The sequence below is a fragment of the Clarias gariepinus genome, chromosome 16 (genome assembly GCF_024256425.1).
Source record: "Clarias gariepinus isolate MV-2021 ecotype Netherlands chromosome 16, CGAR_prim_01v2, whole genome shotgun sequence".
Taxonomy (NCBI): domain Eukaryota; kingdom Metazoa; phylum Chordata; class Actinopteri; order Siluriformes; family Clariidae; genus Clarias; species Clarias gariepinus.
The window spans coordinates 25,297,529-25,358,144 of NC_071115.1; the positions used below are offsets into that span (position 1 = coordinate 25,297,529).

At 37.5% G+C, this 60,616-nt stretch overlaps 2 protein-coding genes across 2 annotated transcripts; one reads left to right on the forward strand and one right to left on the reverse strand.

Moving 5' to 3' along the window:
* Positions 1-3,736: 3,736 nt before the first annotated feature.
* On the reverse strand, positions 3,737-29,863 carry slc16a2 (solute carrier family 16 member 2). The gene is made up of 8 exons (XM_053515166.1): positions 29,809-29,863; positions 26,516-26,913; positions 13,674-13,818; positions 13,063-13,537; positions 9,859-10,002; positions 9,428-9,656; positions 6,269-6,532; positions 3,737-5,965 (listed from the first exon to the last, which is right to left on the reverse strand). Exons 2-7 carry the CDS (start codon positions 26,862-26,864, stop codon positions 6,303-6,305), a joined length of 1,572 nt encoding a protein of 523 aa, XP_053371141.1. The 5' UTR covers positions 26,865-26,913; positions 29,809-29,863; the 3' UTR covers positions 3,737-5,965; positions 6,269-6,302.
* A 16,806-nt stretch (positions 29,864-46,669) lies between these two features.
* On the forward strand, positions 46,670-51,147 carry si:ch1073-303k11.2 (leucine-rich repeat neuronal protein 4). Its single transcript, XM_053514121.1, has 2 exons — positions 46,670-46,773; positions 49,078-51,147. Exon 2 carries the CDS (start codon positions 49,085-49,087, stop codon positions 49,817-49,819), a length of 735 nt encoding a protein of 244 aa, XP_053370096.1. The 5' UTR covers positions 46,670-46,773; positions 49,078-49,084; the 3' UTR covers positions 49,820-51,147.
* The last annotated feature ends 9,469 nt before the right edge of the window (positions 51,148-60,616 follow it).

Here is a 60,616-nt window from a genome sequence, read left to right on the forward strand (position 1 = left end):
AAACATTTCAATGCTATTATAAGGATAAACAAATTACTGTAAATAAAAATCACTCAAAGATTTAATTTTTACATTTGAGAAAAAAAAATTGTGATAAACTTGGCAAACCAATACTTTATGCTTTATTATAAGCTATTTACAAAAAGCTAAATACTAAAAAAAAAAAAAAAAATTAGTATTCAGTCAGTAAAAACATCATTAGAAGAAATCTTGCATATTTATAAAGCTTGAAATTGGTCAGAAGCATGAATGCCAAAATGGAGATATTAGGTAACTGAGGTAATATTATATTCCTATGTCAAACTGATTTCTTATAAACGAAGCAAAAACAGAAGCATTTAAACTGAAGAATGGATGTGAATTTGAAACTAGGATTACATGAATTATGTGCCAGATTAAAATTTTTAGATCATATTTTTGTTGTAACTTTGAAAAAGTAAAAAAAAAAAAAAACACAACCAAAGCAAACAAACAAACAAACAAACAAAAAAAGAAAATGGTAAGAATGTCATCCACCAAACGTTTTGAACTTTTACAGATGTGGCACTGTTCATTTGTCCTACAATAGTCCAAAGTTCTTTTAAGATAGCTGTTAATTTTTATTTAAAAAAAAAAAAAAAAAACAGACTTAAACGTTACCTTAAATATATATGGTACTTGGTACACCCCAATGCATCCATTAAAGCATTACTTCGTTTAATGTGCCTAAAACTTGACTCTTGACTTCCAAGAACGGATTTTGTTACATGGTTTTCCTAAAAGAAAATATGTCTCTGTCTAGTTTTTTCTAGTTCAGGTTTTGAAAGTTATTTCTGAAAAATCTTATAGAATCTACTGAAAAACATCATCATAATGATAGTCTAAGTTTTAATTTCATATGTAATCATTAATATATAATAACAAATATCATCAAAAAGACTATGTTTGTTTATATTGTGTTTATATCTGCCTCAACTCATAGCTTAAAGCTGTGTTTGTTAGCTTTTTATTTACCTAATGTTATCTTTGCTTGGTTATCTAATGTTAGCTTCACTAAGTTTAGAAAGTTAATGCTAGATTTTTTACATCTTTCTGATGGAATATATAAGTATAAATGATATAAACAAAAAATTGTAAAAAACCCAATTTGTTGATTTTTTTTCCAATGTTGTTCATTAGAACTCAACCAAGCCATCATCTGTACCAACACACATTTGAGGAGACTCGGGTAAAATTAGTCGATTTTATGGCAAAATTATTTAAAAATCTCTTAAAATTGAGGTTGATTTGTCCTTTCCAGATGTTTACCTTTCCTTACGTTATTAGATTTTGCAAATCTCTTAATTAAATGAATACTGAAATACCTATGACGCAAACTTAAGGAAGCAAACATCAAACAACAAACATATACTGATTGAACAATTACAGCTGAGAAAATAAGGGCATCAGAAGGTAAATTTGTACATAATCTTTTTTCCCATCTGTTTCTTTATCTTACTTTTTTACACATCTATTGTACCATAACACATGTAGGACAAATGTCTCAAAACTAATGCGATAAAATTTGGACATGAAATGATTTCTGAAAGCGCAATCCCTGAGGTCCGAAAGTCCTTACAAACTGGGACATGCGCTTACACACACACACACACAGATACACACACACACACACACACACACACACACACACACACACACACACACACACACACACAGAAGCACTACAAAATGCTCTGAATCTGAAAAGGCTGTTTAAAAAAAAAAAGGAATATAAAAGTACATATTAATTAAAGGGCCTTTCATTAATTATAACTAAGAGAAGCATAAAAAAGATGAGAAAAGGAGGTGCTGCGTCAAGAAGCATTAATTATGAAGCCCTAAATGCAAGATTACAATTGTAAAATGAACAGTGTGCATCATTAACAGGTAGATTCATGAGGTATGTGTTCCTATAAAACGCAATCGAAAAAACTTTTTTTTTTCCAGTATCATGGTTTCCAATAGGCCTATCACATTTGTTTATAAACCAGCTTGTACCTGTTGTCACTGGCCAGTGTTTTAATTAGCGTTACTGTCTCTTTCCCCTCATAGACACAGTTTAAGCCGACATATTTTGTTCACGTTATAGTTTTAAATTTTCAGCTTTATACAACTGTTAATATGTACGTATAATAGTTTATCCTTTATATTGTCACAATTTACACAGGTACTTCTATAATGATCCTGCCAACTAAACGGATTTAAAAACACATGTAACTATTGATTAGATGAGGTATTATGTAAAGAGGTGTTTATTTAACAGATTGTAAGGAGTCTCCAGGGTAAGCACTTTAGAAACAGTCAGAAGTAAAACATTAACTTTCCCTAAGAAATCGTTAAGACAAAAGGCTCTGCATTGCATTTTGCATTTCCTATGTAACATGACATTGCATATGTAAAAAAGGAAGGCTGGTGATGAGACAGCTATTTATAGCTACTATAACATAAGTAAAAGTCTTGTTATATTTAATTTCAGCAACATGCATTAAGCTAAATATAACTATCCATCCATCTAGGAACCTCTGTAGTCCATGTAGGGACTGTGGAGGATAATGCTGACCATTGTATTTAATCCCAGTTTTACCACCTTAGTAGGACCACCAGTCAACATTTATACTTGCATTTACACACTATGGGCATTTTGAAAACCCCAATTAGCCTAATTTGCATGTTTTTGGACTGTGCAGACTCCTTGCACACTGAAGTGGGAATCAAACCCAGACCATGGAGGTGCAAGGCAACAGTGCTAACCACTAAGCCACAGTGCCATCAAATGTAGATATAAATAAGGAAAAATTATATCACACAATAACTTAAATTGTGTTATATTGGAGCACTGGCAACCGGAATATAATATTTCCATAATAATGTGATGATGTAATGTAACTTCACATTTTACATCTTTAAAGTAGGGCAGTACCAAGAGTGAGTAGTATACAGTAATTTCAGCGAATAGAAATAAACACTGCAACAATATGAAACTTGGTCCCAATTCATCAATCCATAGCATTCTCATATTACAGCACAGTTTTCTCAACATGATACAGTTGTCTTAACTCAAAAGCTGGAGGTTAAAACTTGGATTAAGTCATTTGTAGTTGTGCTAAACAGTGAGTATACAATCACATTGTTTGCAACAATCGAGGCCTGTGTACATGAAATACACAGGATTAACCTCTTACAGTTTACAGTTGTACCTCGGCATACAAACATGCGTTTCGCCTAAAACTAATATTTTGCAAGAAATTCGCCTTGTCATGTGAAGCGTTTTCGGGTGAACGAACTGAGCTGAACTTGTTTGCATCAGTGTAAAGTCAAGCAAAGAGATGGTTATTTTGCATTTTGTGCAAGATTTAGCGAAGAAATGGCACCATGGGTCCTAATAATGTTATCAAGGATGGGACTAAGAAGAAAAGGGAGGTTTAATGTCTATTTATTTCATTTTTTACTACATTTACATGTCTTTTGCAAGAATTTTTTATTATCTCATATGCAAAAATATGATTATAGTGTTGGAAATTGGGGATATTGGTAATATTTTTGGGTGACTCTCACGGATTATCTGCATTGCATTTACATTATTTGCTATGGGAAAATGTGTTTGGCAATACAAAATATCCCCTTAGGAACTCGCCTCTGGAATAGATTAAATTTGTATGCCGAGGTAGCACTGTACTTAAATAATTTTGTACACATGGTGCATTTCTACTTTAAATTTCTAGATGCACTGTATTTCCACTTGTGAGTGAGCAACAGCACATTTCTAGATAATTCTGAAGATAAAGCTTCAAGTTTGTTTTGTATTCTACAGACAATTCTACACTAAAGCCTGACTTCTTTCCATAGTGACAACATAGCAACCAATCAGGTCAAGGATCTGAGGCAAAGCAACCAATAATATTAACCGCCCTTGTTCGCACTGGCCAATGAAAATGCCCCTTATTCTGCAGGAGGAAACTCCTTCATAGCAAAAAGGTCTAACCTGGAGAGCATTAGGAGGATAGATTGGCTAATCAGCCAGTGAAATGAAGCAATCATAGTGTGACTGAGTGAAATGACACCAAAATCTAAATATATAAAGGCACCAAAAATCATAGTCAAAATATATGAATTATAATATAAACTGTTTGCAAAAAGTACAGAATTTCAGAGTTCATCAGACATCTCTCTGTCACACACACACACACTCACATACAAACACTTGAATTGTCTTTGCTAAACTCATTGTTCTTCTATTTTAAGACCCCTCCGACCACCCAGAAAAAGCTCAACAACCTACTTTATCTATATTTATTCACTTGAATACGCTTCACTCATATTCCTTTTCATATGCTACATTCCTTCTGCATTTATTTTACAAGCAAGAAAATCATACTTCACGAAAACATAATGATTTCCCTATGAGTGTTACCTAATCCATGAACGTGGACAGTCTTGAGGAATGCAAGTTAGCAGGCTGTTAGCATAGCGTCCTGGAACTGAGTGCTGACTAACAAGCTCAAAAATAGCAAAACATATATTGGCACTGATTTGAGGGTTGTTGCTGCATAGAATAAATCCAGTGAGGTCTGCAGAAAATCATACAGTTCACACCTTTCTAACCCTGTGTTCATATACCAAGTAAAAAGGAGAAAATTCCCTTCATATGGCGGCGCATGATTCGGATTTGAGATTCAGTTTTATTCTGAATTCACACTACGCAAGTGGAGCATCAGGACTTTAGTTGTTTTACAGTGACTAGGTGTTTAAACACTTCAAAGCACCCAAAAACCAAAAGTAGGGAACCTTTGAAAGTGTAAAAACATCAAGTTCGGTCTAGTTTCACTGCATCTCTTGGATTGCTCCAATAAAGCCAGATGGCGCGATGATTGACGCAAAGTTTCAGGTGCGATTGCAAATTTAGTTCTGGCAGTGGAAAATTTGGAATTCCAAATGATGTAGACAGTGCAGTCAGAAAATGTTGTCAAATTTTACTACCTATCTGCATTCTCTTTAGTTCTAGTGAATCTTTTGTTAAAAATATAAAAATATTTGTAAAAAAATGCTAAATTAATCAAAATCAACATAAAAAGTATTTTGAACTCCTATATATGTATAAACCTATTTAAACTTTCTATTAAACAATAATGAAAATCCATGAGTGATCCTATGAGCCTCACATCCAACAAAAATCTGCTTATATTTAAAAAATATTAATAAAAATAATAATTGCATGTAGGTATTTTTTTTTAAAAATGTCCTAATACACACACATACACTCAAATCTAGCTAGCATTTCTATAACAACAACAAAAAAGTCTCAAAAACAAAAGTTTAAAATGATTTTGTAAGGCTTGATTCATTAGTAATATTCTTGTGACTGAGGAATACCTACCATGCACTATAGCTGTGCATTAATTATAACACTGATTACACGAACGGCTTTAAGCTCCAAGAGATCTGGATGAAAGCCAGTTGAGAAAAGAACAATTTTTCTTAAAAAAATACGTTTGAACAAAAATCACTGTTTTTTTAGAGAGAAGAAAACATTGGATAAAAAGACATATATAAAACGTAAAGGGTTTTTTCTTTCTTTTTTTAGTTCGGTTCAAAGGTGGCAGTATTTCCTACTGAACCAGTACCAGTACTCGCGGTTCCTATGTGTGAATCTGTGTTCTTTTTGGCTTCGGCTGCGCAGGAACACATTGTTCAGATTTCCTTTGGAGAAGCCATCGGGGACGGGGTTCGAGACTGTCAAAATCCCACAGCGAGCCGAGGCATGGGGGCATAAATAAGAATAAAATATCAACTCGCAGGTCTTTTCTGCTTACATGAAAGCACTGAGGTGAGGAGTCTGGGGCTGGTTTGATCCAAAGACAGAGATCATACTTGCACACACACACACACACACACACACACATATACACACAACAGCACACAGATGATTGACTTCTGGTTAAATGATTCCCTGCAGAGAGACAAGAAGAGATGGACAAATAAAAAAATATATATAATAAAGATTGTGAAAAAAATAGGAAAAGATAAGCTCAAAGAAGCAGAAAGTGTGTGTGCAGATGGAATGCAGTCTGAGATCTGGTCAATGTACAGTATTTACACTTCAATTATGCAACCTTGCTTAATTGTTTGGTTGTTTGGTGTAGATACTTGCGTAGTTGCTCGGCAACTGGGATTAATTTACCATTTATGAAGGTATGAACGCTATAAACTTATAATAACTATGTACAGTATCTGTAAATCATTTTTCTTCTACCTTTGCCGAGCATATCCGCCTTCTCTCTCTGGCCTTAGTGCGGCTCTTGCTGCATCTCCTTATCGGTGTATCCGGGCAGCATGTCTCCGTTAGTGCAGTTCTTCAGCATGCTGTGTGTGCTCGGGTCACAAGTGTCGCTGTGTTTTCTGTGAACACGACTGAACACCAACGGCACAAAGAACAGGACCAAGCCCCCGACCAGGGGGGGAACGCCGGCCAAGTAAAACGCCACATGGTAATTCCCGAAGTAATCGTGAAGAAGGCCTGAGAAAGTGGCGGAGAAGAAGAAAATTTAAAAATAACCCTGAAATGATGTTAAATGTTCCTGAACATATTGGGAGACCTTTCAATACAAATCTAAGTTCTGGATTTATGTAGGAGTGTTTCATGCACAGCTATTAGGAGGTTGCTTAAACGACTGAAGAAAGACAGCTCCCATCAATGTGTCACCAAAGCAAGCCATCAGATCTGCACATAACTTGGTACAGGTTTTACACTGGATGCCCTTTCTGACACAACCCTCCCATTTTACTAACCAAGATTTAGACCTGAACTGCAAGCAGTAGGTTGGCAACCAACCGATGGCAGGGCTTGAACCCAAATTCTTAGATCCCCCGATCAACAACCTAGAGCCTTAGCCGTCTGAGCCACTATTCCCCTGCATTAGAAAGAGTTGAGAGACATGAAAATAGACAAAAAGAAAAAAACTAACGACAGCGCAAGAAACAGGAATCTAATTGGGATAAAAGTGGGAATATCAAGAGCTTAAAGCCAAAAGAGTGAGCGACAGTGGTGAAAAAGACTGTAGTAAAGCTGCTAGCGTCAGTACTTTAAGAACAAGCACAGCGGCTCTCAGCAGGAGGCAGAGCATCAACACGGAGAGGTGAGCTGAGCTGTTAGCAGGGGGTACAACTGGGCTGCCAAGTATCAATAAACAACAACTAAATGAGAGCCAAGCTAAATGAAAAACATTTTTTTCTTAGAATGGTGACACTTTGATCCATCCATCTGTTCATCAGTCAGATTATCTTTCCATCTACCCACCTATCAGTCTGTCAATCTGTTTATCCGTTCGGTTGATTATTGTCTTTCCATGAATCTATCACCTTTTTATGGACCTATTTATCATTTATCTATCTGCATAACTTTTCACCTTTCCATCCATCTATTCTCTGCATCCATAAAAGTCACATTCTATCTATCTATCTATCTATCTATCTATCTATCTATCTATCCATCCATCCATCCATCCATCCATCCATCCATCTATCTATCTATTTGTCTGTCTATCTATCCTGTCTTACCAGCAAACTGGCTCTCTAATCATTTTACCATTTCAATTGTAATTCCATCTTTCTTTCTACATTCTGTAATTATCTATACTGCCTTTCAAGGAATCTGTCTATTCTCCTTATTACCCCTTTAAAACTTTCTTTCAGCTGCTCCATCCAAATGGTAACAACAGCAAGCCATCAGATCCGCACACAACGTGGCAACTGTGCATCTCTTTTATATATTCTGCTGTTTTAACCTACAGTATGTCCATCCATCCATAAATCCATCCAGCACCTTCTAAGTACTTTCTCAATCAATTTGTCAATCTGTCCATTGCCTGTCCAACCACCAACCAACCTACATACTGTACAGTATCTTTTTTCTGTTTGTCATTTCACCTAATTGTCCCCCATCTACAGACACCTATCTGTCTGTCTACCTTTCCATCTTTGTTTTCTTTTGTGCAACGTAATATCTGCATATCCAGTTAGTCAGACATGTTCTGAATCCAAACAGGAGCGAAACAAAACAAAAAGCCAAGCATTCACAGAAAAGCCCTGCAAATTTCCCAGAAGAGCCCTTCATAGATTCTCTTAATGGTCCTGGAACTGGAGCAAATGTAATGTGAGCTGGCCACAAGTGTGTATTTCCCCACATGCTGTGTATATGTGTGTTTGTGTGTGGGCTTGGTAACCAGAGGGTAACTGAGGACGAAACCACGCTGTGCCTGGATCTTAGCCTCAAACATAAATCTATTTCCTGTGCCCTGAAGACACTGTGTGCTTTACGTTAAGCTTTTTGAGTCCATTCTTTACATGTCTAATACTCTCACTGTGAGGGAATGAAAGCATACTTAAGATAATCACAAATCATGTTTGGATAAACACATCAAGGAAGAATTGCATTTTGCCACCCACCGACACACACACTCCTTCATACATACTGCCTCGTAGTTGAAAGTATAATCCTTCCATTTACTTGAAATGTACAGTGACCTCAGCATGTATATAAAATGAAGGTCATTCCAGTTCCATTCATAAAGTTTGGCCTAAAAAAACCTAATCGAAATGCCTGGTTTGATTGGGTATAACTCCTGGTACATTTGTTAGACCTTTGCAGTCTTATCATGTTTCTGCTAAAGAATCCATGGAAAAGCAACAGTGGACCAGGAGGACCTGCTGTTCTCCGCGTTCCCCTAGCCACCTCAAATGAAGTAGGAAGGTAATATGAAAAAGGTCAAGAAGCCACCTGGGTGAAGCCTTCTCAGAAAAGTGGAGGCTCTTAGGGCAGCAAAGGGAGAGAAAAAACTTAATATATACACCTATGGTTTTGAAATGGGATTTTCAATACCTGGTTGTTCATGTACTAGGGATATAGTGGATATTTTTCTCATCTTGTTTTTAGAATTTCTGATATTAACCCAAGGAAGGTCGTAAGTGGTATCTAAGGTAAGTAGGCATGTCAGAAACAAGAGCCAGGCTTCATTCGTTCTGACATTTCCCCATTTATGGATTAACCGGGATTTAGGTGGAGTCGTCTCCTGCCAAGATGGCGAAGACCAGAGCTCTCTCCAGAAAACCTATGGCTGGCATCATGGAGGGTTTGTCCAGTTCTCTTTATACAGTCTGTTTTAACCAAGTAAATTTATCCTGTAGTCTTCTAGCACATACTGTCGATTCCCAAGGTTCCTGGTGTCGCAAGTTTTTGATTGATTTGTTGGATTATTTTGTTACACTGCTTTCTAAATCTAGCTGAATGGATCTTTTTCTGTTGGGAAATTAAGCCCATAACAAATTACATATAGATCCTGTTTGAAATCCTAACAATGAATGGAATAAAAAATTCCAGTTTGAAGTAATGATGTGTGAACTGCCCTTTACTCACCTGCAATGGGTGGACCTGCTGTCATTGGAACGGCCATGAGTCCCAGCAGGTAACCAATGGCTTGCGAGGCTTGCATGGGCCCTACCAACTCAAAAGCAATAGGGGCCATTATGGTGATGAAGCAGCCATCACACAGCCCCATTAACACACACACCACCATCAGGCCCTCAAGCACACTGCACTTCGGGATCAGGATCGACATCAGGCCCAGAGTCATGAACGAGGCCGCCTACATACCCACACACAAAGAGAAAGCATTAAGGGTGTTTACTGTCATCTGTTAAAAACTAATAACATACTGACTTGGAAATTAAGAACCAGTGTTTAGACCTTTTTTTTACTAAATGATAAAGTACGGACACAAGTGTATAAATATGATACAGTAACAGTAATTAAACAACATATACACACACTCTAAGGCTAAACAATACCTGCAAGTATACTTTCTGGACTCCAGGAATGAGGTCTCCCACTTTGCCAAAAAAAAGACGTCCCGCTCCGGAGGACGCCCCGATACACACCAACAGCACCCACTCCTTCTGCGTCTCGTCAAACTGCTCCTTCGCAAAGTTTATCTGTTACACACAAACGAAGAAAACCGATTTGTTTAAATAAATCAGAGGCTAATGATTAAAAACTGAATTCTGATTGGGTGACAGACGTTGAATTATTTTCTAAAACTTTTTAGTTACAATTAATTGCTATTTAGGATGGGGTGTACAAACTTTTGTCCATGCCTTTAAAAACTGTAGCCATATAGTGTACAATATTTCTTTTGGGGTGCACAAACTTTTGCACACCACTCCAAGTGATCGTGTTATGTTTGTAAGAGCTATTAGTGTTTCCAGCGATATTGTAAAGCTGGGTTTCTGCAACCTGAGTGACACACACACACACACACACACACACACACTCGCTTTCAGACATACATTTGTACAACAAAAGCCGGGGAAAATGTTTACATTTTGATCGAAAGCCTTTAAAAACCTGACGGCGGGTGGGAAGGGGAGGAGCTTCTCATCTTTATGACTTTATCCAGACAACCGGATCAACTTCCGATACACACAATTACACATATAAACCGTACACACACACACACACACACACACACACTCATTCACATACTGTCAGAATATAGATACACCCCCAAACACACAAATGCAACATTCATACACACACACACACACACACACACACACACACATATCTGGAACACATACATACTCCCACGACACACCCAGTCACATCCGGAATGTGTGCACACCTTCAGACACACAGACACACGCAAACAGACATAAATATCTATCCATAAACATTCACACACAGTCAGAATGAGCACAGACGCTCAGAGACACATGAACAACACACAAACGCGCACAAAGTCCAACACTACTATAGCATGCACAATTCAGGCTTCTTTCCTTTGACGAGAAACAGTGGGGGATGTGTGTGTGTGTGTGTGTGTGTGTGTGTGTGTGTGTGTGTGTGTGCGCGCGCTATCGCAGTAACACACTGCTGATGGAAATATCTTTAATGGAAGTTTGATTACATTACAGTGTCCTGTTTACATCAGTGAGATTAACACACGCGTAAACAACGGAGTCCTGAGTGAGAGCTGCAAGATGTTATTAATACACGAGTGTGAAACACACACACATACAGTTCCTAGTGTTATGAATTACACGATTCTTGTGCAGATTTTAAATCTTTGGAGAAGATGAAAAAGATTCTGTTTCAGATAGAAAATCAGCTCCAGACTCCTTAAGTCACGTGACGTCACGCTGCCACGACTGAGGCTGAATACGCAGGAGAGACGTGCTTAAAGAATCTAACGGTGGAGCGACAAGTCAGAAAAAGCCATAGATTCATTGTTATTTTTGAGAATGCTCACTACAGGTCTCTTCAGCACGTCCTGATATGCCATGGGTAATCACTCTTTGTGAATTTGTAGCATTTTGTAGCAAAAAATTAATTCATTCATTCACTTACTTATCGTCTACACCGCTTTCTCATGTACACAGGGTCTCGGGGGGGGGCCTAGAGTCTATCCCAGGGGACTAAGGACACAAGACGGGGTACACTCTGGACCCTAAAGGTGTAAGGTGACAATGCTAACCACTAAGTCACCATACCGCCAAGGTCAACATCTGGCTCTGAAAAATGATCTCAGCGTGCAAATTTAAAAAAATATGTGCAGTTCCTCGAAGCTCCACTAGGGGGAGAAAAGGACCCTTAAACCTCATGTTAAAATGCCCAGTTTTATAACGAGTTATGTTTTGACAGCCTGGTACAAATAAAATAATCTTGGTTTCAGTTGCTAGATTTTCCATTCATGAAAACTGTACATTTTTATGTAATTCACAAGTTAAATATATTATAAAATATATAATAATAAATATATCATTATACTAAGCATGATTAAGGCAGTGTTCTTGCATGACAAACCGCTAGCTGTCCTTTATGCATCACTTTAGCTAACCAGCTAACTGAACTCATTGTAGTTTAACCTGAAGAAAAACAGGTGTTGACACGTGAATGACGTTGGCCATCATGACTTAGCCAGACAGGTCCAAAACAACAGCCAGGCTGTTTATGGATTAACCAGGGTTTAGACAGAGTCAGCTCCTGGCAACAATCAGAGCTCCCACAATTGAGCTTTAAAACTGTTCTTTAGAACAAACTGTGAGTGATGTCACGAAGGATTTGTCCAGTTCTTTTTGGACAGTCTAAATAAAATAATAAAAAAAAAAATGATACTTTATTATATAATACTTTAGCTAGAAAGCTGCGGTCAGAAAGCAGGTTCAGCCAGGATACAGGATCCCTGGAGCAGATAGATGTAAGGGCGTTGTTCAGGGTCTCAACTGTTGCTCAGGATCTTCTGAACTGTTTGAGGCACCATGATGTGACATGGATGTGAATATTCCTCGAATAATGGTATTAACAGCCAAATCAGAATAAAACAGCATCATGTGAACACCTAACCCGATCTGGATGGGATTTGTTGGGAAAAAGGTTCAGTCTAAGTCAGTGTGTGGCATTTATCAGTCAGAAATAAATTCATACGTTAATTATAGCCAGTTTTAAGTAACAACGAATGAAATGAGGTGAGGTCAAAAGCATAATAAAACATAATAAAGGTTCTAATCTCGCCCATTAAAATTAAAATATGAAGAATCTGTGTTCTTAATTAGAATAGTTTGATGGACTGTAATTAGATTGGAATATTTTTTAGATGGTATTTGCTGTTGTTCCACTAGGGGGAAACATAGAGCAATAAACACAGGGCCAAAAAGTCAACCAAATTGATTTAACTTTAACTGATTACCTATTTAATCACAACCTCGATCACTTTTCCAACCATCATTAATTTTGTTGTCTCAAAAACATTATGGAATATTTTTGGGTAAAATCAAAACATTCTCGTTAAAAATGTAACATTTGGCAAAAACACACATTTCTTATTTTCATTCAGAAGTAAATGGTTAAGTTGTGATATGACTGGCTTTGTTTCTGAACACACGTCTGCCACACAGACGGACTCACGCATTCCAGACACCAATACACATATCCACATGGAGTCAGAGTCTCTTTATCATAAATCCTAAACCATAAACCATAAACATTCCTCTCACCAGGTGAATGTAGGGCACCATGTATCCCAGAACAGCTGTGGCGACTCCGAAAGCCCACACTCGGTACGTGGCAACCCTGAATACACGCGCATTGAAATACTTCTTTACTTGCATCACACCCCTCCTCCACCTAATTCCTGCTGTAGAGCCCGGATCTCCGGCGGGCCCCGCGGAGCCCGTCCCTGAACGCGCGGAGGGAATGAGTGGACGGAAGGAGAACGCCAGGAACGACTGGACCAGCATGAAGAGGCTGAGGATTTGGAAGGTTCTGGAGAGGCCCAGAGGACCTACAACCTTCTTGAGGAGCACGGGCAGCGCTATGGTGAAGAGGCTGCTCGCCGCCGTCACTACACCGTTCGCCAGCCCTAGACGCCGACGGAAATAGTGCCCTAAAATGACGAGAGACGGCTGGAAGGCGAAGGACGAGCCGCAGCCGAACAGGATGCCGTATGTGAAGTAACGAAGACCTAGTGTCCTGCAGGAAACAAGAAGAGAGAGAGAGAGAGAGAGACAGAACGATGGTGATTATGATATGATCATCAAACAATATGGTGAGGATGATGATGACGATGATGATGATGGTGGTCATGATAACACTGAGGATGCCTTACGTAGCAAATGAGCTGGTGAGGAGTCCGAGGAATGCGACAAAGGCTCCGCCCACCGCCGTCCTTCTGCAGCCGAAGTGATCGGTGAACATGCTGACCACGGGGGAGCAAAAGAAGATCATTCCCATTGCCAAGGCGCCGACCCATGCTACGGAGACAGGAGACGGGAGGACATGGATGAGAGTTAGTTCATGAATTAAATTAATCATTTAAAAAAAGCCAATTTGAAGCCCAACACCCGAAAGGGACTAGAACCACTCCTGGGTGCAAGGTGTGAAAAATGTGTATATTATTATTATTATTATTATTATTATTATTCATAAAAGTATTATTCATGTTTCGTAAAAGTAAGGATTTGCTGGTTAGGATCACATAACAAGCAAATTCATAGCACTCAGTGTCAAATTAAACACCCTGTGTATCTGTGTCAGGTGGATTGTGGGCTTAGACGACCGAAGGTGGTTTACTGGGTAAACATTGCAGACTGATCTCAGTGTAAATGTGTGTGTGTGTCATTGTGTATAAAGGTCAGCCCAAAAGTTAAAAAAATGCCGTTTAAGGCTACTGTCTCCCCAGTCTCTGCTGTACAGGTGTGAGGGCAAAAGTTCATCAATTGTGAGAGCATAAGTTACCCCAAAAAAATGATTTAAATAAAATCAAAGCGAGTAGGGCTAGGTCTGGTTCGATTCAATCTTCTACTGTTAGTTTTGAAACCGTCTTGGGTCTGAAATATTAATGAAATAACAAACATAAAAATGTCAAACACGGAAAAACACTTGTAGACTTTCGGGCCGGCGTGTTCTATTGTTGGATGAATAGACTGGTTTGAGTTGACAGGAAGTCTATAGTAACTAAGTCCAGAGTAAATCATCACTCTTTACAACCGCGATGAGCAGAAAAGCAACTTTTTCCCCTCCGAATCATTAACTCCATGCGTCCATGTCCATGGTTTGAGACGTCACGTGACGGTTAAAGTCACAAAGATGACATTTCCCCCCAATTCTGATGTTTGATGTAAACATTAACTGAAGCTCTTGACCTGTATGTGGATGCACCGTGCTGCTGCTGCTGCTACACGATTGGCTGATTAGATAACTCGCCTAAACAAACAGGTGTACAGATGTTGCGCACTGTGATTGTATACATGGCTAGATTACTGACCGGACACCTGTGTGTCTCCTGGATCTGTGCGTCTAAGATTACATGTCTGACGTTTTCATTTCATGCATGCACGTATGCCGCGGGTGTATCAGGTTAGCACGCTGCTCATACGTGAATGCATAGGAGTGGATTTGTCTGATTGGTTTGTCGTTTTTGCTTCCTCAGAAATAAAACCCCGGGGTCCATTAGCGGACAGGAAAAAGAAACATGCTTAAACAAGTTGCTGCTTAAGCGTATTGAAAAAGAGGAGAAGGTCAAAGGTCCAAATTAAACACAGCTGTTACATTAACCTGGCAGGTGTTTGCAATCCCTAACACACACACACACACACACACTTATTCGGGTGTTCTTTGTTTGTCGGCTTTGCGGGTTAGAATCCATGGTTGAGGTTCTTAAGGGAATTTAAATCAATCAAGAAAAACGGAAACCTGAGGTGAGCTGATTCTCTGTGTGTGTGTGAGGTGAGAGAGAGAGTGAGAGAGAGAGAGAGAGAGAGAGAGGATTTTGCCCTCCTAATTCCACTAGGAATTAAACATTCCTCTGATTATTAACTCGCAGATTAATCTCTCTGCTGCAACTGTATTAAAAAAAGGTTTCACATTTTTGTTGTAGGTTTCATTTCAGTCTTGGACGCACACGAGAGCCGATCCAGTTTCACACTAAATGATAACAGTAAGACTCTTTTTTTTTTTTCTTTTTTTTTTTTGCTTAAGCTGTACTACGGTAAGAACGGGGACATAATTCAAACACATCAAAGATACCTTTAATAAACACATTGAGACCATTGAATTATGAGATCTGCCCTGAAAGTTTACACCCTCATCCAAAGCGCCTTACATTTGACCTTATTATACTGTACATTTAAGAAGCTAAGGGTGCACAATGGCAACTTGGTGGTGCTGGGGTTTGAGCCTGGGATGTCCTCCAAAGCCATAACCACTGAGCTACCCCTGAAACATTTTTTGACGACGATACAAAAGAAATCCCGTAACAGAATCCAAGGATTGTGTTTGTCACGGATGGACTGTTTATCCTGCGTAGGGTCATGAGGATCCCAACTTAGGGCACAAGGTACTGTAGGGGAGACTCATTACCCCTTACGCTTTCTCCCCATCGCATTTCCTTGGTCAGCTTTCCGATGTTCACTTTTACTTCCTCCCACACGCCTTTACTTTCTCCTGTTATTTCCATCCCCAGAAAAACCCCACTTGCTCTCTCCTCCTATGTCTCCATGGCTAGCTTGAGGGCTTTAACACACAGCAGTCTCATTTGAGAGATTTAGGACCAGATCTGTCTGCACAAAGAGAGAAAACAGAGAAAGAGAGAGAGAGAGAGAGAGAGAGAGAGAGAGAAGAGCTGGAGGAAGGGACAGAAAGAATGACCCACTAAAACTGACTGATGCGCTCTGACAGGTTTCGACCAGACAAACAGCCACAAGGGAGACGCAATACAAACGCCTTCTGTTCCTCTATCTGTTCTAATAATAATTCATTTCTTCTACTAATGGAAAAACATAAATATCAATTATGAATTATAATTGATACTAATAAATTATGAAATAATCATGCCTGCATATTATTAAATTAATAAAGTTACCACTTTTTAACTGATATACTGTACACTCTTTGCCAATTAATTACAAGAATCATATTTAAATATTTTATTTTTTGTTGCTAAAAAAATGATAATATAGTTAAATATTATAATGCAGATTTATTTGGCTGATTATCGTAAAAATAAAAAAATACTTTTTATAACAACCGAAACAAGGATTAATTAATTATATTAATTAATGCAAACATATGATATGAATCAAACAGCGCCCCTCATTTAATATAAACAACAATGTTATATAATGTTATATTACGATATGTATTCATGGGTAAAAAAATAAAGATTAAACAACAAAAGGGTTTGGGGGAAAAAAAAGATTACATAAGCCATTCTATTGGCCCGCCATCAACTGCATACTTACCATGTAAATGTAAACAATACAGGATCTCTGACAGGATGTTGAAATTGGATCAGTTCTGTGTATTTTGCTTCTCAGGGGAGAGAAAAAAAATTCTTCCATGCCTAGAGGACTGCAAGGCTGCGAGATGAAATATGAGTAAACTTTGTGCATTTATGTAGGGTATATCTGACGTTATTTTCCTTTGTTTGATCGTTGGCTAAAAGCGGAAAAAGGAAAAAAACTATGACCGAGCGAAACGGAAAGCGAGTCTATTAGGAGTATAAAATTATTAGAAATATACTTTTAATAAACTTTGGATTGTGTAACAGTAAGCAATGAATTGTTGCACTGAATCTTATCCATGGTTGGTCCAACAAATGGGCTGGGCTTTATATGATACGTGTGTTTGTGGCAGAGACAACCCTAGCAATTTTCCATGTGTGTGTGTGTGTGTGTGTGTGCATCTAAATTCAGCAAGATCAATGTTATATTATAGCTAAATGAGTAACACATGTTCCCTTCCTGGCCAGAGCAAGGTTGCAACAGAGATTTTTTTATAAGCTAGTGTATACATTAATGTTTATATATTTTGTATTATGCAGAATTGTATGAGTGTAATTTGGACCCCAGTGTAGAGACTTACATCGAAAGCACTACAATGACCCACAAAGACAAAATTCCAGTCAGCGATCGCGCACACCCACACCCCTACAACACACCCTTTGTTCTTGTCTTTTGGAAGCCAAGAAAAAAAAAAAGTATTGGGTCAAAACCAATTCCAATACTGTAAGCTACTAGTTCACTCTGTTCCATAGAACCGTAAACACATCAAGAGTATTATTATCTACTATATCATCCTAAGTCTACAAAAGTCTATATAGAATATCCTGATTATGTATATTAATCCCTGTCTCATCATTAAAAGTAAAATATGACTGGCATTTAATATATGTATAGTTATTTCTTCACTTTTTCTAGTTATGTTTCTCAAAACAACATCATCATTTATTAATTTGGTCAGTTTTGTCCTTATGGCTAAATTTCTTGCTTTTGTTAGAGCATTCCACTTAGAAATAGTGTGCAAAAATTCAGAATTGAATCTGCTTTAGTTTTTGAGATATAAAGTCTTTAACTTCTAACTTTACTATATAAACATGTGCAGTAGAAAAAATTACACGTGAAAAGTAATATTAAAAAGTTCCACATGTCGTTACTTTAGAACTATTTCTGTTGAATATTGTAACTAATTCTTTTGTGCTTTGGAGCAACTTTTTACCTCTATTTCTCCACAGCAAAAAAAAATTGGATTTTGGATGGATTCATCTATTATTCTTTGGATGGACTCGTCTGTTATTTATAGCATTTACAATATTCATAAGAAAAGAAAAAGTGTTAAATCCCTCCTCCAGCTCGGGGTGCAGCTTCACCCAGGAGTCACCATTTTATATTTCCCAAAACAGACACAAAAGAGACAGCACAGATATGTGTTTTAAATTAGAGCACTGAGACAGTCACAACAACAGCACACCTGTTAGACATTTTACATCAGACTGATGAACTTCGAGAGTTTTTTTAAGCTTGAGCTGTTTTTTTTTTGTTTTGTTTTATGTTGTTCTTGTACTTTTAATTACAATCAAATTCTTTGTATCAACATATCGTACTTGGCAAATAAAGCCCAATTTTGACCTTAATTTTGATTCTTTTAGTTTCTGAACAGATGACATATCAGTAAAACTAGGCTAACTGCTAACTGCTAAACATCTAACATAGCTTTTTTAGCTTATGTTTGTGTTTTAATTGTTATATTGCTAAGCACTAATTAATTACCAAACATATTGACACTATGGAGTGTCCACTATAGAAAATTCTTCTTTGCAATAAGTCTGTTTGTCAGAAAGGCGGGTTGGAAAAGCTTCAAAACAGGTGGGTGCTTTATTATTATACAGTAAGATGCCTTATAATGCCCCAAACCTTAAACAAATAAATGGATGATGGCTTTTTACCTAGTTGTTTCTGGTCTCTGCGTTCTGATTTGCTAGGTAAATACTTAGTAATTTTACTGACATAATTCCCTTGGAATAGCATATATTTCCCTGTACATTTACATCATTACTTTTGTACAATTACCATACTTAAGTTCTACTCAAGAGCGCTACTGATCGCTACCATTAACCGATTTTCAAATTACAACTTGTACACTGAATTTAGATCAGAGATTTCAATCAGAGATGTAATATTTTAAATGTATATTGTCTATTTGAATTTTTCACATTTCTGACAACCTACCATGCTTAATGTGGATCAGATGGTCGCCAGATGTGTGATCCCATCTGATATCAACTCGTCAGCTTTATATCAGCCCTCATAAACCTGTGATTTCTCGTTACAGCTTCCTTTATCTGTTTTTTTTTTTTCAATCCAAAGCTGAACATGTTTCAGCATCGTTTCAACTAATTTTATACACCCTTTCAATGCAATAACTGTCATTTCCTAAAAGCTAAACATAGATTACACTTGGCCAGTTTCCCTTCGAACACAAGCTGCCATTGTGCAGAGTTCAGTGTAGCAGAAAGGTGTGAGACTAACATGAGGGCTAACCGCACTGCATATACACAATCCTGACATCAAGGGAACCATAAAAAGTCTGGATTGTAAGGAACGTATTCTGCATGTCAGTGAGCGTTTCATTCCTCTTGAATTCTTCATTCTACTTGTTTAGGGCAGCATTTCCTGCTTACATGTTGGAGGTTTCACTCGCATGGGAATGAAAAACCCACAAACGGTAAAATAGCACACAAAATTTCTGTCTCAACGCTGTCGCAGCAACAACTAGTTTTGAAAACAGACATTGTTTAACAGTACAAAGGTGCTCGACAAAAACTTTCAAATATTCTCTTAATATATTCTCTTTTGTCTCATGGAGAAGATAAAAAACAACTCTTAGTGCTGCATTAATGGTGATGATTAATTATTTCAGTAATGTCTTGCTTAAAAAAAATTAAACATTGATTTAAATCCTGCCTTTGAAGTCTTTGACATGGTTAAATATAATTTCATCCCTTTTATTTAAAATCCCTGAATTACCCAACAAATCAAATGTTCATGCATAGACTATTGAAACCAGATGTTTAAGCAAACCCAAAATGGCACAGAATACTGGCTCGGGCAATGACTCGGGCCGTTGATATACATCACCCTGGAGAGGTGACCTAAACCTTATTAATGTGGATATGCAACAGATGGAAAGTTCAAAACAAGTTCACCTCAGGCAGTCTCACTCAGTTTCACTGGGAGAAGCAAACCTACAGCAAGAGCACAGATGTAATGGACTTCAAGGCTATTAAATATTAATTTGGTGCACTTTGCTTGGGCTTTTAACAGATTGACAATGTGGCTGAGGAGTGCGGTTAAATTTAATCTGCAGAAATCCTGAAGTCCTCAGATTTTTTGGGAAAAATTTAATAAAAAACGAATGAAATCTTTTCCGTACTCTATACATTTTACACGCTTCTATAATGTTTAGATTTACAAACAGCAAATGACCTGGCACAATGTATTCACTCACATATGATGCAAAAGGTCTGGGATGTCCAGTAAGTCAGCTCATATGAACATTCGAGTTACAAACTTTTGAAGATACGAACACGTTCCCGCACATTCAATCGCAGAAGTTAGATCACATTGTTACGTGTGTGCAGCGTGCATGCCAGTATGTCTGGAAGCAAGTGTTAAAGCAGCAGAGATAAAGCTGGAACTGCTAAGAATGGAGGAAGGTGAAAAGATGACATTGCTAATTCTTTTAACATGAATTGTTTGACCATTGGCACAATTCTAAAGAGCAATGTTAGTTTTATACTTTGTATAGCCAATTGTGTTAGTATCCTAGTACCTAGACAATGTTTATTGGATTTACGAACAAATTGAACTTAAGAACAAACTCTGGGAATAGAACTCGTTTGTATGTTGGGGACTACAGTATATTATAACCAAAATGGGTCAGAGTACCTCAGAAATATCAAGGATTTGCAGTAACTCGGACAATGGAGGGACAAACCACAAACTGGCAAGGAAACATTGGCAACCCATGGCTTACTGATAACCAAGGGCAACAAAACTATCTCGTCTCATTTGAACCAGCAGAAAGGCTACTGCAGTTTATTTTAAAGCACTAGGTATGGGGCTGTGTAACCGCATACCAATATGAGGACTCGTGCTAATCCATGTCCACCACAACAATAGTCAGAGTCAGAACTTGACCTGGGATAAACGCAATGTGCAGATCCACCTTGCAACTCACAGGACTTGAGGAATCTGCTGCTAATATCTATGTGCCAGGTACCGCATATGAATATGGGAAAGCAACAGCATGTCAGGCATTGACTTAATGTTTTGGCTTTTTGAAGTATACAGCATTTTTATACATCCACAAACTAATACGTGTCTAGACAATCAATAAACATAGTAATGGCACCATTGTTGGTTTTGTAATTTTGTGTGTCCATCTTAGTAGAGTCCATGTAGTCTAAGACACGTACAGTTAAGGTAACATGCGCTACCACAGAGTAGAAAAAACATTTCTTTTTGTAATAAGGATCAAGGGAATTTTGTACTAGTATACCGGATGCTAACAGGAAATGTAATTATGAGCAAAAGATTGTAAAAATTTATCTAAAAAAACAGCTCATCCTACACTTTAACCACACAGAACAGATTTTTTAAAGGCCTTTTTTTCTCCTAATTGCTCAACATGCTGAACTTTGGCCACTATGATTAACTAAAACACACAGTGTTCTACAAAGAAACTGGGTTTTGGCCACTTCATCAAAACGCTAAACTTTAACTGACTTATCTTCATCAAGATGAAACCTAGACTTTTTTGAAGATTGTCCCCCTATACCCAAGAAAAAAAACCTTTAAACTGCTTTCCTTATGATGATCTTTAAATGTGACAGAAACATGTAACGTGCTTCAGGATTAAAGCCGGACCCGAGCGGTATTTATGCAAACGGGAGTTTCCACTTTAAGCCCCTGCTGAGATTAAACCTCCCTGCTTCAGAAGATCTGAGGTCAGAGAGTTCCGAAAGGACGGGAGAGCACCGGTGGACAAAGAACGAGAGAGAAAGAGATACTGCGATAGTAGCGCAGGGCAAAGAGTAAATTGCAGGATGGAATTTAAGAGTGAGAAGTGTGGGGGATGAAAATAGTAAGAACTTGCATACAAGCTAGCTGAAGTGAGGGACAGAAAGACAGACTGAAACAGCAAAAAGAACAAAACGTGACAGAAGAACAAAAGACAATTCGAGGGAAAACAATTAAAGCAAATGAGAAAATTATACAAGAGGAAAATTAAAAGGATGAGGAAAGACAAAGCAAAGCATGTGGTGAAAGAGCAACTGAATGAAAAAGTAAATAGAAAGATGGGTGGCGAGTCAGTCTTATGAAGCCTTTATATTTATATATAAAGGAGTAAAAATAGAGAGACACCTGGGTTTAAAAGACAGGTGTGCATCCTAAAAGGAAGAGTAACGAACAATCGCACATGGATACACTGATTACACAACACGACACACTGGTCATCCTTTCTCTCAGCAGTTCCGTCCCTGGCTGGGTCTCAAACTGTGCACTAGGGGCCGTGTTCAGAGCAAGACACCTCATTGGCTCATTGATACCCAGTAAAAAAAAAAAAAAAAAAAGCATACCTTTTCAACCAAGCGATTATTTGAGCACTTTTTTTTTGACCATGAGAGTTCTCTCGACACGATTTTACACAACAATCAGTAAACTACACACTTGTCCTGTAAAACAACAGAATGCATAGGTTTATTTGTGGTGAGTGTAATAACCAGAAACTATTTTATTTTTATTTTTATAATAATCAGAGCTGTGTAATTGAATCGATTATTCAGCTGAATCGAGCTTTTTGTTTAGTTTTTTATTAAGAATCAGTTCACATATTTAAAATTATTTTAAAAAATAATAAAATTTAGAACCAATTATCCAGAGGGTGGCGCTAAACTTGAGCCGACTCCTCCCATTATCCTAACCCTTAACCCTAACCCATGAGACAGCCTACTGGGTTACATGGAACAACACACTTGTCTCTACCACTTCTTCATATTATTCCTTGACTTAGGATCTTTGAAATCTGCGGCTTTTTAAAACTCTTTGGTACCACTGTAGCCTCGCACCTACAGAGGAAAGGGTTCAAGTCCCTCTTCTCCCCATGCTTGGTAGGTCTCCTCCATGTAATTTTGTTTCCTCCGACAACCCAAAGACATACAGATTACACTAATTGGTATTTCCACATCGCCCGTAGTGTGTGTGAGTATGTGCGTGCTTGTGCCCTGCAATGGACTGGAACCTGGCCCATGGTGTATCCCACCTAATGCCCCAAGTCTCTCCAAGGGATTGGCTCCAAGCCTCCTGGGACCTTGAGCATGATAAGCGGTGTAGGGAATGACGATTTATTTACGTATGTAATATTTCATTTATCTAATATAATGAATTATAGTTTTATTTAACCATTAGCAACATTTATGGCATTTGGCATTTATATGTAAGGAGTCTCCAGTATCAGTAAAAGTTAATGTTATGTCTCTAACAATTTTGACAACATTTTAGACAAGAGTCCAAATTTAAAATTATTAGCATTCAACTGATCGAAAGCAAGTCAAAATATCATCTATTTTTCTTTCTTTCGCATGGCCTCTTTTGCTAAATAAAATCTCAGAGGGGGACGCAGAGGCGCTGTTTGTCAAGAAGCAAGGCAGGAAACTGTACATGGCCCCAGGCCAGTAGGGGGCCCTGGAGGGCTGACAAACTTGTAGAATAATGGTGATGAATGCTGGTTGGACAGACCCCCTGCATTTTTTTTTTTTTTTTTGCCTAAGGCTGCAACACACTCTAGAGAGCAATAATTGGAAACAACCCCGACTTTGAGTCATGTTCTACAACAGCAGCAGTGGTTCCAGCTGTAAAGTTTACATTAATGCGATCCGTTGACTGTGTGATATTTCAACATTTATTCAATAAATATACCATCTGTATCTAAATCAAAGTCAAATTTATATAAATACATTTTTAGAGCTCAACTTGAGTTGAGTTTATAATATCACTTAGTATCTCTGGGTTAAAAATAACTCTGTATAAAAAAATGAAGTCAGATAAAACTTTTTTTTTAACTTTCTTTTGTTTATCATTTAGCTTCCAGAGGTCCTGCATCTCCTCCTGACCTCTCTTCGGCTCTCTCCAGTGTTGTTGTTGTTGTTTTTTTTCACGAATTCTAACAAAACATGGCGAGCAGACACAGGGGTTTTAGAGGCTTTACACAGAGATTAGAATAGATAGATGCAAAGAAAACAAGCTGTCCATCTGGTGCTCGCTGTAGACTAACCATATCCTGGCACATAACGATGATTGTGAAAGTAAATAGTGTTTCTCTGAAGGTTAGAAATATTGAAATATTACTCAAAAAATTATTTGTTAATTTATTTATTCATTTATTCTATACTGCTTATTGCAGGAAGCTGGGAGATTATCCCAGGAAACATCGAGCACAAGGCGGGGTACATCCTGGACAAGGTGCCAATCCATCGCAGGGCACAAATGCACACACTCACATTACGGACCTGGAGGCGTGAGTCCGCAGTGCTAACCAGATCACCAGGTGCGTCTCTGTGATGCATCTTTAAAATGTTTAATAAAACAGTCAGTAACTACCTGATTTCAACCTCAGACCTTCAGGACCCTGCACAAAGGTTTGTGTGTCCTTCTCCTTGATGTTTCCCCAGGGTTTCTGGTTTCCTCTTACCTCCTAAAAACAGGCCAGCATGACCTAGACTACCCTTTATGCTGTAAGAAGGGTCGCGGGGGGCCTGGAGCATATCCCAGAAGACTTAGGGCACGAGGCGAGGTACAATCCATCACAGGGCCCACTCATACTGTATACACATGCCTTCAAGTGTAAACTTTCAGGGAAAAAGAAAACAACAATTTCTATGCTTGCAACAGCGGTTGTGTCTTCATGAATGAAGGAATCTTTGATACCTTTATTGTGTATCAATTTGTATCAGTGTGTACCAGTGTGTATCAATTTGTATCAGTGTGTACCAGTGTGTATCAATTTGTATCAGAGTGTGTATGTGTGTATCTGTTTTTTATCAGTATCAGTGTGTATCAATTTGCATCAGTGTGTATCATTTACATTTAGTTATTTGGCAAACAGCATCAGTTTGTATCAGTGTGTACCAGTGTGTATCAATTTGTATCAGTGTGTGTAAGTGTGTATCTGTTTTTTATCAGTATCAGTGAGTATCAATTTGTATCAGTGTGTATCAGTTTATATTAGTGTGTATCAGTGTGTATTAGTTTACTATATATATCAGTGTGTATCAGTGTGTATAATTGTGTATCAGTCTGTATCAGTTTATATCAGTGAAAATGTTCTTCATAGTGTGTATTAGTGTATATCAGTATATATCAATTTATAACAGTGTGTATCAGTTTATATCAGTGTTTATCAGTTTGTATCAGTGTAAATTAACTTATATCAGTGTGTATCAGTCTTGGGTTAGGCTAATTGTCGTTCCCAAATTGCCCGTAGTGTGTGTGTGTGTGTGTGTGTGTGTATATATGCGTGTGCCCTGCAATGGATTGGCACCCTGTCCAGGGTGTACCCTGCCCCATGCCCTAAGTCTCCTGGGATAGGCTCTAGGCCTCTGTGACCCTGAATACAGGATAAAGCAGTATAGAAGATGAGAGAGTGAGTGAGTGATTGAGTAAGTGTATCCGTCTGTATCAAATTGTATCAGTCTGTATCAGTTCATAACAGTGTGTATCAGTGTATATAAGTGTGTATCCGTTTATATCAGTGTGTATCAGTTTATATCAGTGTGTATCAGTTTATGTCAGTGTGTATCAGTTTATATCAGTGCGTATCAGTTTATATTAGTTTATATCAGTGTATATCAGTTTATATTAGTTTATATCAGTGTGTATCAGTTTATGTCAGTGTGTATCAGTGCATATCAGTGCGTATCAGTTTATATCAGTGTATATCAGTTTATGTCAGTATGTATCAGTTTATGTCAGTGTGTATCAGTGTGTATTAGTTTATATCAGTGTGTATCAGTTTGTCAGTGTATATCAGTGTATATCAGTTTATATCAGTGTGTATCAGTTTATATCAGTGTGTTTTAGTCTGTATCAGTTTATATCAGTGTGTATCAGTTTATATCAGTGTGTATCAGTCTGTATCAGTTTATATCAGTGTGTATCAGTCTGTATCAGTTTATATCAGTGTGTATCAGTGCATATCAGTGTGTATCAGTTTGTCAGTGTGTATCAGTTTATATTAGTGTGTATCAGTTTATATCAGTGTGTATCAGTTTATATCAGTGTGTATCAGTTTATATCAGTGCGAATCAGTTTATATCAGTGTGTATCAGTTTGTCAGTGTGTATCAGTTTATATCAGTGCGTATCAGTTTATATCAGTGCGTATCAGTCTGTATCAGTGTGTATCAGTTTATATCAGTGTGTATTAGTCTGTATCAGTGTGTATTAATTTGTATCCACTCAAGTTTATGAACTTCTGCATTTTCACAACTGAAACCCACATCACTGGTCTTTAATGTATAATTATTTAATAAAATAAAATAACATCCCATAATGAACAGTTCACATAAAAAGACCTGTGCGCGTGCCACCAAACCTTAAAATCTCACACTCACCGACTTTAAACTGGGACGCCTTGTCTTCGGGGTCCTCGTGCTCCTGCGCGAGCATCACGTGCAGAATCCCGAACGAGTTCTGGATGCCGAAGATCGAGCCGTTGCACCAGGTAGCGGCGAACGCCACGAGCCAGCCGTAACCACCTTCCGGGGGCGCGAACTCCGCCGGGCTCGCGGGGCCATCCACGCGCACCTGCTCCTCCTCCTCCCCCTGCTCCTGCTCCGCGTGCCCGACCTGGCATGCGTGTTCCGGAGGCTCGCGCTTACCGGAAGCGCGCTCCGCTGCCTCAGGTTCGGGCTCGAGTTCGCGCGTCTCGGTGATGCAGCTGCTGTTTGCTGGATGCATCATGCATGCGTGAACGCGCGCGCATCCACACCGGAATCCTTAGAAGTGTTTACTGCATGAAACAGAGCAGAGGACCGCGTGCAACAACAAAACAACAGTTTAAAAAAAAAATACTAAACTGCAGAATAAGACGCGGTGCGCTCCCGCAACTCCGATCGGGGATAGAGAACTGCACAGGAGGTATTAACGTCTTAAAAGAGTGTAAGTGTCTCGATCATGAGCCTCATAAGACGCAGGTTCTTGCGCGGTGTCCCGACCTGCACAGGACACTGGTTCCGTTACACCGTCTCCATTCAACACCTCCCTCTCTCTCTCTCTCTCTCCCTCTCTCTGTGTTTGTTTCCCCGCCTTTTCCCTCCTCACCTTCTTAAAAAATCCATAAAAATAACCGGGATCGGGTGGCACAGAGCGGACACGCCCCCTCACCAGTCTCACCGTTCATCTGGGGTGCGTCTCAAACCGACTGCGACCGCGTGCTTCATAGAGTACACTATGATTTACCTGAGACACCTAAAAGTTATTTTATTTTTTTATACCACTATCCATATTAAACATTAGATATGATGGAAATTATGAACGTTAAAATTCACATATTACCACAAAATAATTTTTTTTTAACTATTTTTACACGTGTAACAGCAAGAACCAGTCGATCAGCCAGGATTTGCTTAGGAAGTTTCAGAGCGGCGCAACAGAAACACATTTTAATGGCATTACAAAAGCCTCTAATCTGACTTTTTTCCAAACGTTTTTCCTAATGTGAGAATTAGTCTCAAACCCACTCTTCACACACACTGCGAGGCGTTTGAGGAGGTAAAAAGTCGGCGTTTCTTTATAATCCAACAGGTGGCACATTTTGTACTATTTATACAGTTCCATCCCGTGTGTTACGTGCTGCTCAGTAATGTAGCTTTGTGAATGTAGCTTAATTTAGATTTAAGTTAATGGTTAAGCTCTTGTATTTTAAATTAGTTTGTAATGTTTAAAAGCAGCGCTTAGTTTTTAAAAATAATTAAATAAAGCCCATTCATTATAACACTAATTATTAAACATTTGGGTTTTTAATGGATTTAAAAAAGTTTAAAATTGCAACAAATTCATGGAAAAATGTAATATCAAATCAGGGTATTAATAAAATCATGATACTAATAGAATCTCAATTTGATCAAATAAGCACCTAGGTACTGTATCATGATAATATTATATCGGGTGGTGACTATTCCCATTCCTAATAAACACTTGATTCTATATATTGTTAGTAAGCACGTAATTACTACTTAAAGGCAAAATATTCTTTTTAGCCTGGCAATATAACTTTTTGGTATTTCGGTCACTTAAAAACAACTTTAAAGTCAGATGTTATATATATTCACTGTACATTTTAATGCTTATTATTTAATAATAACATGATGTGAAAGTAAAGCCTAATAATTTTTTTTCAAATTTTACAGTAATTCCAGAGAATTCTCTCTCTCTCTCTCTCTCTCTCTCTATATATATATATATATATATATATATATATATATATATATATATATATATCACTTAGCTAGTGGTTTGACCATCCTTTATCAATTGTTAATTGAGGTAAAACTCATTACTAAAAGTAATACATTTTTCTGAAGTAAGTTGCTCAGACCAGACGCTGACATTAGCTACAGTTATGAAAACCTTAATCTCGAATGTAATTTTTTAAAATTCTATTTACATTCAATGTTTTTTTTTCCCAGCAAACTGATGATGTAAACAACACATGTAAAAACAAATAGATTGAAAATTGTATGCTTATTTAAAAAGAATCTATTCAGTGTCTGTGGTGCTAGTTCAAAGTGGTTTTGGGAAGTGCTATGTCAAAAACATAATTATTTTTTTACAGCCATATTAATAATTTTTATGCATTAAAATTTCAATGCACAAACAATGAATTACTGACCAAAATGTATAATCATTGTTAATAATCAGTGCCCATTTTTAATGACCATCTATAATGAATTGAATTTAGGTAAAACTCATTATTAAAACTAAATTCTGAATATGAAGGAAGTTGTTCAGACCTAAGGCTGATATTAGCTACAATGCTAAAAACCTTAATCAGACATGTATTTTTTAAATTCTATTTATATTCTCTGGTTTTGTATGTGGGGCAATGATGGCTCAGTAGTAGGTTTCTCAATTGCCATGCGCAAGGCCTAGGTTCAATTCCCACCCAATGCCCAAACCCAGCCACTGGATGCAGTGCCAGTCCCATGCCCAGATAAAATGGAAGGGGTTGCATCAGGTAGGATGTAAAACCTATGCCAAGTTGTGTGTGGCTCGGATGGGCTAATGAGGGCGACCCCTTGAGGCAACAATTCTATGTTTCTCAGTGAACTAATGATAAGAGCATCAGTTTTAAACACAAACAGACTGAGAGTTGTATGTCTGAACTCCAGAGCGATATTGTGAGGCATTACATCAAAACACTTGTCTTATTTACAGCAAAATTAATTATAATTGTATAATTATAAATTAAAAAGTAACTAAGCTTCTTATAAATGAGTCATGGCATTTGTAAGCATTGTACAATCAATCGACTTTTACAGGCATATGGTATTCTATTTTAAAAAAGTAAAAAAAAAAAAAAGAACCGAGCTTGACTGTAAAACAGGACGTCGATTTGAGACACACCCCAGGAGTAAGCGCTTAGCGAATGACGCAATCAGGGAGCGCGCAAAAGCGCGTGCTCGACACGACGACAGGTTTTCAGTATAACGAAAGGAAGATAAAACTCGAGGTATAGACGTTGTTTTTGACACAGAAAAATCGATAAATGGGCTTCTGCTCACATTCAAGCAGAAATAACCGGTCTAAACGCTTATCGTGTATCTGCATTGGCTCTGCTTTTAGCTCGTTATTATTGCACAAAAGCGTGTGTACACTAATGAACGCATATAAACTCAGAAAGTACCTTTAAACGAGTCAAATGCATCTTCTTCCTCCTTCATCCAGTCCCTGATTGCCCCTGTGTTTCTGCAGGAAGGAAACTCAGTGTTTCTGTACAATCACAACAGGATATTCTATGTTCTATGGGCCGCGTCTCAAACCACATACAACCCCAACTAAATGTGGGGCAAAAATAAACACACTAGTAATGCATTAAAAAATAATAATTTAAATGTAGAAGTATAGAAAATCCCTTAATAAAATGGCCTCATTGTGTTTGTTCACCCTTAACTTGCTATTAGATTGGATACTATATAAGAAAGTGTTGTGTGGTTTGGGACACACCCATGCAGTAAGGTGTACAGTACTGTACATACTGTACCATACTACATACATGGGACACACTGTGAGAGGATAGCTTAGCACAAAGGATGGCAGTGATATTCAAAATGGGGTCTGGGAACCCGCAGGGGTCTGTACTGCAATGGTGGAAATCACATCCTGAATTACCTTCATCATTATCAGGGGTGCATGCGTGGAGTTCGCATGTTCTCCCAGTGCTCGGTTACCTCCAGGTTCTCTGGGGTCCTTCCACAGTTTAAAGATAAGGTTAATCAGCATTCCCAAATTTCCTGTACTGTGTGTATGATTATCCTGCGATGGATTGGCACCCTGTCCAGGGTGTACCCCGATTTGTGCCCTAAGTGGGATAGGCTCCAGGCCCTCCGCAACTGTGTATATAAGATAAAGCCGTATAGATTATGAGTGAGTGAATGAGTGAGTGAGTTATCCTTCAGGTGTCTAATCTGACCCAAACTCAGACATCAGGAATACACCCTAGCCAGATGGGATTAAGGTTATACAGGATCCTAGGGTCATTTTACAGGCACTTCTCTTTCTTTTCCTTTATATCTATTCTTTTAAAACCCAAATTCACTAAGAATTCAAAATTGGCATTATGTTCATCAAATTCCCTCACACTTGTTAATTTGTTATTAGATTGGATAACGTATAAGAAAGTGTTGTGTATGAGAACTGCCTAACATTGACTATAGTATTGATACTGAAAATAGGTTCTGGGAACCCTCAGGGATCCGTGTTGTAATGGTGGAAATCACACCCTGAATTACCTCAGCGGTTGTCCTTCAGGCATCCAATCAAAAACCCCAAACTCAGACCTCTGTGTTTTATCAGAGGAAACATTAAGAATACACCCCAGCCAGATGGGATTGAAGTTACATGGGTCCTATGGACAACATTCTGTATGTTGCTGGTTGATACAGTTAAAAAAAAATGTATGCCAGTCATTGTTAAACAAAGTAAAATCTTTTGCACTTTTGTCAGGAATAGTACTCCCACCATCCTTTTCCTCTGACTCATTTCCCATTTTAGGAGTTCATATTAATGAAGTAGTACAATGATGTTAGCAACTACCCAACGTGATGAATGACTGAATATTTTACAGAAGTAGAATAGTTAGAGCACGGTGGTGCAGTGGTTAGCACTGTCGCCTTGCACCTCCAGGGTCTGGGTTCAATTCCCGGCCATGCTCGATTCCCGTCTCTGTGCATGGAGTTTGCATGTTCTTCCCGTGCTTGGTGGGTTTCCCACAATCCAATGACATGTAGGTTTGGTTAATTGTGTGTGAATAGGCGTGTGTGTGTGCCCTGCGATGGATTGGCACTCTGTCCAGGGTCTATCCTGCCTTGTGCTGAAGTCTCCTGGGATAGGCTTCAGGCCCTCCATGATCCTGAACAAAGGATAAAGCGGTATAGAAGATGAGTGAGTGAAAGAGAATAGTTAGAAACTATGGAGAATAACAGCTGATTGCTGTTGACGACCTGCTCTGGATAGTGTATGTGATACTGTGGTAATACAGTATAGATGCTTAACATATAGCTATATAAAATAGGACATAAAAAATTTACGAAATCAAAAATTTTGGAAATTAGAGTACAGTACCTGGAGAAATCTCACCAAGCACAGGAAGCACAGTACATGCAAACTCAATACACAAATCGGAGGTGGGATTTTTTGAACCCACATCCTTATGGATGTGAGAAGATAGTACTAACCAACAAGCCGCTGTGCCTTAAGTCAATTTTAGAATATTTAGCAGTTTTTTTATTATACATTTTTTGCATTGTCTGAAATCTATAACAGACTGTGTGGTAATAAGTTTTCAATATCAGGATACATAATGAAGATCATTAAACCTTAAATCCTGTGGTTATAGAAGATGTTCCATATAGAGATTTGGACTGGTGCATAACCAGAAACATTTGACTAAAATTGAGTTAATAAGGATTCTGTGTCAATATATATAATTGAGATTAAATGAAAAATAAAAAAAATTAAAGTATTCTGAATGTCTGTAGCAATTAAAAAAAAAATATTAAAAAAAGATTTAAGCAAGAAAAACACTAACCCAAGGTGAGACTTGTACTCTGCAGACCACCATGGGGCAGCACTGAGTCAAGGTCTGTCAAGGTTAAAAAAAAGAAGACAGTGTAAATTAAGTAAAGAGTGATTACTAGATGAACAATCAAATTGCACATCTGGATTGGCAATAACTGATTGAAAAAATATGTTTTTTGTTTTGTTTTTGTAGGATGATAGTACATGTAGTTGGAGGTTTGGAACATAACCATGAAGTGGATGGAATGTATGACACACATCCCTGGAGGATAATGGCTGTATCCCAGTGTGCCTAATTACATTTCCGAATACAGTACAGTCTGTTCATTAAGTAACAACTGACAGCAGCGGCCCCACTGGGATCCTCATTTAAAGGACAGTAAGATCTCGAAACATGTTCTCAAATGTAACATACATATATTATAACTAGTTGTTCAGTTCTAGGGGTCTTAAATCACTTTGTACATACAGTTCATTTATGGTAGAATAAGTGTCCAAGGTTTTAAATTATTCTGTGAATTTTAATTGATTTCTTTGAAAACAAAAAAATAAAATAAAATTGGGGTTTATAAATGGATACTTTTAAAAACGTGTTTTATTTGTCTTATACCACAGAATTGCACCAATAATAATAATAATAATAATAATAATAATAATAATAATTTTAATATATTATTATTATTATTATTATTAACAATGAACAATGAATCATGCTTTTTATCCATTCATACAATACTAATGTTTAATGTATAATGTATAAAGAAAATTAATTAACACCTTCTGACCAACCAGAATTGAAAATCTAATAGCAGTACAACAGGATTATTAATTAATTTTTTGTACAGAATTACCGGTGGGTTGGCGCAGTGGTGTAGTGGTTATCAGTGTTGGCTTGGATCTCCAAGGTCCAGGATGGATTGCTGCCTTGGGTATGTGTGCGTTTCCATCTTCTCCCAATGCTTAGTGGGTTTCCTCTAGGTACTCTGGTTTCCTCTCACAGTCTAAAGACATGCGGATTTGGCTAACTTTTTTCCCAACTTTGTTTTGGCACCCAAAAAAAAAAAAGACAACAGGGGAACTCACACCATGATTTCTTCCAGATGTTTTCTATTCTCACATAATTTTTCTTAAAGAGAAAGTATGCTTCGTCCAATAAGTTTCACACACCCACTTTACTCTAGAGACAGCCTCAGCTCTATGTAAGGCCTCACTCAGGATCTCCTACATCCCACATGGCCAGGCATGGGAAAAAAGTGTGGTTGCAGTCTACTTTTTTCATGAGGTCATGAGGGCAGCATGTAACTCGGTGCCAGGAAAAATTGGACTTTTGGGGGGGAAAAACCCTCCAGATTGATATCTTTGAACAAGTTGTGAATGTCTTAATTCACAGGCTTAACACTCAGCAGGTTGTCAGCAGGTTAACATAATTTGGTATTAAAATCTTTTCCTCGAATTATCTGTTAATTATATTTGTTTGGACATTCTCAATAAAAGTAAGACCTAAATAAGGGTCAAACCTTTTTGTTTCCTGTGATCTGAAATCGAAACTATTGAAATAAGTGTGTGTGGTCAGTTCTACGATTCCTCAGTCTGAAAAAAAAATCAGTCCATTATTTCTTCTTCATTTGGAGCAAAAACCATCCTCACTTTAAATTATTGACCATACATGGAAACTGCATGGATGGTAGGCTTTCTGGTCCGAATATTTAATTTTATTTTTGGACCTTAATTTTTTTAACCCGGGTTCAATCCCTACCTAAAGGGGCAAACCCCTACGCTGCATGTAGTGCCGGCCGCATGTCTGGATAAAATAGGAGAGTTGCATTATGAACAGTATTCAGCATAAAACCTGTCGCAAGTGGCATGCAGATTAGATCGTCCATTGTGTCAACCCCTTGACTGGGACTAAGTGTTTCCACTTGCACCCTCTTGATGCAAATATCATACCATCATGCCTCGGTGCATAAGGACATTTCTTTGCCAACGTATCACTCAAGCAGCATCACCAATTGATAATATCTCACCTTGTACAAATCTTGTGCTTAAGTGGATCACATTGTAGCATACCCGGGCACATGGCACTTCTTCTCCCTATTGGCTATCTCAACCGGATGTATTCCTATTTCTCCTGCTCCTTAAACAATATTAACGTTTACTCCTTGACTGATACCTGTGCTCATTTCAGGACATTACAAATATCTTCTGTTTAGTGATAAGGCCAGCTCTTAAAACGTAGAGCATCCATCACGATTTGCTCTCCCCATAAATTGACAATCAATCAGCAGATTTGTTTTAATTACCTTTACAAAATTCTGCTATCGCTAAACCTAATTATCTCTTATGTGCTTTGTGCTCTGTGAAGGGACCCTTGTTTACATTATGTGAATAAATCAAATTCAAATTCAAATTTTATTTGTCACATACACAAACATACACAGTACGAAATGTAGTGAAATGCATTATACGACTGCCATTGACCCTAAAAGAGAGTTAAAATCATTAAAGAGAGTTAAAATCAGTTAAAATCATTATTGATATCCATCAGTCATCACTCTAAAAAATAAAACTGTGCTGTACTCAATTTTTTGGGTGAAACATTTTTACACTTAAAAATATTGAGTAAATATAAAAAAATATAAAAATCATGTAAAATATACTTCATGAATTGAGTACATGTCAGTAAAAAAATTAAGTAGACCTGAATAACTATATTTAGTACAATGATGTACAAAATTGAGTAAATGTAATGAAAATTAGAAGTTAATGAAAAGTGAAAATGAGTAAAATAATTGAGTAGATATAATTGAAATGGAAGGTAGAAGATTCTTTTACTTACATATCAGAACATACATAATGTTTCACTTCAGTATTTTAATTTCATATTACTTTCTCCCAATTGTAATTCTGAGAGAAATGTTGTATTTTCACTAAATCTTTATATTTCATAGCTTTAGTTACTAGTACAGTACTTAGCACATTTATTTTATAACATCTGCTGCTGCGTGCTCAGTGTTTAATCATGTTAAATATACTCATATACAGTAACGGATAAAACACTGCCAGAGTCCGGACACTGCACCTCATTTCTGCTGTTTAAACCGGATTTGGTCCGCGTTTCCTCCTTAAAGTGTCGGAGTGACCGAGCAGACTCGCGGTTCAGTGTGTGAGGTGGACCGGTACACATGCGGTAATTATTTGAACATGTTAGTTTTATATCCTCTCCACAATGGCGGTAGGCTGCGCAAAATCACCGCATTTGGCGGGAGAAATTCAAATATTGCGGCACAACCGCCGCCGGTTACACCGAGAAACCCGGACATGCACGCGCTACTGCTCGGTGTTAAATCTCTCCTTTTACACCAGAGTTTAAGTGTCTGTATTAACGCCGCTTTAGCTGAGCAGTTTGGTGGTTGGAACAAACAAGCTAAATCACACTGAACCCCAGGACTGGCCTGTTGCTAGCTATCGTTAGCTCTGGAGCTCGGCTGTGACAGGATTCAGAACAGTAACTCACACACTATAAAGTTGTGTGTGCAGGCAGACAGAGTCATTATTACAGTAACTTGTGTTAGCTGTTTACTCACCAGGGTTTGTAAGGAATGTTCCAGATGCTTCATGTCCATTCTCACATCCTCACAGCCTTCTTGTCTCTGATGTTACACCAGACTTCCCATGAGCACTTGCACAGGGCAATTTACTCAATTATTTAAGTTTTTGTTGTTAAAAATAAAGAATATTGAGTTGGAATAATTTATATTATGTAGTTCTTGAAACTAATCAGTACAATTACTCCATTAACAGATATTTTGATTTAAATGTATCAAAAAATATTAAGTGCATGTTAAAAATATAATTCAGTTAGTCAAATACTGATTTTTACTAGTAAAGTAAACTTAAATTATAGTGTAAATTTAAGACAAAATGAATAATTGTTTTTTTAGGCATTTATTTTGATTTGTCTAACTCAAACAATCATGTATGTGACTTTTAGAGATTTTATTAAGGTAACATAACTTTTTTATAACTGTGAAATTTACAAGGCCACAGAATCATTTTTTAGAGTGATGTTGTTCAGTTTCAGACGGGTCAAATTATTGGTCTGCTACAAGCAAAAGAAAGAAGGGAGATTGCCCAAACTACTAAAATTGGGTTAAGAAATGGAAAAGACGTTGTGATTTCCCATCACACTGTTTCCGTAATGTGGTCGGAAAAACATCCTAAATGAGTGTGATGGGAGATCACTTAAAGGCTTAGTAAAGTTAAATTCGAAAAACAAACCCACAGCTATGTTTACCAGTGAGAATAAGAGCTTTTCTGCATGCACAATGCGGAGGGAATTCAAGGGATTGGGACTAAACAGCTGCGTTTAAACCTGAGGCTAATCCGGAAAAGAAGGGCTCTTGTTCAGGTCAAGGCTCAACAACGTTATATGCCCAAAGAATGGGGTTAGCTGACCACCTGAATATTCTGAATGATCAGGGTTTTTCATCAGTTAATTTTTTTCTTCCACTAATGACACGAGCATATTCTAAGATGATGATCCCAGAACTAATTGGGCTCAAATTGAAAGTTTGGTTCAGGGAGCACGAGACATTGTTTTTACACATGGATTTGCCACCACATAGTCCAAACCTAAACCCTATTGAGAATCTTTGGGATGTGCTGAAAAAGACTTTACACAGCAGTCCAACTTTCCTAATACCAATACTAGATATTGGAACAAAATTAATATGACTCTGAATGTAAATAAATGTTGTAATATGACATTTCGGCAGTGCCACAGCCATAGTTAAACAAAAGGGGGTTTATTAGAGTGTGCAATTTTATTATATTATTTATTTATTTATTTATTTATTTATTTATTCATTTATTTTCTGTCCCGGCAGTGTATTTTACCAGTCAAATAAAAGTACTGAATTCCTCTTGTCCACAGAGAAGAAGTTGTTTCTTTATGTCAGTCATATGAGAGTTTAATGTTTGCATCCTTCAATGTGCTTGTAATCATCATATCTCATAAAATCTACACAACACAGGCACATTCTCAGGTGTCAGCACTGTATCAGGGTCCGGGTGCTTTCTGAAGTTTCTCAATCTTCAAATAGACAAAGGGTTGGGAGAAGTGACTGACTGTTTATTTGGGTTATAATGTGATATAAGTGATATCTTGTACTGGTACAAAAATATAATAAAAAAACAAAACCCTTATGCTTTGTATTGTGTAGCAATACAAGCACGGATAAATTTCATATAGCCACAGATCTTTTATCAGTCACTAGCGTTAATATCCATTATTGACGGTTAAAGAGTTTGTAGAAATAGTCAGAGGGTTAAAGCTAAAAATAATCTGATTAGCTTTAATGTAATCAGGCCCACGTACATGTCTGTCGTCTTTCTGTACAGCAGAACTCTCTGTCTGATGGATGGATTAATGGATGAATGGATGGATACCTTATTCATCCCAAAGGAAATTCCAGATAATTTAATACAAAATAAATTTTGTAAGGTTAAATATCTTACACCTTGTTTACGCTAAGTTGTACTTCCTTCCTCGTCAGCCAAATACACTCCGTGTCCAGTAATCAGAGAGTGAATGAGAAATCAGAGATCAGATAAAGATTAAGTTCTGTCTTAAAATGAGTCCAGCTCGTTAAAATTCACTTTTACCACCTGAAAATATGAACTAATCCCAGTAAAAATATTCAGATTAGAGTTTCGAATTAATATGTATTAATGCAGGTGGTTGTTTACACCAAGTTTAAGCAACTGTTTTAATAGTAAATTATTTTAAAGTAGATTATTAAATCCGGCACATAACTGTTCACATCGCTTTTACTCAACGTTTTTTGATTTTATTTATGGTGCAGGTTAAACTTCAGGCAGATATCTAAGTAGTGCCAAAGTTTAATTAAATTTTGTCGATTCGGTTGATTTAAGACGCACCCACAGTACCCTGTCAAAACTTCTGCTTTGTAATCTGGCACATAACTGCTCATAACTTCACTTCTACTAAACATTTTGCAAATACCTCAACTACTGCCATAGTTTCATTAAATTCAGTCGAGACAGTTTTGTGTGATGCTGTGACAAGACAGACAGACAGAGAGACAGACAGACAGAGAGACAGAGAGAGAGACAGACAGAGAGAGAGACATAGAGACAGACAGGTATTTTTCTGAGACTAAGTCCTCCAGTGTATAAAAAGTTAAGATATCATTGCAAGAGTGAGTTCTAACCAATGTACAGTCAACACCTGTACATTTATATTTATAGTTAAATTGAAAAGTATGGCATGTCATGTATTGTTTAATTTTAGTTGTTTTTTTTTTTGTTTTTTTTTAAATGCTGTGTTATTTAAATAGAAGAAGATTCCCAATGAAAATGCTGTAACACGGTGCTGACACAACCTTGGATTGGCAGTTGATGCAAACCGTAATTGCACCACAATAACTGTACAGTATAGAGCAATTACATCACCGTGCTTGGCAGGTATCTCCTTACCAGATAGTTAGATCCTAGTTATTTTCAAATAGATTTTGGCTTTTGGTATCTACTACTTACTGGAAATAAAAAAAACTGTTCATAGAATAATTTGACTTAGTTAAATAACAACACTTACATTTTTTAAACAAACAGCTGCATCAGATTAGTCATAATTAAGAATTTTAAAAAACAATGTGGGATAAAAATATGGTTGTGCTCTCATCTCCTTAAAGAAACTCCCACTGAGTTTATTTAAAGTAATATCTAGTCAATATCAGAAATATTTTATTCAAACATTGGTCATGTTCGTATTACTCATCTGTATTACATCTCATCTGTATCTTACTCATCTTGCTAATATAACTAATACTTGTGGGGCCAGTGGAATCTTCTGACCGTGGGTGGCGGTGTAATGGAGCAGGATGACATCACATGATGGTTGCACGGAGTTCATGAAATCTTCACATGAATGCCTCGGTTGCAAGTTATAAATAGCTGTTCTGTTTAATTTGGCAAATGTCATTTATAAGAAGGGGTTACCAAAAAGGCAACCACAGAAACATACACTGACCAGCCTTTATGAACATCCGCCTAATATTGGGCAGGTTCTCCCATTTGCAACCAAAATACTGTAGTTCTATTGGAACCAGCTTACTGAAAGTAATCCAAGGAAGGAAAACCGGCGAGCTGGCAACAAGGACGGGGTGGTCAAGGCTTACTGATGCACAAGGGGGGAGAAAAGGCTCAATTCAATTGATTCAATAAAATCTCCATAGAGTAGATCAACTTGAAAAAAAGATTAATTCTGGTTGGTATAAAAAGGTGATAGAAACTCACTATTAGGTAGTTGGTCATAATGTTATGGCTGTTTCGTGTACAGAGGCTTGATACAGGAATAAAGTCACAGGAGTGTATACTGTGCACTGAGCATGGTTGTGATAAGTGTTTCTTAGGGACTGTGAGTTAATGGTAAGTTATGAGTTAATGAGAGAGAGAGAGAGAGAGAGAGAGAGAGAGAGAGATCTGTATTACAATGTGCTGATACTGTTGACTCCTTCCATAAATTTTTAATGAACATCTCTTTAAAAAAAAAAAAACATCATTTAAAAATCATATTAAATATCAGACTCTTGAGAAGAATCTACCTGTAAATTAGTGATTTCTATAGAAACAACACCACAATCTTATTATTATTATTACTATTATTATTTTTTTATAATAATAATAATAATAATAACAATACATATTATTATTATTATTATTATTATTATTATTAAATATATTATTATTATTAATATTATTATAAAAAAGGAAGAAGGTTATCTGGAACTAATTTCAGAGCACTGTTATAGAAAATTAATCAACACCTTCTGAAGAATCAGAACTGAGAATTCAACATCATTGGTATATAAACGAATAAAATCATAAACAGATGTATTTGTACTTGTGCAAACCTCACAGCTTTCTCCTGAGGCTCATCCGGTCGCTTGCTTTCAATCCCTTTCCAGTTAATCGTGTGTCAGGTAATGCTTTATCTGAAGAAATAAGCCAAATAGCATTATGGGATTGTGGGATTATGCGCATACATTGTTGATGACTATGACTTGAATAAATTCTTAAATGCTTACGAAGGAATCCAGGAAGTCCAACCTTAATAGAATAGATTATTTAAATATTTTTAATGCTTAACATTTTATTTTATCAAAGTAAAATAAGTAGAATGTATTAATGTCATTTTTTTATTAATTTAGTCAACGTACGCAGATTTCTCATCAGTTCCTAAAACAGGATTGTAGAATGTGAGTGAGTCAAAGGTGAAAAAGTCAGCAGGCCGGCTATTTTCCATTTATGTGACTTCTTGTAATCCTAGTCAATGCAAGGAATGAGTGTAAGGACTGAGAGAGAAAGAGAATAGAGATAGAGAGACGTTATAAAACATGTGCAACGACAGGAAGCAAAGAGCCACACCAGACATCTTTTATGTGCGTGTGTCTCAGACAGGGCAAAGACGAGCATGCGGGTAGGACGGTGCCTGTCCTGACACGAAGGTCAACCCACATCTTGCCTCAGCCCCTGGATACAAACGTCTTCATTCTACCTGTTAACCATAACACATAATAACTTTAGCATTCCTGCTACAGCTGGGCGTCTCGAGGCACAAGACATGACGATAGGATCACGGTTATTCAAAGCGAGCGGGAGCCGTGAAGTGTGTGATGTTCTCATTTCGTCATAGTACATTATCCAATGTGAAAAATAAGATAAAAGGAAAGTCCCCTCACTGTAAAGGGGTTTTTACAGGGTTTGATAATTCCATCAAGGAAATTCATTGTAAAAAAAAGAAATAATAAAATCTTTATATTTACACTATATATTTTTATTTTTGTATTTTCATTTTTGCGTTTTGAACCTATTAGGCACTATGGCCTTGACAAAACTCGGGCTCCCCATGTCTCTATGGCACTGTAACACTGTGGCCTCGCACCTCCAGGGTCCGGGTTTGATTTCCGCCTCGGGGTCTGTGTGCACCTCCGATCTACTCCGGTTTCCTCCCACAGTCCAAAGACACGCAGGCTAGGCTAGGCTAATGATGATGAGCCCAAGCATGATGATTCTGATTCATGTCAACCTTTTGTGGATTATTTGCAGATACCATTTACTACTGTAAGTGATTTATTCCTTACTTTCTGCATAATTAATATTACACTACAATATTAGTATATAATCAATATTAGGGTTTATGAATGTGTTATAAAATAAGTGGAAGTAAGAGCTCAGACTTTTTTGGTTTTGTGATTTAAATACACTTCCATGTGATGTCATCATGAATTTAGTTATAAATATTTTTTAAAGTATGTATAATTAAGCAAATACGAGGGGTCAAACCGGACTTTTTTTGTGCAGAATAACAGAACACTATGAAAGTAAAAACTCTTTTGATTTCTTAATATAATCCCACTCCAGAGTTTCACTACTGCTTGGATACCATCAAGGTAGAAAGATTTCTCAGTAAACCAAAGCCATGATCAGACTGCCTAAAACACTGGCCTCCCAGGAACTCCTTAATAACTTAAACATGTTGAAATGGCTTGCAGCAAGTTCAGGACTGTCTAGGGGATGTGGCAATACTGGGACATGGGTGAATTCCTGTAATGTGCATGTGGTGTTAGAGATAGATGTGTCGCTTCTGCAAATTGGCGTCAAGTTATCTGTCGATTATCAAGGATCAGGCATAAGAATGACTGCAGTGCTTATCCCGGTCAGTGCGGTTAATTCAGTAATATGCAGGTTTCTCTCGGATTAAGGATAATAAAGGTAAGAGAGTTACGCAGAGAGCAATAAGCAGCTAGGTGCACTGCATTCATCTCCATTCCCATACCTTATGCAAAACTGAAAAACAACAACATTCCAACAATATGGTCAGATCAGACAATACGAAAAGCCAAACTTACATTTAAGCATTTGGCAGACGCTCTTATCCAGAGCGACTTACAATTTTATCTCATTACACATCTGAGCAGTTGAGGGTTAAGGGCCTTGCTCAAGGGCCCAACAGTGGGGTTTGAAAATGGGATCTTCCGAACCCTAGTCCAATGCCTTAACCACTGAGCTACCCCTGGCCCAAATGTACTTAATATTTCAATTTGGAGATAGAACAATTGTGCACCTGATCCTAAGAACACCACTCCTAATTAGAAGCATACCCCCCCCCCGTCCCAATTCATCCATTTCTACCAGTAAAAACACAGAATGAACTGAAATACATTTTAAACAGTCCATCACCCAGACACAGTTAGCTCTTTGCCAACATGTGCTGCAGAAATACCAGGGACTGAAAGAGGAAATCAAGTAAACATGGGCACACACATTTGATCTACTTCTTGCGCAATATGTCAAGTCTCAGCCGTGAAGTAGTAACAAATACTAAGAAACAGGAACTACAGTTCTAGTGAAAAGGTTTGGACACAACATTGAATTCAGTGTTTCCTGTTTTGTGATTTATTTCCTACAGATTTCAAAACTATGAAACAACAAAAATATTTTGGATGCCTTCAGTATTGTTTTACAATGTGGAAAGAAATAGAAATCAGGAAAGATCATGGAAATAGAAGGTGTGTCCAAACTTTTGACTGATAGCGTATAAATCTTAATTATTATATTTTATTGTCACATCGCCTGTACCACTTATCCTTAGGGTCGCGAGGGGCCTGGAGCTGATCCTAGGAAACTTGTGGCACGAGGCAGGGTACACCCTGGATGGCCCTCCATGCAAACTCCATGTGCACAGACCTGAGGTGGGAATTGAAACCGGCCCCGGAAGGTGCAAAGCGACAGTGCTATCTATCTACAGTACTAAGCCACCAGGCCACCTAGTTATTATATCTATCGTTTGTTATTTAAGGATACAATGAGGGTAACTACAGAGCAAAAGAAACCCATATACTGTACAATAGGATCCTCACAGTGGTCTAATGCAGTGGTTACTGGCTTGAATGAAAAAAAGTGTGTCTGAAGCCTTGGACAAGCTCACATGTGAAGGAACTTGCTCTGACGTCAGTGTCAAAACACTCTGTGAAAATAAAACAGATCAAGCTCTGTCATGTCCGTGGCATCTCTCTCTAATAAACACGGTGCCGGAGATGGCACGTATACAAGCCGATCCTGACAAATATTCAGCTTACCATTTGCTCTTACTGGTTTAATCCATGCTACATAGACAAAAAGTCAAGTAAATCAGTTTATTATTACGGTTTTAATAACGAACTGTTTGCCAAGGTTCTAAAGTGGTACAATGTCCTGATAAATAAAGCATTGCTATTAGAATAAGTAACCTGAGAGGACTGTGGTTAAGCTTCGCATAGGGATATTCTTTCTTCTTTCTCTACAGTATGTGTGGCATAAAACCACTAGTTTTTGTCCACAAATCATTTAAATTATTGCTAACTTTCTTAAAACAGACAAAAAATTCTAAATTTTAAAAAAGCGTTAAATTCAGGTGCTAGAGATATGAATTTATAAATTCTATAAATTGTAGTACTGTTAGGATCCCCTGTGTAATGTACCGTACCAGTAGGGCTGTTTTCATGTAATTTTCTGTAAATCCATACACCTAAAACATTGTTAATGTTACAGTATATTCCTAATCTTTGAAATTCCCAAGCAGTTTAATTTCCCTTAAATTCTTAAAACATTCCACAGACTAGTTATACAAAAATACATTTTGATACCTCGATAGTATTGTTAAATCATATCTTTGATGCCACAAGGATTTTGTGCCCCTATAAATACCTGTAAAAACAAGTCAGCAAGTTGTTATGTTGTCTAGTGTAATGTCTGTCATGGCATCTATTATTTACTCTGATGTACTCAAAAAAAGAACAAGTTTAGATGGACCCAGTGCTGATAACTAGATTTGCGTTCACGTAGAACCGTTTATATTTACCAAGTTGAGGAATACCAGAAATAATGTTGTAAACATTACTATTTTTCACAATGATGCCAGGTGAGTTGGAAAGTGAAATTTGGGGTGCATATTGTATTAGGATATCCAGTTATGTATGCAGACATTCATGTACCTAGCTATTTGTCAATATTTGTCAATAAAAGAGTTTAATGGCTTTGTGATTTTAACAGTTTTACCCATATTTTTATACGTATATCTCTAAACCTCGTGGACCTTTTCAAATAAAATTAGGTAGTTACTGTATATTCTACATATCGCATAATGCTAGGCACAAGAAAATTGAGATGTATAGTATCGGATTGTTTTATAAATGTATAAAATATTAGTTTTAAGTAGTCAAATTTTTCCTTATAACTGGTTGAAAATGTAAATGCATTATTTTATATCCATAAAGATATAAAAACCAAATAATATAAATCTGCAGTCAATTTTTATTCCATATCTACAATGCTAACATATCAGTGAAGCACTTCAATATAAAATTTTATTGAGCATGTGGCAATTTTAAACGCTTTCAAAAGACCCATATTTTTAAAGACCAGAGATACAGCTTTGACATTATCTCATACCTTTATGAAGTACCCCAGCTCTCATCAAAAATGTTTACAAGAGCACAATTTTGTCAAACTTTTTTATTTTACATTTTTGTACACGCAGGACAGCAAAAGGGCGAGACTGAGAAGTGACTAAGGAGATCTAGGAGTAATCGAGGTGAAGTCCTACAAGTTTCATGTGAATGCAATTTCTAATTGGTGGGAATTCTGGCAAGACCGAGGAGAATGAGGGGAGTGAGGGGATCTACATAATGCCAGAAAGAGAGTTGGGGAGATCAAAGAGAGTGTTGGTGGGAACTCCTGCTAGGGGCCAGGGGGTTCACGCAACACTAGAATTGTTTTCTCATGCCTCACTCGTGACGCTCTCACCATCGGAGTCCTGAGCTTCTCTTCAATCCCGTTCAAGCCTTCCTCATCCTGACCAAAACCACTAGGTCGGCGGATCTTCCTCGTTCTCACCATATGCGAACTGTACACTCACTTGTTCTCATCAAAGCTGTCGTCAAATCCATATGCCCCTGATGTAACACCCTTTCTAGCTCATGGAATGACTACAAGATTTGTTGTCAGACCCTTATGTGTATGAAGGAGGCTTAATGACCAGTGTGAGGACTGTGAATTCTGCAGGCTGAATTAGTGAAGAACTAAAGCTTTGACGAGAATGTCGTACGTGAGACACACTTTGGGGTGTCAATGTTGAAATTTTCATGAAGTTCTATGTTTTGTCTGGTCAACTTCGCTTGACTGCCTGATGCATGACTCATGCAGATGTGTAGAAAACTTTAGTTTCATTTTGAACCATGAGAAACCACAAGTAACCACAAGCCACCAATGTCAAAAATTTAAATAAATTAAAAAAATAATAATAATTTTTTTAAATGATATATATATATATATATATATATATATATATATATATATATATATATAAACTCAGCATGCATGAACTCGAAGGATTTGAATAAGGATAGTCACTGATGATGAAGCGTAATTTGTGGTTATTACCGTTTCTATAGTAACAGCTCATTCACAGGAACTTGCATGCTGGAAACTCAACATAAACCGACCCTAATAATAAACTAAATGTAAAAATTAATTAACAAAACTGTCCATAAACACCGGAATCAAACAGATGCCATCTTACAGATTCATTATTTTTTTAATGTAATTATGTAGGAGTACGGAAGTGTAAGCACTTTGGAACCACTTCGACAAGAAAGGATTCAGAAAAGGCTTTGTGATTTCCCTGTTCTCAATAACATATCTAAGCTGTACTTATTTATTTTTTCCAAGAACAGCATGCCCCAAAGTGGTTCATTCCTTACGTAATTGATTCCTAAGACAGCTGGACAGGTTAGCAAAAAATATGCTTGTTTGCACGACAAAAGAAAACTGTCCTCGCAGCAGCAAGCGCACTTGTAATAACGTCTTAGTTTGTTTGATTTTCTCCAAGCTAACTGTGATGGGAAAAAAGAAAGGTTGTGCATCAGTAGTTTTTTTATCTTCACAGCGAAGGAGACAAAACAGTGCGTCACTGATGCGTCAGACTTCCAGGTGAGACAAGTTACCTTGGAGATGTTGGACAGACTCTATACAGTATATGGGTATGATCCAAAGGAATGCCATTAATAGTGGTCACCTGCAACACTCCTGCACACACATACACACACACACACACACGTACATAGACATTCTGTGCCTACCAAGAAGTAAAAAACAGAATGAGTAACTGCGTGGTTCCTGTCTGTCACAGTTCTGTCTCACACACACATGATTTCTGATGTGTTCGAACATGTTTCGCTTACTGAAGGAAATTCATTCAGCAGTGCTCAAAGCAATTGGCCCGGTTACCAACTCCAAAAAAGGGAGCGGGTTGGAAGAAAGAGTCATGGATGAGAAGGGGGGGAGAGACGGGGGTGTAGAGAGGGAGGGGACGCTTCTCGGCGGGAACAAAAGAGGATGCCGTGAAACAAGCTCTCTTCACAGAGGAATCATAGTACAGGAGTGCAAGACGTTACGCGGCAAAAAGGAGGAACCAGACACGAAGAGACTAGAAGGACTTCATTTTCTAGAGGTACAAACAACTTTATTTCGAACTATTGGCACTTTTTTTTCCCTTGATGGAGCACCTAAAAAACAAAAAATCTAATTCACATTATTTACGTTTCCTTATTTTGATGTAGTACGGTTTGGAATAAACCTTCAATTATTTCAAGTGACTGGTTTAAAAAAAACTACATTTGTAATAAATTCAATTACATAACGCCAGTTCCTTAGAGATCCACTGTATTACAGTATAATCAAACCATGTGATACTTCTATAGTGTTTTACAGCATTAGTTATAGTTAACCATATAGCATGTAGTTACTATTAGGGATAGGAATCATGAAGCACAACCTGTTACAATATGATCACGATACCTACTGTACAGTACAGTAGGTGCTGATTTGATTTGTAAGTATAATTTTCTTTTGATTGTGTAAAGCTGCTTTGCGACAATGACAATTGTTAAAAGTATTACTTAAAAGAGTATAATCCCTTTAAAAATATCAGGCTTTTTGGGTTTAACATCTTCTGTTGCATTGTGGGAAATCCATATCGTTCCAGCGCTCGTTTGTTGGTACTTAGTATAATACTACACCTTTAGTGGCTTTGGTTAAACTTTGAACATGTCGTTCTTTGATTAATTAAAAAAGGTAACTGAACTTTGTATTGGTTGCATCACATCACATCACATCACAGTGCCCTATTGTTCTTTAATCCTCACTTATTGGGTGAGTAATACAGCTTCACAAGTGAAATCATCTACAAAGAAATCACACAACGGCTTTTCTACTGGGGAACAAAGCAAGTGTCGACTGTGCGGGACACTCCTGCTCCCAATCTTTCAGACTCCACAATGTGGGTTTGTTCCTGACAGCATGTGGTACCGTTTTTTAACTGGTCCACCATGACTCAACGATGCACCACAAGAGTGAACCAGGGATAATTTTCAGGTTCTACCAGTTTATCTAAACAAGCTTCAACAGGATTAAAATAAAATGCAATAACGCAGCAATGCTTGCCATAGCACATTGGGTAACAAATAGTCCTGGTTCTCAGCAGTAATTCAGAATGCAACTAATTTTAAAGCTTCACAAAGAAGGGCCGGACATGAATAGACCCAACACTAATGAATATTCAAACTCGCACCCCCAAAAGAAACTTGCAGTCTTGTACCCATGTGGTGTAGCCAGGTTCCCACGGAAACAGACTTCTGGGATGAAGTGTCTGGAGTAAGAATAGCCCCGGGTGTTTACTGTGCATGTGTGTGTGTGTGTGTGCATGTGTAAGTTATGTAAGCTCAAGTATGGGAGCAGAACCAAGTTTCCCCCAAATGTACAGCCAACCACAGAGGATAAATTACCATCCAGGGGTAGGGGTGGGTATCGTAAACGCATCACCAGAGTAACATCAAGCTACTTCTGTTGAGGTTTGTTAACAACAGATAATGCCATGTTATGTAAACCAGACATGTTAGGAGAACAGATATAAAATTTAAATGTAATGCTTTTTACATTCAGTAAAGAAACAAGGAAAAATAAAAACAAGAGTAAGGAATAGAAAACCAAAATCAGTTATTTGTTTCTATGTCGGTTTTCATTTTTATTGAATGTGTCTTTGCATTCTTTATACAACAGTGATATTGAATTACTTACTCTGATTGGTCAGACAGTGTTTTTTTTATCATTAATTTTCCATCAAGAGATGCTTATTTAGCTTTTTCTTTTGTCATAAGTCTCCCAGGTTAAAGCCTTTCCCAGTCAGCGGCAAAGTTTTCAGAACAGAGCCCTTTGCGGTTTCTCAGCAACATGACATGACATGACGGCTGGGACGTTCTCAGAAATAAAAAGTACCAAACGTTGTTGGGGGTGGTACCATCAGGGAGACATCTTTTGTACCTATTGTTTGACTCTTTTAAAAGGGCATACCTTTAATCCATGTCTAAAAGGACACTATATTCAGGTCTCAAGATGAAAGATACTAAAGAAACAAAAGATGTACCCATGGCTCCCAGCATTAGTGGGACTGTCTGTAGATAATCCACAATTGACCCAGGATGAAACGTTTACTGAAGAGGAATGAATTGATGAATTTTTGAGACTATACTTAAGCTCATTGTGTTATGTTGGTGCACTTTTATTCCCTTTGTGACAATTGACAAGAGTTAAATTGAGAGTTATCCTTTAAGACTCCAGTCTCTGAATATAATTAGCAATGTAGATCGCTGTGAACAAGTATTAGAAATCAACAGAAGATGCAATACTATACATCTACTAAAGATAACACTTGAGTAAAGGTGACTGTTGCTAACTTTTGCACCGATATCTTTTACAGAATCAAGATGCAGACCTTTACGCTCCTCCTGCTGCCCTTGTTGGCGGACTTCCTGTTCGCTGCCTCTGTGAACCCGTCAGCATCTCGGCCTCCTGTCACGAAAACCCGCATCCGCTACATCAGTGTACCTGATGAAGACTATGATGATGAAAAAACCCCCAAGCCTGTTTCAAAGGGCCCCACCGAGGTCACCACTACTCAGTTTACCCCTCGGGAGTGTGAATATGACCCATGTGTGGTTCCAAAGGTTCCCTGTTCTGAAATTGCTGCCCAAACTAAGTGCTACTGTCCTGGGATTACTGGTCCGGATGAGTTACCTGCAGCTCCATATATCAAGGAGTTGAAACAGGGAGCATCTGGGCTGGTAGAGGTCCACTGGTGTGCGCCACAATCCACTGTCTCCTACTACAAAGTTATCACAGAAGGTGGCCATGAAGCACAAACGTTCAGCAATTTTTCCCGTACTGGGTTGGTGCAGGGAGTAATTGCCGGGTCAAGGGTTTGTGTGGTAGCAGGGAATAATGTTGGACTCAGCACTGAATCCGAAAAGTCATGTGCTCACTTCGAGCCACGTAATCAAGTCATCCCGATGTCAGGGGTCATCGCTGGGGGCATCTTCTGTCTGCTGGCTTTGGTGTTGGCTGTGGTGTTGCTGTGTAGATGGAAGCGGGGAAGGAAGAATAGGAGCATGGATGGCGAAGGACTACGGAATCCATCCTATACCACAAACGAAATACTGTGATTGGATGGGAGGAACGTTTTGTAAGAGACAGATAATTTGACTGAGTAGACTCTTCAGAAGCATTAAAATGAATATATGCTATTAAACAGCACATCACAATAACGAGACAGACTTCATACACAATGGACAACGCACTAGGATTTGAAGCCCTACCAGGGGCAAGTTGGACTGCAAATGAGGACAAGAAAAGTCCTCATATAAAGATATTGTTGTCTTACCAAACTGTGTTTTTGGACTTGATGTCTTTAGTTATCAGGTGATAGTAGATGCAAGTAAGGAGACTACTGAAAAAGATGCACATCTTAGTTTAAGACCTCAAGAAGATAGCTTAGACCAGGCGTCTTCAATCCTATCCATTGAGAAGTCCCACCTGATTCCAAACAGCTCGACTAACTAACTAATGGTGGTGGTGGCTCCTGTTTGGTTGGAATGAAAGTCTGGGCAGGTTTGCAGACCCCTGAATTAGATATGGCACCCTCATAGGAAGACACAACAGGGGCAGACAAATTAATGGTCTAGAGGTCTAGGTTTTTTTACATTTTTATTCCCAAGTGCTTTGAGAACAGAACACTACAAGTAATAAATGAAATGTTGGCCAATGGCTTGCTAACTCCTTGCCATGGTTGCAATCACAATGTTCTATGTTAGGAATTGATTCATTACCATTAGTCCTCCATTGATTCACTTAACTAGCAATCCAGCTCTGCATATATGTTATTATATTGCATTAGCTAACACTATTTATTCTTATTAGCTCGGGTTCTTAAAAGCCAACCCATGGAACTGAGCATCAGGAGGACCATGAATTAATTTATGATTTGTCCGCCCATGCACAGCTTTCCAAAATTATCTTATCATGTCATGCTACATCATTCGGAACTGCTCGAAAGAAGGTCTCTGGAAGTTATAGACAAATTACCCAGTAGTCTGCCTGAGGAGACAGGTTCAGGACATGAAGGACAAATCAACATGGACTATTAAAGAGGGAAGAAAAAAAAAGCAGCACAAATGGTAGAGAAATAAAATAACCTAATGTACCCCAGTGTTAGCAACTGAACACTTAGCAACCATGCTGAGTGTGAGCGAGTCAACATGTTACATAACTTTTACATTCATTTTAAATTATAGTTTGTGTGTGTGTGTCTGTGTGTGTGTGTGTTGGACAAATTACTTCCAATAAAGGTGCTGGAACACCAAGGAGGCCTGGAGCTTCTATTAGTCTTTAAAAATAAGGATTTATTAATACGAATAATTGTAGTTGCTTGTGAATACTCATTCTAATTCATGCTTTTTTTGTTAATAAATATATTTTTTCTGAAAAGAAGGCATCTGCAAGTGTGGATTGTATTTATTAACCAATGTGTGACAAGTAGAACAAAGGCTTGCCAACCTTGACACAGAAACACGAGAGTTTAAATAAGTGTACTAATCATCATGGAATGAGGCAAAAATGATGACATTTGATGTGCTGGGGCTGATGGGTGATAAAGTTCACTACCTCTTTGGCCCCTCCATGATACGTGTAGGAACTTTAGGTGTTGAAATTGAACCCTTCTTTGACTGTGTGGTTGTACAGTATTAGAGACTCAACATTAAGTAATGCAAATGCAAACGTTCAGGGAGGGTTAAGGTGGAAATACTTACTCATAGGGAGGGTACGATTGCATTGCAAAACTTCCTCCTTTGCCATTTTTTTTTCAAAGGTCTCGTAATGATATTCAGCATACATGTGATGAGTGATGGATTTATGGATGCTGCCAAATCCAGATGAATCCCGGATGACATACGTGAGTGAAGGTGCAGTCAGATTTCGCAGCCTACTAATAAATACAGACGTAAATACACAAGCACAAACAAGGTAGTAATAGGGAGCGTTTGTTAAGAAATATATATATGGGGTTCAGTTTGGAGTGAAATAGACAGAAAGCAAGTAGTATCACTTAATAAACGAAGGGCTGGTGATCTTGGATCCTTAGTTACAGTAACTAACTAACACTGTATTAACCTACATAATAATCTGATAATCATTTGAATGATTTTAAATCTAAAATAAAAAAATCTGAACATTCCTATTATGTTTTTATTATTATTATTATTATTATTATTATTATTATTATTTGACAAAGCAGTAAGTTTTGTGCTTAATCCTGAGCTCGAGTTACTGTCTATGTAGAGGTTCTGTGTATATTTTCCTCAGGTCTGTTTCCCCTGGGTTTTCTGGTTTCCTTCCAGCTTAAAAAAAATGCCTGTAGGTGGATCGGTGTCCCAACATTTCACCTAGATGTGAATAACCATTTAGGTGTATGTGTGACGGTGCTCGGCTTCCTTCCTGACACATGATAAACCAAAATGATCCTCTAATAATTGTACAGTAGATGATTGTATTGCAGTGTTCAGAGATTTACATTTTTAAATTCCCACAATGTGAAATGACTTAAAATTATATAACTTTATATATAACCTTTATAGTAATTTCAAGCCATTTCATAATTTGAGGGATTATTAAGAAACAAACTGGTGATTCAGTTGCAGTGAAATTACTGTATAGTAAAATTAGTACATATTGTGATAGTACAGCTGGCTGTACCTTATGGTGCTGTTTTTTTGTTACTGCTTGCTGTAAGTCAATTACTAAACATTTTTAACAGTGTGTATCATTCTTTTAACCCTTGAAATTCTAACAGCATGGATCCGTGCTGGCAACATAAAATCAGCCAATGACCAATTGAGTCAAAGTCAACTGTTTATACAGAAGTTGGCGGAGAAGACTTCAAACATTAAACATTTAACATGTGCATTTAGGTTTTTGGATGTGTCTGGTAGAGCAAATAAGTTATCAGCACTTTTATAACATGTAAAATTTACTGTTACTAGAATATGGGAATTAAGCTGCAAAACTCACCAAAAGCTCATATTATTATTATTATTATTATTATTATTATTGGTCAAAGAAACAATCAAAAACAACAACAACAAAAAAAACAACAGATTAATTACATATTTGTGCTATTTTCCCAGAAAAAGGATGGCACTCTATATTGCACAATCCAGACCTCAATATATTTATTAAAATATAATAATGCAATAAATGGCTTAAATGCTCTGGGTATAAGAATAACACCAGTTATTACAACCACCAAAATAAGAAACTTATTACATACCAAATGTATTTTACCAAAAGTCACATTTATACACACTTCACTGCCAGTGTATATTAAAACGTCAGTGCTTCTTATAATATTTTTTATTTCTATTCATCAGCATCCATATTCCTGCACAGTAATAATAATAAACTTTTCTATAGTGAACATGCACCCCCTAGTGGCTGATTATAGGCAGTGCTGCACAGCTGTATTTCCTACTGCCATACAGTACAGCAGTTACAGTAACTACAGCATTTAAACATTCTCCCTCTCTCAAACTCACACTCACTCTCTCACACACAAACCTCCCATTTACCTTCTGTATTAACATCATGTGCTTTGATCAAGCCCATTTAAGCGATTATAAACCCATATTTTAAGAAAAAGAGCAATTTATAAAAACACAACTGGGTGCCAAGACACATTAAATTAATATGTTATTTAAACCACATTTAGCTTTGATTTCAGAACACAAAGAGGTGGCCGATTCCTGTCTGAAAATGATTTCTTGTTGTCCCAGAATCACTCTTTGCCACTTCCTGTACCATCAGGGAAGAAAAACTCCTAGATGATCAACCTGGTCATTCAGTAAACTGAGGTTGTCAGCTGACTTTATTTTATTGTCACATAATGTTACTGAGCCTAGACGTGAGTACATGAAGAAACCCCAGATCATAACATTCAACATGTACAACCGCCTTCAGGAGGATGTACAGTTGCCACAATGCATGATGGGTGCATCACTTCATGGGCTTCCCTTCTTACCATGACACGCCCATCACTCATTAGACCACATGATCCTTTTCAAGTCCAATCTTTAAGCTGCCTAGTATTACACATGCTGTTATTATACTATTTTAGTTTGCTGTTTTTTTTTACAGTGCAACTTACCAAGTGTTCAAATGCTCTCTATTTACATTCAGTCATTATTCTCTCCGACTATATTCAGTGAAGTTGATGTTTGAGCCTGATGTTTCAGCGTTATCCTTCCAGGTTTTAATAATGCTCTTAACCCAGTTCCGAACCCATTTTCAGTAAAGTTCATGTTTTCTTTGCTTGATGCAGGCCACAAATGTAATTTATTTTTACCCAAGCCATTTACATTCCCTTATATTTCTCTCATATGTACTTATTTAATGCAGTGATTGTGCCATGATCAAATTTCCAGCTTCCATCAATTTTTTTCCAGGTTTGCAGAAACAATCTACATCTCATGCCAAATTTTGGCTTACCTATTTAAGCAAACATTAAAACGTAAAGAAATGAGCTACAAAAAAAGACACTGTTTTTTTATCCAGTCTCACATCATCATGTTTCACATGCAAATAGCTCCAAAAATATAATCAATATTTTCTATTTCTACACAAATATTTACAAGCTTTATTAATATTTTATTCCAATTTGGTGCATCTTTACTATGATGTATGTCCAACATTGCACGTTCAAGCGTGCAGAGTTCAACTAAATAATAGCCAATTTGCTCCAAACACTAAACTACAATTAAATAGATTACATTTAATACAGAACAAGTCAGACTTTATTAGAACATGCAACAACAACAAAATAAATTTGAGCCGTTTCCAATTCTCTTCGGGGTCCATAAAACTTTTGATCGACTGATCAATAGATAGATAGAACATGACCAAGATGGACAGATAGAGAGAGACTGACTGACAGAGATAAAGACTAATAGAAGAAAAAGAGACTTACACAGAGGCCCAGGAAGTAAGAGACAGAGAAGAAGGGAAAGAAACTAGATGCTAAGAGAGAGAGAGAGAGAGAGAGAGAGATAGATAGATAGATAGATAGATAGATAGATAGATAGATAGATAGATAGATAGATAGATGGATGGATGGATGGAAATGTTTTATGTAGAGATTTAAAAACAGGAGTTTCTGTTTCAGAACAGGTTTCAAGCAGAGGCTCTGTAGAAACATTCCCATCCTTTTGTCCTTTACTGTATTGTTGTATTGGCTGGAGTTTGAAAAAGCCAATTTGTTTTGTCCCCTAATGTGACCTCATATAAGAAGATACACTCCCCTGGCTCAACAGTAGATCATGTACTATACATAGACGCTGTAATGCTACTTTAGAAGGAGAAGTGAAACACAGGAAGCTTAGGGTATGAAAAAGTGCATCATTATACAGTATGAGAGTTATTGTAGCTGGGGCATTAACAGATACACTTTGGGGAAGCTCTGAGGCCTGTGGTAACGTGTTAAAGAAATAGTAAGACATGTTAGCATTAATGTACTCACATGTACATGGTGTGATGGAGCAGAGTTAATGTTACCACAAAAAGTTCATTATGTTCTAGTGATTCCCAAGTCAAGCTTGTCTTAAAACGCCATACAGAAGACTTTTATCTTAAAAATATAGCTTTTGCTTGCTAAATGCTAATACACTGAAGGAGGTGTTATGGATGAAACATTTTTCCATCATGGACATGAAACTGGGCTGTAGAGATGACACAGTGTCTGAAATATTAATGATGAATAAACTAAGGACAAAGTAATGAAACATGATGCTGATGCAGCTCAGGGAAGGTAAAGAATAGAGCTGTGTCGGGTGTTTGTGTACCAGGGTGAAGCTTGCTTTGCTGTTTGTTGGTGCTTTTTATATTTAACAGAAAGGTTAACATTTCCATAGAGCTCCCTTAAAAGTACTAGAGGCTTTTTACGTGAAATGATCAAAAAACAAAAATCATCCTTTTAGTATGGCGAATGTCTATTGATTTTGTATTCAATTTAAATTTGAGAAAGAAATGGAAAAATCTAAACTACAATGAGTTAGACTCACCGGTTTTAAAAGAAATCACTTTTTTAAAGAGTATCAATGATTTACACTACATTGTTTTTTAAAGAAATGCTTTCAGACTGGGGGGGGGGGGGTTATGGGGGTGGGCAGGGGGTAAATCTCAACTCTATAGTGAGTCAACCAAGACTTTGAACTTTGGTGTTGAACATGTTGTTGTGTGTCCAGCATTTCAGACTTTACCCTGTTACATTACAAAACACCTCATGCTTCTTAGCCAACGGGAAACTTCGCCCAAGTTTAAAATGATCCACACGAGTTACCACAGTGGCATTCAGGAAATGCATTCAAGAACTCGCTGGAAACAAGACGCAGGGGTTCCGCGAGGGGAAGCGACCTGAGACAGCAGGGAAGGTGCCTCTGGTACAATGTGTTTAAACATTCACGTTGTATAAGTATTCCAATGGTAGCTGCTATATGGTGTAATATTCAGTGCTGCAAAGGTGCTACGGCGTTTAAGAATGCACACACATGCAGGATTTTTATTTCACAAATATTTAAAAAGCAAAAAAAAAAAAACGCTACTTTTATCTAGGTAGTGACCCGAAACGTCAGACTTGTCAGACTTGGACGGTCAACCGGTTTGTGTCGAGTACAGCACTTCAGACTTTAACCTGCTCGAGCCGCACCTAGCACTGCACACTGTGAAGTCATTTACAAAAGCTTGACAATGAATTCCTGCAGGCCGAGAGTTCAGAGGGAGGAGGTGCGCTGCGATGCGTACAAACGGCATGAAACACAAGCGAACCAAAAAGGAAATCATTGACCTTCCTTCAGATAATTTCTACATGATGGAACAAAATGTGATACACAGGACTACACAAAGAGCTAAGGGTAGAGACAGGGAAAAGTCAAGAGAGATTGACAGACAGACAGACAGACAGACAGACAGACAGATAGTCAGACAGACAGACAGACAGACAGATAGTCAGACAGACAGACAGACAGACAGACAGATAGATAGATAGATAGATAGATAGATAGATAGATAGATAGATAGATAGATAGATAGATAGATAGATACTGACTGAGAGTGACAGAGATAAAGACTGAAGAAGAAAGTGAGAAAGAGAGACTGGCAAAGACCATAAAAGGGAGGAGGGAGATTGACAGAGCAGAGAAATAGACAGATTGTTTATTGTTATATAGAGACTGACGGACAGAGAGACTAACAAGAAATAAACTTTCAAAAAGAGAAACTCGGACGTGGCAGACACAGAGAGAGAGAGAGAGAGAGAGAGAGAGAGAGTCATATAGATACTGACTAACAGGAATATAGACTTATAGAAGAGATAGAAGAGAGAGAAAACTAGATGGCAACAAAGATCGATCAGTCGATAGATAGATAGATAGAAGATGACCAAGACAGATAGAGAGAGACCGACTGACAGAGATACAGATTAACAGAAGAAAGAGAGACTTACACAGAGGCCCAGGAAGTGACTGAGAAGGAAGGAGAGAAACGTGGTGCCAACAGAGAGAGTGAGAGAGAGATAGATAGATAGATAGATAGATAGATAGATAGATAGATAGATAGATAGATAAAAAATGATTGACTAAGAAGTAGCGAGAGAAAGAGTGACAAAGAGATTTTGATCTGAGTCATTATTTCAGACTTTTCGCAGAAATCAGACTTTCTGCAGTAGATGAAAGGTGCAGAATCCAAACCTGACCCACATACAGTGTGGAAGATCAGCTCCAGTGAGGACTGGAGAAATGAAAGGGCAACACTTCAGAATAAAAGTTTTTACAAGGGCATCTCACACACACTTCATCAGTCAGGCTTTGTTATGAAGCAAGGTCACCTTCATAGTTCTAGTACAGTATAGTGCAGAGTTTGTATTATAAGTCCAAACAAGCCATACATACACACACGTTTAGTTTAAACTGGAAAAAGCAAAAATATCTGCTTTTTAATTGATCGGTAATCTTCCCACGCTTAATAATGACTTAAAAAGCTTTGCAACTTAGTAAAAAAAAAATATTTTTTATTTTTTAAAACAGCAGCTTTATATGGTTTTGTTTCCATAGGAACAAGTTTTTCTGACCTGAGGACCTGCTGCAGTTACGCGCTCGTGTGCCTTGTTGCTTTTTGTGTGTCTTATTGATTTTTTTTTGGGGTTGGGTAAGTACAGTAAAAAAGGGAAAATGGCTTTCCAGTTTGTGGCTTCATAGTAATATAATCTTAAAAAAGGAAAACAGGAGGATAATTATAAGTGATATTAAACACCTTTCACATGATATCTGCTACAGTACATTAACTCTAGTACCCATGGATAAAGCAGATATGGATTGATTAGCATTCCAGGAGGATGATTTCTGTAGGTCCAGGGTCCGGTACTGAGGGTGAAAAAAAGGGTGCATTCATTTTGAGTGCAAGTTTATTTTGAGGCAAACTGGCACCAGGTCTGATCTTTTTTTTTTCAAAGGAAAAAAGCATCATGATAAAACAGGAGCAGTTTAATTGAACAAATGGACAAAGTATCACGAGCATATGGCTGTGCAATTGATTCCCAGCAAGGCAGAGATCAATTCACTGAGCGATTAAACTTCACACAGACATAAAAGTGATGACAGAACCTTCACATGTCTCCCGGGAAGCTCAGTGAGGTGGCACTGCAGTGTTGTTTGTCCTAAGGCAGCCTACGTGGGTATGAAAACATCTGTACAACTGCAATTCTCAACAAACTTATATTCTCAACAAGTGAGTTCGCAAGAATAATCCAGTGCCTTCATTTTGGCTGGGATTCCTTTAGCTTTCAGAACACTGCTTTGAAATGAATTCCCAAATGATGTCAAGATTCTCAGATCTGAAGAATTATCAATCTCTGTATCCAAACTGTATGTTATATTGTAGTTCTGGCATTATGGATTGTGTGCATTACACAAAAAGCTTTAGAGCATGGACAAGCTTAGTATCAGTAAATCAATTACTGGGGCATAACTTGTAATGTAGCATTTTCATCAAAGAAAAAAACAGACAAAATAATAGAAAAAAATAATAATTATTTACATTCTGGAAATACTGTATACAGAATTTTGTCAGGGCTGTGGATATGACATTACAAAGACAAACTTTTTTTTTTAATGAGTACAGGTTTTCTACAAACTCCAGATGTTGAACAAACGCAAACATTAAATGGTTTAGGATAAAACGGCGTTATAGATCTATAAAGTGCCTGAACCAGTCATCTAAAATCATATATAGAGAACATCCTTTAATAGTGAATTTTAACATGCAACATTTGAAGTAGTAATAAATGAGATAAGAAAAGGGGTGAGAAAACATTTAGAAAAGACAAATACATAATTTTTCCACATAATCTTGCTTTTCATTACACTTTGTCCATCGGTCAATAAGCTTTCTTATTCCCTCATTAAAAATGTTTTAGGCTGAGCTGCGAGCCACGAATGCACAGCTGTCTTCACTTCTTCATTAAAAGTGAATCTTTGTTCTCGTAGAGATGATTTTCAGGTTAAAGTCTGATGGAGCGAGAAAATTCTATAGGGAGGATGCTTTAACACCTCAAATCGAAGTGTTGACAGTGTGGGCGAAAGCAGCTTATGTGTTTTGTCATGCAAGATCACAATGCCCTGGGATAACAATCCTGTGTCTTTAAACTGTGGTTTAGACCTCAGCTCTTCAATAAGCGTATCACCGTAATGAGCGCTGTTGATTGTTGAACCTTTTTTTCTGATAATGTTCCAATACTGGTCATTGAGAATTCAAGAAAACTGTATGCATCAATGTTCCAGCTGGCGGTTGACTTTTAAACTTTTTCTTGGTGGACAATTCAGGATGTTTCCATTTCATACTCTTCCGTTTACATAGTAAGTAAAGGTTCTCTTTAGGAAACTAAATGCACCTTCGTGAGTAGTTCTGACACCAGGTACACCCTTAGACTACAAAAAAATAATAACAATAATAAAAAAAATACACCTACATAGCAGTGACTGGCAGTGCTTTCTGATGCTCAGCATTGGATAGACTTTACTGTTTAATTTTCAAGTAAATGTTTAGTCAATATGAGCATGTGTAATTGCCTAGTGTTTTTTTACATTTTGGTAATAAATGTGCCCCATGAATTGTGCCTACATTTTTCTCCCTGGTGAGGTTAACCTTTAAATGTACCTGCCCTATAATTTAACATATAGTAACAAATCATTCTCATTATGGATGCATCACATAAGTGTTACAGGAAAGAGATTTTAAAAGGTTATTTAACAAATAAACATATACCTATTAACAGATTAGACAATATGGCTGTGATCATAGGTGATGTTGATTTTACACAATGTTTTATATAAACACCATTTATTATCAAAGGATTATGATTATTAATGATTTAATAAATAGAAAGCTGTTGTACAAATGTGTGCAATCGCTGGATCAACACACCAAGTATCCGGGGAAAATGACAGAACACCTGAGCTGGCAAAAGAAGCAACCAAAAAAAGGGTTAAGGTCAATATTAAAGCCAACAGGTAATGTGTGGAGAAAGGGGAAGAAATTGCAAAACAGTGGAACAATAACCAAAAGCAAGACATTTGATGAAATCTAATAAACAGCCGGGACTCTGTGAGGAATGCCATGAAAGTTAGCCTGTTGAGCATGCTCTCATGCAGAAAATATATGCAGGAGAGGCTAGATATGGAGGCACAGCTCCAAGAACTAGGAAGAGTAGAAGACAAATTTAAGTGTTTTTTTCAATGGGGAGTCACTGATCAGGAAAATAAGCATTTAATGTTGTTTTTAAGGAAGGCTGGACCGGATAGTTGGCCTTTAATGAACAGGGAAGCTGAGGAGTGTACAAGAGCCTTAGGTGAAGGTGATTCAAT

What these genes read in the sequence shown, in the direction of transcription:
- slc16a2 (XM_053515166.1), bottom strand. Translation starts at nt 26,864, where the DNA reads ATGATGCATCCAGCAAACAGCAGCTGCATCACCGAGACGCGCGAACTC. An exon ending in CTCACCAGCTCATTTGCTAC is followed by an intron (nt 13,538 to 13,673) that starts GTAAGGCATCCT and finishes TGTTTCCTGCAG; the next exon opens with GACACTAGGTCTTCGTTACT. An exon ending in AGCAGGTCCACCCATTGCAG is followed by an intron (nt 6,533 to 9,427) that starts GTGAGTAAAGGG and finishes CCACTTTCTCAG; the next exon opens with GCCTTCTTCACGATTACTTC.
- si:ch1073-303k11.2 (XM_053514121.1), top strand. Translation starts at nt 49,085, where the DNA reads ATGCAGACCTTTACGCTCCTCCTGCTGCCCTTGTTGGCGGACTTCCTG.